Source organism: Homo sapiens, chromosome 2 (assembly GCF_000001405.40).
Source record: "Homo sapiens chromosome 2, GRCh38.p14 Primary Assembly".
NCBI lineage: Eukaryota > Metazoa > Chordata > Mammalia > Primates > Hominidae > Homo > Homo sapiens.
The window spans coordinates 113021367-113091189 of NC_000002.12; the positions used below are offsets into that span (position 1 = coordinate 113021367).

The 69823-nt window shown below is 43.4% G+C and overlaps 3 protein-coding genes and 1 pseudogene across 8 annotated transcripts, besides 3 other annotated features; 3 read left to right on the forward strand and 1 right to left on the reverse strand.

Annotated features, from left to right (window-relative positions):
• Positions 1–722: 722 nt before the first annotated feature.
• On the reverse strand, positions 723–31501 carry IL36B (interleukin 36 beta). Of its 3 annotated transcripts, NM_014438.5 has the most exons (6): positions 31451–31501; positions 10331–10400; positions 9682–9789; positions 7573–7712; positions 4737–4866; positions 723–1411 (listed from the first exon to the last, which is right to left on the reverse strand). In NM_014438.5, exons 2-6 carry the CDS (start codon positions 10341–10343, stop codon positions 1308–1310), a joined length of 495 nt encoding a protein of 164 aa, NP_055253.2. In that variant the 5' UTR covers positions 10344–10400; positions 31451–31501; the 3' UTR covers positions 723–1307. The 3 variants fall into 3 exon arrangements, with proteins under 3 accessions (NP_055253.2, NP_775270.1, XP_011509264.1); NM_173178.3 differs by lacking the exons at positions 723–1411; positions 4737–4866 and adding an exon at positions 6067–6749; XM_011510962.1 differs by lacking the exons at positions 723–1411; positions 4737–4866; positions 31451–31501 and adding exons at positions 6067–6749; positions 11291–11490.
• Positions 12726–13020: a silencer, noted in NCBI's record as "tiled region #4990; K562 Repressive DNase matched - State 8:EnhW". NCBI's record gives its function as "represses a minimal TATA promoter and a strong SV40 promoter by Sharpr-MPRA in K562 cells {active_cell/tissue: K562}" and the evidence as "EXISTENCE:reporter gene assay evidence [ECO:0000049][PMID:27701403]".
• On the forward strand, positions 37272–43378 carry IL36RN (interleukin 36 receptor antagonist). Of its 3 annotated transcripts, XM_047443918.1 has the most exons (6): positions 37272–37377; positions 37767–37875; positions 38046–38101; positions 39486–39571; positions 40758–40885; positions 41087–43378. In XM_047443918.1, exons 3-6 carry the CDS (start codon positions 38073–38075, stop codon positions 41309–41311), a joined length of 468 nt encoding a protein of 155 aa, XP_047299874.1. In that variant the 5' UTR covers positions 37272–37377; positions 37767–37875; positions 38046–38072; the 3' UTR covers positions 41312–43378. The 3 variants fall into 3 exon arrangements, with proteins under 3 accessions (XP_047299874.1, NP_775262.1, NP_036407.1); NM_173170.1 differs by lacking the exon at positions 37767–37875; NM_012275.3 differs by lacking the exon at positions 37272–37377 and having other exon boundaries at positions 37832–37875.
• Positions 46604–54477, forward strand: IL1F10 (interleukin 1 family member 10). 2 transcript variants are annotated; one of them, NM_173161.3, is made up of 5 exons: positions 46604–46650; positions 51345–51404; positions 52963–53048; positions 53357–53484; positions 53786–54477. In NM_173161.3, the coding sequence occupies exons 2-5, from the start codon at positions 51373–51375 to the stop codon at positions 53996–53998; spliced, it is 459 nt and encodes a 152-aa protein (NP_775184.1). In that variant the 5' UTR covers positions 46604–46650; positions 51345–51372; the 3' UTR covers positions 53999–54477. The 2 variants fall into 2 exon arrangements, with proteins under 2 accessions (NP_775184.1, NP_115945.4); NM_032556.6 differs by lacking the exon at positions 46604–46650 and having other exon boundaries at positions 50952–51404.
• Positions 56504–57703: an enhancer, noted in NCBI's record as "P300/CBP strongly-dependent group 1 enhancer chr2:113835447-113836646 (GRCh37/hg19 assembly coordinates)". NCBI's record gives its function as "activates an origin of replication core promoter dependent on BRD2, BRD4, P300/CBP, MED14 and CDK7 cofactors, with strong dependence on P300/CBP, by STARR-seq in HCT116 cells {active_cell/tissue: HCT116}" and the evidence as "EXISTENCE:reporter gene assay evidence [ECO:0000049][PMID:35650434]".
• Positions 65441–65540, forward strand: RNU6-1180P (RNA, U6 small nuclear 1180, pseudogene; annotated as a pseudogene).
• Positions 67226–67520: an enhancer, noted in NCBI's record as "tiled region #10370; HepG2 Activating DNase matched - State 5:Enh". NCBI's record gives its function as "activates a minimal TATA promoter and a strong SV40 promoter by Sharpr-MPRA in HepG2 cells {active_cell/tissue: HepG2}" and the evidence as "EXISTENCE:reporter gene assay evidence [ECO:0000049][PMID:27701403]".

Here is a 69823-nt window from a genome sequence, read left to right on the forward strand (position 1 = left end):
GAAAAATATGTATTTTATTATTCCAGTTAGAGAAACATGCACTCACATGGACACATACATACAGATGCACAGGGGTACACATAAGACAACATTGTATGCTTCCAATAGAGCCTATGAGTACGTAAATGCATAAGAAATAGCCAGAGTGACACCAATTCATAACAGTGGTTACCATTGGGGTGGAGAAAGAGGAACTAGGATCTGGGGGGAAAGAATTTGGATTTATCTGGTATATTTTAACTTTATTTCAAGATGAATGTGTCGATGTATTAATAACTGAAAAATTAACGTTTTTAAAAGTGAAAAGTGTAAACAGCATGTGAAGAAAGTAGCTTTAGCAGAGGCTGTGTTTCTCAAATGCTGTGGTCCCCGTTATGTTCTGTATGCTTGAAAATTTTCTGATACAATAGCTAGGTGTTGTTCTGAGCAAATCAGTGGATGAAAGAGTGGATACCCAGGGTGGCTACTCGGTGCCTACAGTAGGAGGCCTAGACTATTACTATTCCATTGTAAGAAACAACTGACTGTCTTTTCCATGGCTATAATCCCTAACTTTTTGTTGCTGCATCTTTTGGGAGAAAAAGACTCACTGGGATCCTATTACATAGGAATGGAAATATATGGTTCTGCCTATGGTAGATAAAGAGCAGCCCACATGGGAGTTAAAGGCAAATGGATGAAGAAAAATAATATACTATAAAAATAATATCATATAGACTTGATTACATGGGAAAAACTAGTTTATTTTACCAGTGTAAGATTATAGAATTTTTAAGAAGAAATGTCTTTCAATTACTTTTAATTGTATGTGTTCCTTTTAAGTTATACATACTAAACAGAGCGTTTCACTCCTCATGCTCTAGTGAATAATTGCACATTATGTAAATAATTTTGAATAATTCTGCTGTTTCTTCCATAGGACTTAACCCCTGTACATCAGGAAAAGAAATAACAGATTGAGCTCTAGTAGCTTGCTGCTCTGTGGGAATTCAGGAGCAATGTTGTCTGATCTTCCCATTTTTCATGAAAACCTTGACTTTACAATTTTTTAAAAAACACTCTAAGGACTGGACAAAACACATTTACAGGTTATGTAGTCCAAATCTACTCCTAAAAAGACTCCGACCTTCTCTAGCTTTACAGGTAAGATTTACCAACTCTTTAAAAATACATAGTGTCCTTGTTTTACAAACTCTCCAGAACCCAAGAAAAGAGAAAAATTTCTGCAACTTATTCCATTTGTAGCATTTCATTGATAGCAAACCCACTCAAAGATTGTAGAGATGGGAATCTTCCTCCCCTTATTTCTACATCCTTCCTGGCATTCCTATGTTGGTCCGCATGGATGAGAAATCTTTGTCCTTCTTCCTGAGATGGTGATGTTGAAAGGAACTCTTCCACTTCTTTCTACCTGCAGGAAAGGAGAAGTATCTCCTAGGCTTAGCAAGATGTGGACATTTGCTAAACCACCAATTGAATAGGGGCTAAAAGGGCAGATTCTACACGGAGGCTCCTGGAGGAGATTGGAGTTTGCCTTCCTCTCAGCCTTACTCACTTGATTCTGCTGAAGAGTGATGGATTATTACAGTGACTGGAGAAAATGAAATTAGAGTTGGTGGGCATGGTTTTTGCCCCAAAAGTCTAGATTGAGGCCCCAGAAGACTAAGAGGCACCCCTCACTTCCCTAATCCAGCTGTAACAATAATAAAGGCACTGCTATGATTTTGATTTTGGCATCAACATAGTTTCTAAATGTTTGAACGTGGATGGCGATTGGAAGGAGGGACTGTTACCTACCAACCTTCAACATTTAATGTCAGTTCCATAAGGATGGCCATATTTTCCCCTTTTTGTTTACTACTATGTCCCCAGCACTTAGAACAGCATAGGTGCTCAAAACATATTTGTTGAATAATTCAGATTATTGATCCTGACACTTCCTTTGAGATAAAAACAAGCTTTGTTGTTTGGGGTTCAAACTACATGGTGAGTTTGGAGAAGACATTGCTAGTGGCTTTGGCCTTGGTCAGTTAGATGTGGCTTTTATTATGGCCACACTGCTATTATAGGCATAGATAAAACTGATTTTAGTGAACTAGAGCTGTAATCTGCAAAATTTAACCTGCTAAACTGTACGAGCAATAGAGAACATCAGTGTATGGTTTTTGATCTTTTGATGGTTGCTATTAGATATTGGGAGGTGGCACTCTGTCAGCTGCACAGTCTTTGCTAGTCTCTGTCTCATTTTTAATTGCATCCTTAGTTAAGGAGACAACCATTAAGGGAATGACATTATGGGTTTCCATGTAGTTTATTCACTTATTTCTGGTGTTACTTCCCAACCATACGGCCTAGAGTTGACTTTGAAGTATTCTTTTTATAATCAGAAATGTTCTACTTGTAAGTGACTCAAACTAGTAAGGTAGTTAACTGATCAGTTCTTTAACTGCATATTTATCTCCCCTCCTTTCTTGTTGATAACCCGTGTTGTTTTCTTGCCCCTAATTCACATTAGATCATCAACAACGTTAAAATAAACTTATTGACCTAAGTGAGAGACAAAGATTCTCAGTTGCAAGCTTATAGAGCTTTTTACATTTTCTCTTCTGAAGAATAAAGGAAACTGAAGTGGAGGGAAGGACAGGGCAGATATGCATGCTGATGGAAATTGAAGAGAAAGATGGGTGGAAGCATGTAGGGATCTCTGAAATGGACGTGCATTCATTTAGGTTTCTGAATAGAAGAGATTCAGGGGACAAACTATCTTTGAGTGTCACACGGGTAAACTCCCTCTCTACCACCCTGTGAAAAACCCACCATTCAATAGTCCTGGGCCTGAGGACCGTGACTCTTGCTTAAGAAAGCAACAAAAGCATCAACACCTCCGTGAATATTAGAGTATCTCATAGGCTGGAAAAAAAAGGTCATAGGAACTAGTGCTTCAGAGACTGGAACAGGGGGAATAACACTGTGCTCTTTCTCCATTTATCGATATTCTATTTCGTGTGTGTGTGTTTATGTTGGCCTTATTTTTTCCATACTACAGATAGACAAGGAATTAGCCTACCTCCTTGCAAGGCTTAGGAAACCCACATTGTTTGGGAAGTGCCTTCTGATACTGATTGAACAGAAATCTGTCATCCCGTGCCTTCTCCTGTGGTTCTTAGATTTAAGCAAAGAACATCACAGCTCTCGATCCAGGAGAGCAAATAAAATATTTGAGGACACCTCTTGAGTCTTTCTGTGGTTTCTCCTCCTCTTCTTCCTCCTTCACCATCACAATGTCCTCACTCCTCTGGCAGAGGGCACAGGTGGTGTGATGTAAGATGGGCTGGCTGTCTATCTCTTGCTCATGTTCAGTGCCCTTGGAATAGCTGGGAAGCTGATATTTATAAGCACTGTCCAGGATTACATTGCATTTTTCATCACCATCTTCCTATAGATTCTTTCTGCACATTTAGCTATTTACAGAACTCACATTCTTTGCAGCCCTTCTCAGAAAACCTATGTACTACGTATCCAAGTACATTGTTGCAAGTCTCTCATGGCCATCCTTGAGGCCATTTGTGCTTAGTCATGACCTTGTCAGAGAAAATATTTGCAATGGTGAATTTCCCTGGGCTCCTTCTCTTGTGCCCCTATGCTGTTGTGCATATGCATAAATACATGTGGGGAAAGGCTTGGACAAAATGCAAACCCTCAGACTGTGCACCGAGCCCTCCAAGAGGGAGGCAGAGGATACTGGCTAAAAGCTCCTGGGGATACCCTTGGTTATGTTTCATTTCTGCAGCCATCTCCTCCCGAGTGGATGCCCTTGTATCATCACATTCCCCTGGAGCCATATTGGCATAAGGGGAAGAGGAGGAAGAATTGAGACAGGGAAATTTCTGAGCAGCCTTTCTATGTTTTTCCTCTCCATATTCTGTGAGAAGCTTTCCAGTTCCTTGGACCCTTCTTGAAGTTGAGGACTGCCCTGATATAATGCAAGATTCTCCCTGACACACTTTGGTATTAATGGGAAGATGCTAATACATGAAATGAAAATTAATTTGCTTCAACAGTGCATTCTGAGAAACTGCTAAGAGGGAGGGAAGATTTGGTATCTAAAGGGAGTGCATAAATGAAAGAGACAAATTTCTGCCTCTATGTACCTAGAATTTGGTTGACGAGAAGAGAGCAAATGGGCCAAGACAAGGAGAAGAAGCTATAGCACAAAGCCTAAGAAAATAAATGTTCCATGAGAAGGCAAAAATGCTATGGACCTCGCAGAAGATAAGATGTTGCCTTCGGTTGGGAAGATGAGGAGAGTCCCGTAAAACAGCTGGAAGGGATTTAGGATGTTAGTAAGACATAGGCAGCAATGGAAGTGTTTGAGATGTGTGCAAAGGCATGAGCAGGAACATAGAGGGAAGAAATCCAACGTGTTGGAGGTGGCTAGTTGAGAAAAGAAGTTGGTTTTGATAGAATCTGTCTTAGCTAGGTTTATACCAGAAAGCAGAGACTGAGACAAGGGTTTGCATGCAAGATGATGACAAGTGACCCTAGGGAACATGAGAAGGGACTGGGGAAATTGAAACAGGGAAGTGAGAGAAGTCAATTCAGGATGTATTCTTGAACTTAGACCTGCCATGGGTGATTATGTCTCAATACTGCTGGGATCCTCTGAGGAACCATGAAGAATGAACGCATCTCAGAATTGTCCACCTGTGGGATGGATAAGAGAATTTGCTCCTCACCCACTCCTATTCCCCATTGGTCAAGGGTTCCCATGAAGCAGCTCTCTCTCACATCCAGGTTTATGCATGTGTGAATTCCAACTAGTTTCCAGCAAGTGTCCTTCCCTATGTTATCTTGGGAGCCCTGAAGCTGGAAGAGAGAAATGTTCAATGTTGCTGAGATAATACACTGCCAGGTTACACTGTCTCAAAGTTGGTTGCACGGCAATGACTGGAGTAAAAGGCCTGCATACAGCATGTAAGGTGGGGTTCAGGAGTATCCCAAAGAGAATGCGGGGCACTGAAGCAATAAGAGATAATGCCAGAAGCATAGTTTTGGGGACAAATTATGCCTGGCTGAGAAATTGGAACTTAGCAGTGGGTACCCATTGCAAGACCCAATATGCCTGCTTGTCATGTGCAAAGAAGGACAAGTTCTCTTGAGAGAAGACAGCCTGTTATGCTCATGTTCATGCTCAGGATATTATGGTATATTTATTGCAGTATACATGTACTTGGTTAGTGGATTTGCAGATTATATTACAAACTTTAATTAAAATAACTCTCACAAAATGGACAACTGGCTTAAAAGTATCCCTATAGAGGAGTGGTAGATTGAATGTACACTAACAAAATTCCAGAAAATATGAATAATAACAAGGAAGTATCATAGCTGATGCTTCTTCTTCCAGCAACTTTATAAAGTAAAAACAAAAAAACATTCAGTTCTAGAAGTTGTCTGAAAGAAATTAAAGCCAATATAAATGATTTTTTAAAATATGGATTGGTTTACATTCACCATGGTTAGCAATTGATCTTAACCAAAGTACAGTTGACCCTTGAACAGCATGGGGGTAGCAGTACAGTCAAAAATTCATGTATAACTGTTGACTTCAGAAAAACTTAACTAATAACCTGCTGTTGACCAGAAGCCTTGCCAATAACATAAACAGTCATTTAACACATTTTGTATGTTATATGTATTATATAATGTATTCTTACAATGAAGTAGGCTAGAGGAAAGAAAATACTATTAAGAAACTCGTAAGGAAGAGAAAACATATTTATTATTCATTAAGTGGGAGTGGATCATCATAACAATCTATCCTCATTATCTTCACATTGACTGAGGAGAAGAAAGAGGAGGGATTGTTTTTGCTGTCTCAGGGGTGGAGAGGCAGAAGAGGTGGAGGAGTTAGAGGGGGAGGCAGGAGAAGCAGGGACATTTGGTGTAACTTTTATTGAAAAAAATCAGTGTTTAAGTGGACCTGTGCAGTTCAAAATCGTGTTGTTCAAGGGTTAAGTGTATACACTGTGTGTCAAATTATTAACGAATGACATTAAGAATTCATTAGGATTAGAAAGACATGCAAACCTTTAATTTCACATTCATCTCATTCTTCAGCTTTATCTTTGGGGCACATATTATAATGTTTTATTGAAGAAGTTGTATGAACAAAATGTCATGAATCCACATCTCTACATCATGGGTTGGCAAAAGGAATAGGAATGGAAGGTTGCATGAAGCAGCATTTGGGGGGTTGACTAAACTGGGCATGGCAGCTGAGTGGATGGTGGGGTAAGATCAAGAAAGAATGGAAAGTGATTTTTAGGTTTCATCTTGGGATAGTGACATTCGAGTGAGGGTCTTGGTACAGAAATGGATGTTTGGAGGAGGAGGTGGCTTTTGGATAGTAAGAATGAGGTAAGCTATGGATGGGCTGAACTGCTAGTGAACTCAGTCGCATAATGATCTGTTAAGATGACTCTGACAGCTTGATTCTCTATCCTGGAACCAGCCACCCACAGCCTAGGCTGGATTTATTCCACAGAATCTAAGTAGAAGTTAGTGTTATTAGTTATGCCTCTCTCCTTGGTGAGAAAGATGGGCTGTCCTGATGTGGTGGAGGTGGCTATGAACCAGCCAGGGTAAGAGACTGACTGAAAGACAGAAGTGGAGCCTTCTTTATTGTGGAAAAAGAGAAAGGGCTTCTGTGCTTTCTTCTCCACATACAGGTCCATGATATTTTTTTCCTGGGGGTGGAAAAGAGGCTTGTTAGAGAGGAGGATAGGAGGAGGAAGCTAAAGTAACTCAGCTCTGAGTGTGTAACAGGAGAGGGACTGCTGCCCCCAAAGGAAGGGACAGAGGCTAGGGACAAAGGCAGATGAAGCAGGGCATTAGAGTGTTAAAAACGGGAACTCACTGGGTTCCCATAGCCTGGCTCCACCCCAGGATCCTCTGACACAAGGTGCTCTGACTCTTTGAAGCATCACTGTCTTCCCTGGAACAGAGGGAGGTTGAAATCTCTTTCTTGGTGCTTTTGATATGCATTTGTCTGCAGGTTCAGGCCAGTCTTGCTGCATTCTCAACCTCCAAGTGGGCTTATGCATTACAATTTCCAACAATAGCAGAAGAATTAGCTTCATAACTACAATGTTGCCTTGGTAAGAGTTATGTGTTTATGGTACACAGACCATAACCACATTCAAAATCTTTTTGTCTCCTCTGCTGTGCAGTCACCTTTGGTGTAGTGAGAGCATCCCGTTGTCTTAGAGGATTTCCAGAATGCAGTTAAACAGGACCGAGAATGGAGAAAATACTGTTCTTTGGCTTTTCTGAAACATTCCTGTAAGTGTATTTTCTATCTTTCAGAGGATCTATGCTCTGACATTAAAAGAAGTGTTATATCCATTCCAAAGGCAGCATTTATAGATTCAGGGATCAGCCAGGTCAGAATTATTTCCTTACATTGAATAGTCCAGGGTTGCAAGCATATTATTTTTATTCAGTAACATAGTAAATGAAATAGAAAGTCCATATGACAGTACTTCTCTCGTTAGCTGCACAATCACTCACCTTAAGCTGCAAAGTAGGCTTGCCCTGAATTTCTGCACAGAAGAGACAGAGATCTTTTCCCTTGATTCCCAGGTAAACCATATTACCCTTTTCCTTGTCACTGAATTCTGTGTCTCTACAGGCTATTAAATGAAGAGTGACTGGAAACACAAAGGAAAATGGAGAAGATGTTTCAGTCTTTCTGGTCTGACACTCAGTTACTCCCCCCAGGTAGGGAATAGTGACAGGCTCCTCCCATTAGCCATGTGGCAGAGACCCTCCATCACCCTCCTCAAACCTATTTTGTTTTTCGTCCTTAATAACAGAACCCCAGTTGTCACCAGGACATGTTGCTTCCCAAAAAGAAGTAAAATTTCCTACCACACTTGCAGCAAAATGTGGTCATATGCTTAAGATGTGGCCCATGAGATAAAAGTGGGGAGCTTCTATCTCATGGGCCACAATATGAGATGGGATGGGGGCTACCCAAATAAAGTGAGAGGTGGGTAGTGAGAATGTGATGGCAGTGGTCCAGGCAAGAGATGATGTTATCTTAGAAATCAGGCATGTTTTGCACGTAGACCTACCAATCTTTGCTAATAGATTGGATGGAGAGTGAGGGAAAGGAGGAATCAAGGATGTCTCCTGTATTTCCGGCTCGAGGAAATGGAGTGGACAGAAGTGCCACCAACAGAGAATGTTAGCGGTTTTGAGAAGACAGATCAATAGTCCCACTTGGGATACATGAAGTTAGAGGTATCTGAGAGGACCTCAAGAGGACACGGGTAAACTATTGAGAGAGGAGATCTGTGTTGGAAGTGTAAACGGCAGAGTGAATGAGTGTAGGGGTGATTCATCAATGCAAAAGATCAGCTCATTACCCATTCACAGGGCTTGTAAATGATGACTGGCTGAGCCCTGAGGAACGCCATCATTTGGAGATTTCAGAGACAAAGGAGAGTCATAAAAGAAAATGCAAAAGAGGAGCCAGCAAACCTCATGAGAAGTAATATTCTAATAGAAGGAGAAGATGGGCCAGGTGCGGTGGCTCACGCCTGTAATCCCAGCACTTTGGGAGGCTGAGGTGGGCGGATCACGAGGTCAGGGGTTCGAGACCAGCCTGACCAATGTGGTGAAACCCCATCTCTATTAAAAATACAAAAATTAGCTAGGCACAGTGGTGGGCACCTGTAATCCCAGCTACTCAGGAGTCTGAGGCAGGAGAATTGCTTGAAACCTGGGAGGTGGAGGTTACAGAGAGCTGAGATCGTGCCATTGCACTCCAGCCTGGGTGACAGAGTGAGACTCCGTTTAAAAAAAAAAAAGGGAGAAGATGTAGAGTATTCAAGAAGGAAATGGTCCATTACACTAGTGAGCTAAGGGCCAAATAGCATGGGGACCAAGAAGTGTCCTTTGGGTTTGAGTATTTGAAGGTCATGGGTGAAATAGAAGGTTGGGGGGGAGTAGGAAGAGTAATCCAGATGTTAGACTGCAAATTATGCAGCCAGCTCTCGTGAAGTTTTGCTATGATTGGCACAAGAAAATGTGTTAGTAGGAGGAAAATGTGGGAATCAAGAGAAGGTTGCAGCATGTCTGACAATGATAGAAAGGGTCCAGTAAACAAAGGTGGAATTTGCAGGGAAGCGAGGAATTAAACATTGAAGTTCTGGATACAGGGAAAGAAGCTGAGATGGACTGACTTTTGATGGGAGAAAGGAATATTTCCCCATTATTAGAAAAGAGGATGCCAACTTAGAAAGCTGTGTAGGTTTGGTGGTGGAAAGATGACGGAGTTTGAATCTGAGGACACAGGTAGCAATGGTTGGAACCTGAAGGAGAGAAACTCCAAGGAGAAGGTTAGCTGTTGTTTGAATGGATAAGCCCTTCTAATCTGAAGATATTTTCTTTTGGTAAGAGGAGCTGTCAACCCTTCACACCCTCATTTCTAGATATGGGATTTCCTTTGTGGAAGGGAATCATAGTGTCCTTTCTCACTTGACCTTCCTGTGGCTGTTGGGCTGGTGCCTAGAAGTGGGTGAGGTCCAGGGCCAGGCTTATGCAAGCTCAGCCTCATTCCTGGTGAAGATGGCATCACCTCAAGAAGCAACAGTGGGTTTGATTGTCACTCACCAGGCTTAATGCTGCGGCTAAGAGGAGCTGCTATTAAAGAATTTCCACTCAGGACCCACACCATCTGTCGAGAATCACGAATAGCATAGGATTTGGGTGCTGCCTCCCCTGCCAGATGACAAAAATGCACAAAATACACGTGAGGTTATCAACTTCAGGACTCCAGTTGCATCCTGGTATTAATGGCTTTTGAGTTTCTGGAGAGAGTCTCATTGCTCTGAGAAGTAGTGGCTATAACGATAAATGGAGGGGAAATAGGGCAGGGACTAGTTTGTGAATCAAAGCATTTGAAAGGATCTACGTGCAGTCACAGTCCCAAGATTCACCTTTTTCTAGGGCTATTAGTGACTTGTCTTTTTCCGAATGATAAAATGTCTAGGTGGTAAAAAAAACCCCATAATATTTAAATTAGTTATCCATATGTTGTTTTTTAAAATCCTCTCATCAAAATAAACAAGCAATTCTAAATACAGATAATAATAAAAGAGCTAGGTGCCCCGAGATTTTCAAAGGCCGTTTTAGGAACTGAGTGTTTTAGCAAGAGCAAATACATTTATAGCTTAGCAAATGATAGGGGTCCTTCCATCCTATTGTCTTTGATGAGGTCAGATGGAGATATTTCCAAGCTGATTTGCAATTCACCACTTACGTTGTGGGTTCATGATGTCTTCAGAGCCTTTTGTGAAGAGAACAAGATAGATCAGATGGTGGTGAGGAGGCTGTTAACAGTTGGCCATGTGAGAGAAGGAGAGAAGAAACATGTTATGCTTTTTTCTCCTCTCCCCCTAAAATTTTACTGTAAAAATTCTTTAGAGAGAGCTGCCCTGAGAGCCTCTCCTAGATGCATATTTGAGAATAAGGATGGGTACAGGACATTTCAAGGCCAGAAAACCCTAAAAGGAAGCTCCCATCTCTGCTGTGGCTGGCACAGTCCTGCTTCTCTAGGCTGTGATGGTCTTGGTATGCTTTCCATTAATCACATCTGGGATTGTTAGGAGGTTCCAACACATCACCACGGGCACCTTCTAGTACTCTGAGTCTCTGGGTTGAGAGGAAGGAGGGAGAGACAGAGTGCGTGTGTGTGTCTGTGTGTGTGTGTGTGTGTGTGTGTGTGTGTGTGTGTATCTCCATTTTAGCCCTCCACACAGCAGGTTAATCACCACTTTTCCTGACTTGAAGCTGAACACTCCTAAGTAATTTGTAGCTAACCTGCCTCACTGAGCCCATCTTCTTCCATTCCTCATCCAAAGAGACATCTGTAAGGATCATGCACATGGCCACTGAGGGCCCCACAAGGTGCTTTGACTATTAGGGATCATCTGCCTCTGGTTTTCTAGTTAGGGCACCAGAACAGTCCCCAAGAATATCACAGACACTCCACAATGAGAACCAGTTGTTCACAACCCTCCTTCTCTCAGGATCCTTGATGTGTGATTCAATAGTTGTCCCTACACAGTGGATAAGCAGATCACCAACCTGCACCCTTGTAAGCAGCCCTGGATCCTTCAGTACTCTGTACCTTTGACAAGACTCCCAGAGGCACTTCGAGGCTAAACACAGAGACATGAAAGAAGTTCCCCATACCTGGGTTCTAAGCAGCAGAAGTTACCTTTAGCAAGAGATGCTTTTGTCCCTCGTTTCAAAGTCAAGGCTCTAGTTGCATGTAAGTGGTCTAGCTGCATGAAAAGCTGGTCCAGGACTCCCAGGCCCCTTAATGACCAAGGAAAGAGCATTCTTTCCTGCCCCTGGGTGTGTTCATTTTGGAAAGAAAGCTGATATGGCCCAAAGATCTCTTGAGGCTCTGGAGGACTGACAGTGGAGCAACACAAGCATGACTGGTCTGTGCTTCCTGATTAACAAGAGCAGAGGCAACATCAGAAAACAGCAATGAGGAAATGCGGATTAGGCCAGATGCTGAGTTGAGGAGAGTGCCTTTACTGGTCTTCCTTGGAGGCAGAGGTGTGTCTCCCTTGGAGGCAGAGGTGTGGCTCTCTTGACCCACTAAACTGCATGAAGCCATTGCTGTGTTTGCATCTGATGTTAGGCCAATCACAGTACTCCTTGCAGGAGTTTTACACACCCACCATGTCACATTTATATGGTACAAATATTGAGAGCTTATTCTGTTTCTGCTAAAGTTGTAAGAGCTTTACCTGAGTAACCTTTTAATCTTCACGCTACATTTACTTTTTTTTTGGAGATGGAGTCTCGCTCTCGCTCTGTCGCCAAGCTGGAGTGCAGTGGCACGATCTCGGCTCATGGAAACTTCCGCCTCTCAGGTTCAAGTGATTCTCCTGCCTCAGCCTCCCGAGTAGCTGGAACTACAGGCACCCACTGCCACACTGGGCTAGTTTTTTGTATTTTATATTTCAGTAGAGAAGGGGTTTCACTGTGTTGCCCAGGCTGGTCTCAAACTCCTGAGCTCAGGCAGTCCACCCGCCTCGGCCTCCCAAAGTACTAGGATTACAGGCGTGAGCCACTGCACCCGTCCCACACACAACTCTTTAGGGGCCATTAATTTTATTTCTCATGTAAGAAAACAGCGGCTCTGAGGGATGACAGAATGTACCCAAAGTCATACAGCTACTAAGAAATCTAGCCAAGTTAGAAGCCAAGTCTCTCTATTCTTAATGATTATGTGACATGCCTCCCCTGGGTCATAGTCTCCTGCATACTGCACTAGCCGGAACACAGTCTTGCATTCAGTTGAGGATACTGAAAAATCTATAATGTGTCCAGGAGAGGAGAGGAGAGAACTTGGAGGTCTTGTGGCTTTCTAACTCTGAATTAGGAGTCAGACGCGGCTTCAATGTTGGCTATGAAAGAAAATCATTACTCTTGAAACCGAATATTATTGGTCAGTCCTACTCCCAATCACTCTTTGTGGTTCTGCTCTTGGAAATCCACCATTGACTCTATCTTCTGGAGCATTGCAATAGTCTCCTTGCTTCTGTTCTTACCTCCCTAGAGTCAGATGTCCACCTAGCAGTGACCAGAATCAAAGATGTAAATAAAGTCGTATGACTCTCTTGCACAGAACCCTCTAATAGCTTTGCTTTATGCCCCAAATAACCAAAGCCCTCACCAAGCCCACATGATCTGGGTCCTCTTTATCTTTCTGCTGCCTTCTATCCCTGCCCATCTGACTTCCCTGCTCTGGATGTACTGGATTCTGCTGATTTTCTTGCCCTGCAAGCTTATCTTCGCCTGCAGGGAGTTTTTCCTGTTCCTCTGAAGGAACAGCCTTCCCCAGGTCAACAAGTGGTCCACTCCCTCGCTTCTTCCATGCATATGCAAAAAAGCCAACTTCTCAATAAGGTATTCCCCAGCCAGCCTATCTCCAAGAGTCCCTCACCCATGTCCTAGCCCCTTATTTTGCTCAACTATTTTCTTCATAAAATGTATGCTTCCATGGTTTTGGAAAATGTATTTATCCATCTATTTATTTATTTATTATCTCCACTACCAAAATGCCAGTTCTGTGGGGCCAGGGAACCTGTTTTGTCTTGAGGCCAGAGAACTATGTGCTCAGTGGCAGGAATGGTGCGGACCTCTTATGGGAACTAACAAATATTTTTTGATAAACAAATAAATGTATGTAGTATCTCATGAATAAGAGGAAGACAGGGAAGAGAAAAGGGGAGTGGGATGCTTTGTAGGAAAGGCATCACTTGTGGTGAGAGGTGAGTTCTTGACCTCCTCATGGAGAAGGGCCAGGGGATGCTCTCCTATCGCCAGGATGGAGCCTCCCAAGAGAATCACTCAAACAGTCAGTGGGACTGGCAGCTTTGCCCCCATCTGGATGACTGGCACACCTAGAGACCCACAGGCTCACCTTGGCTCCTTGGCCAGGGCAGTGTGTGGTGAGGGAGTTCAGGGAGACCCTGATGTGATTTTACTGAAGTGTGGTGTACTCTAGAGATACAGACAAGGCTCTAACCTTCCCAGCACCAGCAGAGCCTAAAGAAACTATGGGGTCACATTCCTTGGAAGAACTTGGCAGAAACTCCCACCCCAACTCAGAACTTTTAGACATTTAAAGTGTGGAAGACTGAAGGCTCTCATGACTCCATGCAAAGAAGCCAGTGGTTGGCAGAAGGGTTGGAACCATGAGATTTTCCCCAAGGGATCAATGGGTCAAGTGATAGGATGTCCAACCATGAAAAGAATTTGAATCTGGGATCTATTCAGGTCCTGAGAGTGCTTAATGATGAAGACAGACAGGGTGACACTGATGGTCAGTCACCCTGTCCAAGAAACTACACACACGGTGTACTGAAATAAAATGAAATCAGACTGTACCAGAAACTGTGGGAACCCCTCCCTCTGCAAACCCAAAGCCAGTGCTGCAAGAACTCTGCCTTTCCTGTGCTTTTTCTTGGCCCCTAACATCTCAGCACTGGTAGGGGTACATGATCCATTCGCCTATGCCCACCATCTTGAGAAGCTCTTCTGAAAAAAAAAATAATAATAGCAACAAGAAAGTTGTGAAGTTTGGCAGGGATGTTGTTAGAGGACCTGATATCCAGTGAGAAAAAAAGCAAGTGAATATAGCAACATCGAAAGTAGAAATTAAAGAAGAAGAAAAGGAAAAAACAAAAATATTTTGATGTTTATACCTAGATGACTTGATGGTAAATAAATGGGTGAGATAAATAAATGAGTTAGAAACAGAAATAGATTAAGAAGAAGGCAATCCCAAGAGTCATGGAATAATGGCTTCACCCAGGGAGGAGGTGTGAAGATTCCCAGGATGAAGCTGTGTCTCTGACATAGACAATGCCTTTCCTGACTGATCAGAGGATTGAGATAAAAGAAGGGAAGTGGTTGCCTCAGGAGAGTAGGATTTGGTGGGGAAGAAATGGTCAGGGCTCTGTTGTTGGTAATTTTGCACTTTTCGATTCTTTTGTTTTTTTCTTTTCTTTTGCTCTGTCGCCCAGGCTGGAATGCAGTGGCGCGATCTTGGCTCACTGAAACCTCCGCCCCACCCGGGTTCAAGAAATTCTCCTGCCTCAGCCTCCCAAGTAGCTGGAGTTACAGGCATGCACCACCACACCTGGCTAATTTTTGTATTTTTTTTGTAGAGATGAGTTTTGCCATGTTGGCCAGCCTGGTCTTGAATTCCTGACCTCAAATGATCTGCCTGCCTCTGCCTCCCAAAGTGCTGGAATTCAGGCGTGAGCCAGCGTACCAGGCCTGATTCTATATTATTTTTAAAGCAATATACATGTGTTGTTATAAAAAAAAAGATTAAAACTAATTAGTCACGTTCCATGCCCTCATTTTATTTATCTGAAAACACCTTGCTTTTTTTTTTTTTTTCATGAAGTGGGTGCTGAGTCTCCTTTAAGGAGATAAATATAGGAAACTTAGGAGGGCTTATTCAGACACACCCCATGGCATCTTTTCTCTTTTTGCTCAGAGAGAAAAACCAAATATCTGATGAATGCAGCTGAGGGCATCCAACCCTTGATATGAAGCTCAGTTTTCATTCCCAGGTTGGAGATTCTGCCTCAGTCTCTGTCCTTCTGGTGACAAAGTCAGTAATGAGCAGGAATTTCCTCTTCCTGCCCCCAGGAAGAACACATTTCTGTGGGTGCTAAAATAGCTTAATTCCTGGATAGGCCAAACTCAGGCCTTCAGAAGCCTGTGAGGCATAGAATAAATAAGCATTTGATCCTGCCCAGAGCGCCTTATCCTGATTCTTTAAGCTGAGAGCCCAGATATTCCTTTCCTGGTGTGAAGGTAGGTGGATGATGTCGGAGGCCCAGCCTTGGTGATTCAGCCAGTCAGAAGGGACTGCATCTGAGCCAGACAAAATCTAGGACGGCACTGCCCTGTGTAGCCTGCCTATCTTGCCTGCATCCTGCCTGCAGGGAATTTGCGCTGCTCCGATTCTCCAGTCTGGGGAATGTAATAGAGTCACAGTAACTGTGGTAGCACAAGTGCTAAGATCCAGTCGAAACTATGGAGTTGAGGGAACCTTGGCTCTGAATTTCTCCTTTGACTCTTAGGTGCGCTCAGAAGTGCTTAAGAACCAGGTGGCCGCTCCCTCTGTACCTTCCCATGATGAGCGTGAGCATCTGTGTGGATCAGCGACCACAGTTGGAGGTACCTATGGCTCTCAACGTCCACGAGGCTGTGTGTCCACCTATCCATGTCCTTCCGTGTCACAGGCCCCAGGGATGTTCCCAGCATAAAGTCACTTTCCTGTTACTTGGAGTTCAATGATACTCCTTTGTGGATTCTCTGGAACAGAATAGAGAGTACAACTTTGTGGCTTTTTTAGAAGAGCCAGCTCATTTAGAAAATCCAATTGAGGCTGGGTGTGGTGGCTCACACCTGTAATCCCAGAACTTTGGGAGGCCAAGACAGGCGGATCACCTGAGGTTGGGAGTTTGAGACCAGCCTGACCAACATGGAGAAACCCCATCTCTATTAAAAATACAAAATTAGCCAGGCGTGGTGGCACATGCTTGTAGTCCCAGCTACTCGGGAGGCTGAAGCAGGAGTATTGCTTGAACCCAGGAGGCGGAGGTTGCGGTGAGCTGAAATCACGCCACTGCACTCCAACCTGGGCAACAAGAGCAAAACTCTATCTCAAAAAAAAAAAAAAATCCAAATGGTCTATACTTTCTGATTTTGTACAGTCTTTATACCATAATATGAATGATAGAGGAGTTTTCTATATCCTTATGATTGTCCTTTAATATTTTCTGTCATTTTGTACACATGTAAGTACTTTTTAGGCAATTGGCCTTAATAACCATCAGATTCTATGCTGTAGAGGTAAATTCTCATCAAATTATATACTACATTTTACGTGTTGATTTGAAATTAGGTCAGATTAATTAAAGAAGTGGGTGGCTGATACTACTAAATTTGCATAGATAATTTGTGTGTCTTTCTTTAGTTTAATTTATGCTTCACAATTAGGGCAGATCTGAATAACAGGAGTTTTTGACGAGCATTTGACGCTGACATTTGAAGTCTGGTAGTACTGCTCCTCCTTAGGTTAAATTATAGCTTCAAGGTCCTTCCCTGGAATTTACAAAACCTTAAGTGGGACTGAGATATTTCCAGAGAACAGATTGTACTGATAATTTGGGCCAGGAGGTAGTTTGGGATCTGGGCTTTTCACTTTCCAGACAGGGATGATGCTTTTCTTCTTGCTACAAGTTGTTGAAAGAGAGGCCTTCTGAGAACAGGACCCCTGGACCAGATCCTCACTCCCAGTTCCAGAGTGCTCCTCACTGCTGACTGGGCTCAGACATCTGCCCAGTGTCTAGTATGGTCATTCTGGACCAGACTTCATCCTGTGCCACTTCTATTTCTGTGAAGATAGATGAGCCTTCATACTAGGAAGTCTGAAATGGTTCTAGGTTTTTCCCATTTGCTTTCAGCAAATCTCTCCTTCATGCTTCCTCTTTAGAAGGTCCAGTTTCGAAAAGTAAGTATTTCCTGGTGGGAGATCTCAAGCGCAGCTGTGACTGCTGGTTGCTCCACTGTGGTAGTTTGTGCAGAGTGAGATGTGCGGTTCTGGGTGACATCCCCAAGTCTCAGTCCAATTTGGCCACACACTGAGGAGGTTGGTTAATGTAGGGGCAGATACAGAATAGTAATGACTTCAAGCCTGAAGCTCAGATGGCAGGCTGTGGGGTTAGTTACTTTTGGAAGGTATAATCCCAGAGAGCTGAGAGAAGATGTAAACTTCATGGCTTCAAGGACTAGTGGTAGGAGAGGGAGACAAAGAGACAGAGATGAGGATAAAAGATTGAGCTGCAGAGCCAATCATTAATTCAGAGACATCCTGGAGAGAGGCTGTCCTCTCAATGCCTGATCTCCATCTATGCTTGTTTTAGGTGATGGGTTCTACAGTGAGTGACTCAGTGGGAGACTGTCAGTTTCAGACTGGATTAACCATGTTTTCCCATGTCCCTTTCTCACCAGAGTGAAGGCAAGTCGTCGTGGGTTCTGTCCTTTAAGTTTAAGGGATGAGAAGGAAGGAAAAGTAGGTTGGCCTTGGATTTCTGCATCCAGCCTCCTCTCTCTAGATTGGGATATCAGCATAGTCCAGGTTGGCCCCTGGATATGAGACTCACTCTGGTCATCTTGGGAGTTCAAGGATATAGTCGGTGTCTGCTGTGAGGGATGAGACAGGCACAGAGCACTGGAACCTGCTCTTGCTTGACCCCTCACTAAGACAATTATAAGACAAAAAGATCCCCAGGGTGTCCCAGTCACAAAACTCAGGGAACACCCAAAGAGGGAAAAACCAAATACTCCAGGAAGTGGCCACTATCCCACCCCTGCAACCACCCTCACCGTGGCACAGTTCCCTGGCTTAAAGTACTGATTAACTTTGTGTTTAGTTAAGTCAAGGAGAACTGATAAAATAGAGTTTACAATATTACAGTCTTAGGCTCACACTGATTTCTCATCTGAAGAGGCCTAGAAATAAATATACTAGCCATTATGTATTAAATTAATGGAGAGTATATAACTTCCAAACTAGAGGGGAGGATGAACAAAGGAAAAACAAACAAAACCACCTTACTCAATCCAGTTGAAGCCATAAAGGGAAGGAGAAACAGGAACAGAAAAAGAGGTATCAGGAAAAAAAGCAAAGAAAAAATTAAAGCATGGTAGGAATAAATCCACATATTTCAGAAACCACAGTCCATTTAAATGAATTTAATTCTCCATTAAAAGAGACCTTCTTAAAACAGAAAGGCACGAGTTTATTTTTGTGTCACTGAGTTGGCTTGTATTGGATCAGGACTTTTACAAAAACAGCTATAAGACCTGGGTCAGATAGCGAAGGGAAACTGCTGACATCGGTGAATAAGCATAAGACAAGGCATGCAGGCAGATCCTGGAGGGAGTAGTCACTCGGGGAAAATCATCTGCATGGGTCAATTTCCCATTTTTGAAAGTTTCGTAAGGTGGGCAGGCTGAAGTTGCACAGTGTAGAAAATCCAATAGTCTTTCTTGAAGAATAAGGGAACAGATGTGACTCCACATCAAGAATAAAGATCATCAATGAAGACCAATGCTGAAATTGTCCAGACAAGAATTGTAAAGCAGAACTACATTAATGGAATAAAGGAGAAATGCCACCTAAATCTTTTAATAGACAAAGTATTAGGCCAAAGGTAACATCTACTTAGGATATAAACTCCCAGCAAACTAGGAATAGAAGAAAACTTCAACATGTTAAAATAGTGCCCAAGAAAAAAAAGTCTACAGCTCATACTTAATGGTGAAAGAATTGATTTTTTTCCCTAAGATTCATAACAGGTCAAGAATGTTTGCTTTTTCCACTTTTGTTCAACATCGTATTTGAAGTCCTAGTCATTTTGAGAAGTCTGCTAAAAATACACAAGAAATAGAAATCAGAAAATAAGTAAAACTCTCCTCAAATAATATGATTGTTTATATAGAAAATCCTAAGAAATCCACATAACAACTACTAGAACTAATAAGTGCAAGGCTGGAGGATACACTATTTTTTATAGAAAAGTTAACTGTATTTTTATATACTGGCAGCAGGCTATCAGAAAATGAAAGCAAAAATCAAATCCATTTACATAGCATCAAAAACTTCAAATACTTAGGAATAAATTTAACAAAGTATATAAAAGACCTGTGCACCAAAAACTACAAAGTGTTACTGAGAGAGATTAAAGAATACCTAAATAATTGAAGGTATATACCATGTTTATGAATTAAAAGACTGAATATTTTTAAGATGTCAGTCTATGGATTCCATGACATCTCTACCATAATAGCACTAGGCTTTTTTTTTGGTTGAAATTGCCAAGCTGGCCAGTCATAGTGGCTCACGCCTGTAATTCCAGCACTTTGGAAGGCCAAGGTGGGAGGATGGCTTGAGCTCAGGAGTTTGTGACCAGCTTGGGCAACTTAGCAACACCCTGTCTCTAAAAAAACACAAAGATTAGTGGGGCATGGTGGCTTGCGCCTGTGGTCCCAGCTACTTGGGAGGCTGAGGCAGAAGGATGACTTCAGTCTGCGGAGGTTGAGACTGCAGTCAGCCGAGATTGAGCCACTGCACTCCAGCCCTGGGTGACAGAGCAAGACTTTGCCACACACAAAAAAAAAGGAAGAAGAAAGGAAAGAAAATGCCAAACAAGCTTGGAGAAAGATGATCCAAGAAATCACTATCTGTACCACAAAATGACAAAAATCAAGACAATGTCTTACTAGCAGCATGAGGAGTGATAAATAAAACAATCAAATCGAATAGAAAGCCTATATGCCAAAGTGATCCAGTGGGAGAAAGAGATACCTTTTAAACAAACAGTGCCAGAACAATTAGATATCCATGAGAAAATATGAATCTCAAACCCTACCTCACACATAATACTGAAAATTTAATCGAGGTGAATTACAGACCTAAACATGAAAGCTAAAACCTTAGCGCTTTTAGAGAAAAAAGGCTAATATTTCTTAAACTTGAGGGTGAGCAAAGGTTTCTTAGGCAGATCTCAGAAAGAAATAACCATGAAAGAAATAAAGATTAAACTAGACATTGTTAAAATAAAAACTTACTTATTAGGCTCATCAAATGACACTGTTAAGGAAACAAGTAGCAAGTCACAGACATATATCTGATCAACAACTGATATTCAACATATATAAAGAACTGGTATAATTGACAAATAAAAAGTTAAGCAATCTAATTTTTTTAGAGACAGGGTCTCACCTATGTTGCCTAGGCTGGAGTGCAGTGGCTATTCACAGGTGCAATCACAGTGCAAGGCAGCCTTGAACTCCTGGGCTCAAGAGATCCTCCTGCCTCAGCCTCCCGAGTTAACAATCTAATTTTTAAAATGGGCTGGCTTTCTGGGATGATGGTGACGAGGTCTCAGTGCCTGGAAAGGGGGTGGCATTACCCTCAAGGATGCTGGGAGGCTTTTTCCAGGGAGCTGACAGTAGTGACAAAGGACATCTGATATGGAACATCAGGGGAAAGAGAGCAGGACTTCACCTCATAAGGACAACCACTAGGAGGTGCCTCTGACACCAGCCATGGGTTTCAGCACCTGAAGTGTTTTAAGGGCTGTATCTGAGGCACCTGTTCATTCACCTGTCACCCTATGTTGTCGTATCCAGAATGGAACCTCTATTAGGGCAGGAGTCGTCTTGCCTTTCCGAGCTTCTCACTATTCAGGGACACATAATAGGTCATTCCTAGAATGCCTAAGCTAGCTATATCCCTTAATCCTGCACTCAGGGTTTGAAAAAAATTTAACTTTATTGAGGAATAATTAGCACACAATAAACGGCGCAAAATATACAATTTGATAAGTTTTGACATATGTCTATGTTTGTGAAACCATCATCAAAATTAAAATCATGAACATATTCACCATCCCCCAAAGAGTCTTCATGTCTCCTGGAATCTGTCCTTCCCTCCCATCCCCCGTCCTATTCACCAGGAATCTACAGATCTGCTTTCTGTCACTATAGGTTTGTTTTCATTTGTTTTGTAATTTTATATAAAGGGGATCCCCCAGTATATAATTGATTTTGTCTGGCTTCCTTCACTCAGTGTACTTTCCTTGAGATCCATTCAAGTTGTTCCAATAGTCATTCCTTTTAATTGTCCTCCATTCAGTTTTTAATAGAAATTTGGTTTCTTCCACTTTTTGGCTATTACAAATAGAGCTACTATGAACATTGATGTACAAGTCTTAGTATGGACATATGCTTTCTTTTCTCTTAAATTAATACCTAGAAGTGGAATGGCTGGATCATAGGGTTGGTATATGTTAACTTTAACAGAAACTACCTTTTTTTTTCATTTTACATTTTCATCACTATTATGTGAGAGATCTGGTTCTCTAATATTCTCACCAAGACTTGGTATAGCTAGTCTTTTTAATTTTAGCAATAGTAATAGGTAAGCAATACTAATAGCTCATTGCTATTTTATTTGCAGTTTCCCAATGACTAATTATATTGAACATCTTTTTGTAGGCTTTTTGTTTTGGTCATCTGTATATATTATTTGATACAAATATCTGTTCTAAGTTTTTGCCCATTTTAAAAATTGTCTTTTTTGTTTCCTTTTTATTAAGTTTTGAGAGTTCTTTATATACTGTGGATACAAGTCCTTTCTCAGATATATACATTACAAGTATTTTTCCCAGTCAGTGACTTCTCTTTTCATTCTCTGAATAGAATCTTTCAAAAAGAAATTTTTGTTTTTAATAAAGTCAAATTTAGCAATTTAAAAAATCATACGTACCATAATTTCTCACTGTATCTAAGAAATCTTTGCTTAATAGAATGAAAAAGGTTTCTTCTATGTTTAATTATGAAGCATTGTAGATTATGTTTTCCATTTTGATTTATGATCAATTTTGAATTATTTTTCCATATGCTGCAAGAAATGGATCATAATTCACCTTTTTGTTGTCATTATATGAATATCTCATTGATTTGTCACCATTTGTTGAACATGGTATTTTTTTCTCCACTGATTGTATTTGTTGTTGTTGTTTTTAAGACAGAGTCTTGCTCTGTCGCCCAGGCTGGAGTGCATGGCACGATCTCAGCTCTCTGCAACCTCCGCTCCCCAGGTTCAAGCAATTCTCTATCTTCCAAGTAGCTGGGATTACAGGCATGCACCACCACACCCAGCTAACTTTTGTATTTTTAGTAGAGAAGGGGTTTCACCATGTTGGCCAGGCTTGTCTTGGACTCCTGACCTCAGGTGATCCGCCCACCTAGGTCTCCCAAAGTGCTGGAATTACAGGTGTGAGCCACTGCACCCAGCCACACTGGTTGTATTTGTATGTTTGTTGAAAATCAGTTGTTCATATATGTGTAAGTCTATTTCTGGACTCTATCCTTTTTCATTGACCTATTTGTCTATCTTTTTGCCAATGCCACATGTAATAATCAGCATGTCAATTTCTTTAATAAAAGCCTGCTAGGATTTTGACTGGGATTGTATTGGATCTACAGGTCAAGTTGGGGAAAATTCACTTTTTAATAATATTGAATCCTCTGACCCTTGAGGAAGGCATATCGTTCTGGCTTTTTGGGCCTTTCAAAAACTTTCTTTTAGCAATATTTTAAAATTTTCAGTGTGTCAGTGTACTGTTAATCATTGTGAAATAAACTTCTTATCCTTGGCAATATTCTTTATTCTGCAATTTACTTTGATATATCTATATCTATATGTGTGTGTGTGTGTGTGTGTGTGTGTGTGTGTGTGTGTGTGTGTGTGAATTTAGAAACATTGCTCTGTTGCCCAGGCTGGAGTACAGTGGCATGATCATTAGTTCACTGTAGCTGTGAACTCCTGAGCTCAAGTGATCCTACCACCTCAGCTTCTGGAGTAGCTGGGACTACAGGCATGTGCCACCATGTTCAGCTATTTTTTTTATTTTTTGTAAAGACAAGGTCTCACTATGTTGCCCAGGCTCACTTTGTCTAATATTAATATAGCCACTCCAACTTGCTTTTTATTGGTGTTAACATGGTATATCATTTTCCATCATGTTCCTTTTAGCATAATTGTGTCTTTACCTTTAAAGTGCACTTCTTGTTGGTAGCATCTAGTAAAGTTTTGCTTTTTAATTCAATCTGACAATCTTTTAATTGGAGTGTTTAGGCTATTTATATTTAATGTTGCTATTGCTGTGGTTAGGTTCAAGTCTACCATCGTGTTATTTGTTTTCTATATTTGTCATCAGTTCTTTGTTCCATTTTTTCCTGAGTCCTTTTGGATTACTTGAACATTTTCTGATTCAATTTTATCTCCTCTGTTAACTTACTAGTGATTACTAATTATTTTGTTGTTTGAGTAGTTGATTTAGAATTACAGTATCCATCTTTAATTTGTCACAGTCTCCCATAGTAAAATAATATACTTTCATTTCTCCCCTCCTAAACCATATCCTATTTTTGTCATTCGTTTTACTTATATATATGTTATAATCCTAATGATACCTTGTTATTGTTTTTTAAATAATTATCTTTTAAAGGGATTTAAATATTAAGTTAAAAATCTCACATATGTATAAATATAGTTATCATTTCTGGAGCTTATTTTCTGTATTAAAATTCTTATTTCCATACAGTATTATTTTCTTTCTGTGTGTGTCTGAAAAGACATTTATTTCATCTTAATTTTGAAAGATTTTTTGCTGGTTATAACCGCAAAAGCATAATTGACAATGTTTTTTTCAGTAGTTCAAATATGTTGCTCTACTGCTTTCTCACTTGTATTGATTCTGACAAAAAATCTGCCGTCATCCTTCTTTTTATGTATTTGTATGCATTGTGTCCTTTTTCCTCCAGCTACTTTTAAGATTTTCTCAGTATCACTGGTTTTGAGCAATTTGTTTATGATTTTGCTGCTGTAGTTTTCTTCATATTTCATGTGCACGGGGTCATCAATCTTCTTGAACCTGTGTTTATGGTTTTCATGAAATTTAGAAAATATTTGGCTAACATTTGAAAAAAATCTTTGTTCCCACCATCCTCTTTTCCTTTAAAAATTCCATATATTAGGCCCCTTGAATTAGTCCCATATATCACTGATTCTCTGTTCTTGTATGTGTCGTATGTCCTTTTATTTTTATTTTTCACTTCATAATTTATTTTGGAACATTTCTATTTCGATGTCCTCAAATTCACTAATAATTTCTTCTGTATGCTAATTTCATGTAGTGTATATTTCATTCCAGACATGGCAGTTTTTACATCTTGGAGTTTGACTTGAGTCTGTTTTAAGCTCTTTCATGTCTCTACTTAAATTATTAAATATACAGAATTTAGACATAACATTTTAATGTGTATTTGTTCATTTTAACATCTGTATCAGTTCTGGGTTGGCTTTGATTAATTTTTCTCCTCATACTGTGTCTGAATTTCCTGTTTCTTTGCCTTTCTTGTAAGCGTTGGATGTCAGACACTGTAATTTTACTGTGTTAGCTGCTAAGTACTTTTTTAATACATAATAATGCATTCTTACTTTGGAAAGCTTTCAAATTTACAGAAAAAGTGCAAAGATTGTGTATTAACATTTTACATTTGTTTTGCATACATGTTACAATGAATACACCAATATTGATACATTATTATTATATAAAGTTTATATTCTGGTTTCTTCAGGTTTTTTCTTTTTTTTTTTTTTTTTTTGAGACGGAGTCTGGCTCTGTCACCCAGGCTGGAGTGCAGTGGCACCATCTCGGCTTACTGCAAGCTCCACCTCCCGGGTTCATGCCATTCTCCTGCTTCAACCTCCTGAGTAGCTGGGACTACAGACTCCCGCCACCACGCTCAGCTAATTTTTTGTATTTTTAGTAGAGACGGTGTTTCACCATGTTAGCCAGTATGGTCTCGATCTCCTGACCTCGTGATCCGCCCACCTCGGCCCCCAAAGTGTTGGGATTACAGGCGTGAGCCACCGCGCCTGCCCTCTTCAGTTTTTATCTAATATCCTTTTTTTGTTCCACCATTCCATCAAAGATAAGACTTTTAGTCACCATGTCTCCTTAGACTCCTCTTTGCTATAAAAATTTCATAGGCTTTGTTTGTTGTTAATGACGGTTTTGAGGAGTACAGTAAATAGATTCGGATTTGTCTGATGTTTTTCTTATGATTAGACTAGGGTTATGGGTTTGGGGGAGGGAGATCACAGAGATAAAATGCTATTTTTATTATATATCATATCTAAGGTACATACTGTCAACATAACTTATTACTGCTGATGTTAATCTTACCTGGCTGAGATAGTGTTCATTAGGTTTCTCCACTGTAAAGTTACTCTTTCACCCCCATTTCCATACTATATTCATTACAGAGAAGTTACTATGTGTAGCCCACACTTAGAGCCTGAAGGTTATGTTGTAATTTCTTGAGAGTTGGATAGCTAAATAAATAATTTGGAATTATTTTGCATGGGAGATTAGTCTGTCTTATTTATTTATTTAGTCAGCTGGTGCTCACTGATATTTGTTTTATGTTTTAAATTATAATCCAGTGCTACTTTATTTATTTTGCTACTTAAGTTGTTCCAGCTTTGGCCATTGGAAGCACTTTTATTTAGCTCCTGTGTTCCTTTGACATACCAATCACTGTGGATTTTTTTAAGTATTTCCTTACTTTTTGTTACAACAACATGCTTAGGCTGCTCTTGTGTATTTTCTGTGCCCGTCCCAAATTCAGCCATTTTGCCAAGGGTGTTGGGTACTTTTGTATTACAGGTTGAGTATCCCTGATCCAAAAATTCAAAATTAGAAATGCTTCAATTAGCATTTCTTACGAGCATGACTTTTGAGTGTCATGTTGGTGCTCAAAAAGTTTTGGATTTTGAAAGATTTCAGATTTTGAATTTTGAGACTAGGGAGGCTCAACTTGTACTATGAATATTCTTGAGCTTAATTCCGTAGTGTAATTAAGGCTCTTGGCAAGAATTTGATCCATTTGGGACTTGATTTTAGGATTTGATAGGTTGAACCTGAGAAGCATTTAGTTTAGGTCTAGTTATTTTCCATTACTTAAGCAAGATCCTTCTGAATACTGTAACCAATGCCTTGGGAATGATAAGGTTTTCCAGGCCAGACAGTGGGAACAGGTATTGTGACCTTTGAAATGTTTTTATCCCCAGCCTTGTGGATAATGACAATGATAATGCAAAGTGTAGAAAGAAAGAATTGGAAATATATTGTTGTAAGGTCCTTGTGGTAGACTTAAAGTGGTATAAAAAAATTAAAGGTAGACTTTAATTAAGAATATGTATTGGAAGCCCTGGACTAACCAATATAAATATATAATGGTATAATTAATAAGTCAATAAAAGAGATAAAATGGAATAATAAAAAATGTTAACTCAGGAGAAGACAGAAGAAGAAAAATAAATATAAAACAGATGGAACACATAGAAAACAGCAAGATGGTAGATATTAATCCAACCATATTAATACTCAAATTAAATGTAAGTGATAAAAACACGCCAGGTAAAAGACTGAGATCGTCAGATTGGATAAAAATGCAAGATCTAAATATATAGCGTCTGTAAGAAACCCTCTTGAAATATAAAACTGTAGACAGTTTAAAGGTAAGAAGGTGGAGAAAGATGTATCATGCAAATACTAATCACTTGAATCACTTGAGATCAAGAGTTCAGCCTGGCCAACATGGTGAAACCCTGTCTCTACTAAAATACAATTGTAATTGTATTAAATTGTAAAAAATACAACAGTTAGCCAGGCATGGTGGCATGCACCTGTAATCCCAGCTACTCAGGTGGCTGAGGCAGGAGAATTGCTTGAACCCGGGAGGCGAAGATTGCAGTGGACTGAGATCTCGCCACTGCTCTCCAGCCTGAGTGACAGAGTGAGACTCTGCCTCAAACAAAAAACAAAAAACACCCCCAAAATTATAGCTAAATTTGTGGGATACAACTAAATCATGCTTGGAAAAATAGCATAAATGTTTAGAAAAGAAGAAAGACGTCAAATTAATAATTTGAGATTCCACCTGAAGGTACTAGAAAAAGGAGTAAAACAAGCTCAAAGCAAGGAGTGGGAAAGAAATTTATAAGATCGGAGCAAAAATCAATAGAATTGATTGCAGAAAGCAGTAGAGAATATTAATGAAGCTAAAATCTGATTATTAAAAAATCAAGAAAAATGAGAGGAGACTAATTACCAGTTTCATGAATAGAAGAGGGACATCACTACTGATTACACATACTTTAGAAGGGTAATAAGAGGATACTACAAACAAATTTATGCCCATAAATTTAACATCTTAGATAAAATGGACCAACATTTGGAAAGCCAAACTACTAAAACCCACAGAAGAAGTAAGTAACCTGAGTAATCCCATTTCTATGAAAGCAATTGAATTTATTTTAAAAATGTTTAATAATTTAAAATATGCTAGCTATTGTTCTTCTTAATGATGATGAAGAGGAAGCATCACACAATAATGATACTGATGATGGCAGTTGTGTTGGTGGGTGATGATGGTGATGGTGGAGCAAGTGGTGATGGTGCACATGCAAAAGAATGAAATTAGACCCTTATCTTATACCACATAAAAACATCAACTCAAAATGAATCAAAGACCTAAATGAAAGTTAAAGCCCTTAGAAGAAAACATAGGGGAAAGCTTTATCACATTGGATTTGGCAATGATTTCTTGCATATAGCACCAAAAAATAGGCAACAAAAGCAACAAAAGAAAAAATGGATACATTGGACTACATCAAAATTTAAAACTTCTGTACCTCAAATGACACTATTAATAGTATGTTAAGGTAACTCAGGGAATGGGAGGAAATAGGTGAAAGTCATATAAGGGGTTGACATCTAGAATATATATAGAACTCCTGTAACTCAACAACAAAAAAGCAAATAGCCCAGTTAAAAAATGGTCAAATGACTTGAGTAGACATTTCTCCAAATAATATATACTAATAGCCAATAAGCACATGAAAGGGTGCTCAACATCCCTAATAATTAGGAAAGCGTAAATCAAAACCACAATGATATACTGCTATTTCACACCCATTAAGATGGTTGCTATTAGAAAAAAATAGAAAATAACAAGTGTTGATGAGAATGTGGAGGAATTGGGTGGGGCGTGATGGCTTATGCCTGTAATCCCAGCACTTTCGGAGGCCGAGGTGGGCGGACCACCTGAGGTCAGGAGTTTGAGACCAGCTTGGTCACCATGGTGAAACCCTGTCTCTACTAAAAATACAAAAGTTAGCCAGGCATGGTGGCGTGCACCTGTAATCCCAGCTACTCAGGAAGCTGAGGCAGGAGAATCACTTGAACCTGAGAGGCAGAGGTTGAAGTGAGCTGAGATCACGCCACTTCACTCCAGCCTGGGCGACAAGAGTGAAACTCCGTCTAAAAAAAAAAAAAAGAATGTGGAGAAACTGGAACCCTTGTGCACTGTTGGTGGGAATGTAAAATGGTGCAACCACTGTGGAAAACGGTATGGTTGTTCCTCAAAAACTTAAACATAGAATTATCCATATGATCCAGGAGTTCCACCTCTGGGTATATTCACAAAGAATTGAAAGCAGAGACTTGAAAAGCTATTTGAACACCCATGTTCATAGCAGCATTATTCACAATACCCAAAAGGTGATGGCAACCCAAGTGTCCATCGACAGATGAACGAATAAAGAAAATGTGGTACACACACCACACAGCCTTAAAAGGAATGAAGTTCTGATACATGCTACAACATGGATGAATCTTGAAAGTAAACTCAGTTAAGTGAAATAAACTAATAACAAAAAAAAAAAAATACCGTGTAATTCCACGTATATGAGGCGCCTAAAGCAGTCAAATTCATAGAGATGGAAAGTAAAATGGTGGTTGCCAGGGGCCGCTGGGGAGAGGGGAGTGAGGAGTTATTGTTTTGTAGGTACAAAATTTCTGTTCTGCAAAACGAGAAGAGTTCTGGAGATGGATGGTGGTGATGGTTGCCCAACAATGTGAATGTCCTTAATGCCACTGAACTGTACACTTAAAAATGGTTAAAATGGTAATTTTTATATTATGTATATCTTACCACATTTAATAATAACAATTTAAAGATATATCAAAAGAGGCAAATGTGCAGACATCTATCGAATAAATAAGTTATCAAAAACAGCAAAAAGGGACAGATAATAATAATAAAAAAAGATAGTTTCTGTTTTTGAGGAGCCCACGAAAGCCACACATCACTGAGAAAGCCGAGGAGAGCTGGGGCTTTCTCAGGGGTAGCCCTGGTGCAGCTCCCTTGCCTCGTCTAGTCCTGCTTTAGATGCTCGCTACTCGGGTGAGGGCTGCAGATCCTTGTGGAAAGAGACAGAAAAAGAGGAAGAGAGCTTGAATTGGAGGCCGTGCCTCTCAGCGTGGCCTCCCGATCCTTGAATCGGAGGCCGTGCCTCTCAGCCTGGCCTCCTGATCCTTGAATCGGAGGCCGTGCCTCTCAGCGTGGCCTCCCGATCCTTGAATCGGAGGCCGTGCCTCTCATCGTGGCCTCCCGACCTAGCCTGGTGGAGAGCGCCCCCTGCCGGTAGATCCTGGCCCGGCACACTGAGAGCGGCAGGCCCCGCCGGAGGGGCCAGCGCAGGACCGGGGAGAATGGAGCTCAGCCAGTGCCTAGCCCTGGGTTTATTTCCAGTTTCCTGCTGGAGAGCAATGGTCAAACTACACAGTCCGGCGGAGGCGAGTCCGCAGGCTCTGGAAGCCTCTGAGGCACAGACGAGGAAAGCGCCTGAATGTGGATCTGGGGTACAGAAGTTGCCGGTGGCTCTGGCCCTGTTCATGGGACTCAGTCAGCAGAAACTGTGGGTGTGACACACACCGGAGCCTCACCTGCCCTGTGGACTGCCCACACTCTCTCTCAGAGCCTCACCTGCCCTGTGGACTGCCCACGCGCTCTCTCAGATCCCGGCCTGTGCACCTGGCCCTTCCCCAGCCTCCCAGGCAGAGGGTGCCACGGGGCTGAGGGCAGGCAACAAAGCCACTGGCCTCTGGCTCAGCACCCAGCTGCAGCCCTGTGGATCCTGGCCCACAGCCTCCCCATGACTTCACTGGCATCCAGGGTTTCTCGAAAGCGCTATGAGCCAAGTGGTACCCTTCCCCTCTGATGTGGCTGGGTTGGAGAGGGAGTCCTGGATGCAGCTGGAGGTCCCCTTCTGCTCACGGCTCCCTGGAGGCTGTGTCTGTGCATGCACACCATCACTCCTACTCCAGGAAGGACTTTCACGGATGTCCTCAGCTACCAAAAGTCACTCCAGGGAGTGATAAATTCCGTCCAACCCAAAGTGTGCCACACTCTGCTATGGGGCACTCCTTTGTCTCTGCACCAACTCTGTTGGTTTCTATTATCTTCTCTCCCTCTCTCCTTTTTTTTTTTTTTGAGACAGAGTCTTGCTCTGTTGCCCAGGATGAAGTGCAGTGACATGATCTCAGGTCACTGCAACTTTCACCTCCTGGGATTCAAGTGATTCTCGTGCCTCAGCCTCCCAAGTAGCTGGGATTACAGGTGTGCACCACTATGCCCAACTAGTTTTTGTATTTTTAGTAGAGACGGGGTTTCTTCATGTTTGCCAGGCTGGTCTTGAACTCCTGGCCTCAAGTGTTCTGCCCGCCTCTACCTCCCAAGGTACTGGGATTACAGGTGCGAGCCACTGCACCTGGCTGGTTTCTATTATCTTCTTAGAAAGCCTGTTGGTCCTTTGTGCAGACTCCTTCATTCCCCCAGCCTCGAGCTCTGCCTTCTATTCCAAATGTGTGAATTTATAAGCATTACACAGCTTATTTTTCATATTGGGGAATGGGTGTGAATTAGTATGAAGTCAAGCTGCAAGAGTACCAATACCAGGTCCATCTCTTACTAGTTTTGTGACCTTAGGTGACTTAGCCTCTCTAATTTTCGTTTTGTCTTATCAGTTAAATGGGAATAAGCATAGCACTTACCTTAGAGGACTGATGTGGGAATGAGGCAACATAATAGCTATATTGCTTTTATCACTGTACCTGACAGAGTGAATGTGTAACAAACGTTAACCTTTCTTGTCAGCAAATTTAAAACCTCACAGCATATTCTGCACTCATTACGCCAGTCTGTTGGAGCTGAGTCCATGCCTTTTTCTCTCTGCGTTGGGAAAGCCATGCTAGCTACATGCATTTTTGGTCATGAACCAGTCTTAGATTTAAGTCAATGTAAATTTGGCCTTTGCCGTGTTCTTAATGTCTTCTTTACATACCTAGGAAAAGTGAAGGAGAGGTGAGAAAGACAGAGTGGGGAGGAACCCGTGTCTGTGGGTTTGTGCTAGATGCCAACCTGGCTCTTCACATCCTCTGTCTCATCCAGTCAAGCAGCCACACTGAGTCCCCCAGCATGAGAACAGCTTCCACAGAGCAGGAGATTCTGGGTCTGAAATGAGGAGAGAGCTCCAGTCCCACCAGTGCCCTAGAGCATACCTCAGAATGCTCCTTTCTCCTGGTGGGATCCGTGGAGTCTGCCTGCTCTTCCAAGGATGCCTCAGCCTTTTAAGTAAGGCCTAGGGAGGGGCCCTGAAACTACCAGGACCTGAGGAGAAGCAGGATTCTCAGCGTGATTTCACACCACCCTAAGCCGCCGGGAATACTTGCTGCTCATTATCTCTCTATTGGAGTCTCATGGAACACATTGTGGGAAGTGCTATAGAATTCTAGGGACATAGTGGGCACCAAGTGAATATCAGTTACTTTAATTATTACTAAATTTATCTCCCTAACAGGAATTTACTATCTTACCATAATAAACTCTGCTTACATTCTCATATAGGTGAATACACCTGCCCTAAGTCATCTCTACAGCAAGAGCAGAGGCCACATCTACCTCCAGGGTTATTGCCATTCTCACAAAGGTGAGGATAAGTCACCACAGGGAACATTGCTTCTCTGCAGGCTGTGACACTTTCCAGGGCATATAAAGCCCATGAAGAACTGAGATGTTTGCTGAGAAGAGAGCATACCCACCGAAGACAGTGGAAAATGAAAAAACAACAGGAGTAGAAACTTCCCAATAGTGATGTCAAACTGTATTAGTTACTAATTGCTGTGTAACAGCAAACCTAGCGACCTAAAACAAACAAAAAAATTATTTAACAAAGACAGAGTCGGGAATAAGAAAACTGGCTTGGCTGGAGGGTTCGGCTCAGGGTGTCTGATTAGGTTGTAGGAAAGATGTCAGCCAAGGTTTCAGTCATCTGAAGGCTTGACTGGGACTGAAGGATCTGTTTGTAAGATTGCTCACTCAGACCATTGGCAGGAAACCACAGTTTCTCACCATGTGGGCTTCTATATAGGGGTGCTTGAATATCCTTATTAGATGGCAGCTGGCTTCATCCAGGTGAGTGTTCTAAGAGCAAGGAGGAAACTGCAATGCCTTTTATGACCTGGTCTCAGAAGTGACATGCTGCCATGTTCACCATGTAACATACTCATTAGAAAAAAGTCACTAAGTCCAGTCCATACTCAAGAGAAGGGCAGTTAAACTTCCTCTCTGTATCAGTCTGTTCTCACACTGCTAATAAAGACATACCTGAGACTGAGTAATTTGTAAAGGAAAGAGATTGAATTGACTCACAGTTCCACATGGCTGAGGTGGCATCACAATCATGATGGAAGATGAAGGAAGAGCAAAGTCACATCTTACATGGCAGGAGGGAAGAGAGCTTGTGTAGGGGAATGCCCCTTTATAAAACCATCAGGTCTCATGAGACTTATTCACTAGAATGAGAATAGCACAGGAAAGACCTGCCCTGATGATTCAGTTACCTCCCACTGGGTCCCTTCCATGACATATGGGAATTATGGGAGCAACAACTCAAGATGAGCTTTGGGTGGGGACACAGCCAAACTATATCATTCCACCCCTGGCTCCTCGCAAATCACATGTCCTCACATTTCAAAACCAATCATGCCTTCCCAACAGTCCCCCAGGGTCTTAACGCATTTCAGCATTAACTCAAAATTCCACAGTCCAAAGTCTCATCTGAGACAAGGCAAGTCTCTTCTGCCTATGAGCTGTAAAATCAAAAGCAAGTTAGTTACTTCCTAAATACAATAGGAGTACAGGCATTTGGTAAGTACAGCTATTCCAAATGGGAGAAATTGGCCAAAACAAAGGGGCTACAGGCCCCATGCAAGTTCAAAATCCAGCGGGGCAGTCAAATCTTAACGCTTCAAAATTACCTCCTTTGAGTCTCTGTCTCACATCCAGGTCATGCTTATGCAAGAGGTGGGTTCCCATAGTCTTTGGAAGCTCCACTCCTGTGACTTTGCAGGGTACAACCCTCCTCCTGGCTGCTTTCATGGGCTGACACTGTCTGTGGCTTTTCCAGGCACACAGCATAAGCTGTTGGTGGATCTACCATTCTGGGATCTGGAGGACAGTGGCCCTCTTCTCACAGTTCCACTAGACAATGCCCCAGTGGGGACATTGTGTGGGGGCTCCCACCCCACATTTCCCTTCTGCACTGCCCTAGCAGAGGTTCTCCATGAGGGCTATGCCCATGCAGCACACCTCTGCTTGGACATTTAGACATTTCCAAACATCCTATGAAATCTAGGCGGAGGCTCCCAAACCTCAGTTCTTCACTTTTGTGCACCCACAGGCTCAACACCACATGGAAGCTGCCAAGGGTTGGGATTTACACCCTCTAAAGCCATGACCCAAGCTGTACCTTTGCCCTCTTTAGCCAAAGCTGGAGTGGCTGGGATGCAAGTCATCCCAAGTCCTGAGACTACACAAAGCTGCCAGGCCCTGGGTCTGGCCCATGAAACCATTTTTTCCTCCTGGACCTCCAGGTCTGTGATGGGAGGGGCTTCTGTGAAGACCTCTGATATGCCCTGGAGACACTTTCCCCATTTTCTTGGTGAAAAACATTTGGCTCCTCTTTCCTTATGCAAATTTCTGCAGCCAGCTCGAATTTCTCTTCAGAAAATAGGTTTTTCTTATCTCATCTTCATGCTGCATGTTTTCCAAACTTTTATGCTCTGCTTCCCTTTTAAATGTAGGTTCCAATTCCAAACCATATATTTGTGAATACATAAAACTGAATGTTATCAGCACCCAAATCACCTCTTGAATACTTTGCTGCTTAGAAATTTCTTTTGCCAGATGCCCTAAATCATCTCTTTCAAGTTCAAAGTTCCACAGATTTCTAGGTCAGGGGCAAAATGCTGCCAGTCTCTTTGCTAAAGCATAACAAGAGTCACCTTTGCTTCAGTTCCCAACAAGTTCCTCATCTCCATCTGAGACCACCTCAGCCTGGACCTTATTGTCCATATCACTATCAGCATTTTGGTCAAAGCTATTCAGTGAGTCTCCAGGAAGTTGCAAACTTTCCCACATCCTCCTATCTTCTTCTGAGCCCTCCAAACTGTTCCAACCTCTGCCTTTTACCCAGTTCCAAATTGCTGGGTAACAGGCAAAGTGTTAAAGTGCTGAAATGCCAATAGTGATGTCAAGGTGTGTTAGTTACCAATTGTTGTGTAACAAAGTATCAGCAAAGTTAGCAGCTTAAAACAAGAAAAAATTATTATTTAACAAAGGCTGAGAGTCAGGAATGAGAAAACTGGCTTGGCTGGAGGGTTTGGCTCAGGGTGTCTCATTAGGTTACAGGAAAGATGTCAGCCAGGGTTGCAGTCATCTGAAGGCTTGACTGGGGCTAGAGGATCTGCTTCTAAGATTGTGCATTCACAGACTGTTGGCAGGAAAAAATAGTTTCTCACCACGTGGGCCTCTCCATAGGGCTGCTTGAGTGTCCTTATCACATAGTGGCTGGCTTTGTCCAGGTGAGTGATCTAAGAGCTAGGAGGAAATTGCAATGCCTTTTATGATGCTGCCATGTTCATCATGTAACATAGCGCCCCACTCCCAGTATCAATTTACTATATCAGTCTGTTCTCATGCTGCTAATAACAACATAACCAAGACTGTGTAATTTATAAAGGAAAGAGGTTGAATTGACTTAGAGTTCCACATGGCTGGGGAGGCCTCACAATCATGGTGGAAGATGATGAAAGAAGAGCAAAGTCATGTCTTACATAGTGGCAGGCAGGAGAGCTTGTGTGGGGAAATTCCCCTGTATAAAACCATCAGATCTTGTGAGACTTATTCACTATCATGAGACCAGCACAAGAAAGACCTGCCCCCATGATTCAATTACCTCCCACTGGGTTCCTTCCATGACACGTGGGAATTATAGAAGCTACAATTCAAGATGAAATTTGGGTGGGAACAGAGCCAAACCATATCACCTTCTTAAAGATGAAGTTTCCAAGAATTTATGGACATATTTTAAAACAGCCACACATGGTTTGCGAATTGGCAGCATTGTCTTTAGGTAGTGCCAAAGTTTATTTTTCAGAAGTTCAAAACTTGACTCTCATACACACATATAGTGAGCATGTGTCAAAGATTTACTATTTTTCATAAGTGAGGGAATCAGCAAGATTATAAAGCTGATTATCAAAAGATAATTCAGGGAATGGAGGCTTATACCGTCAGTCAAGAAATAAAGGCTGAAATAGGTTGGCTAAGTTACGTTTTAAAGACAGCTTTATGACTTGTGAGGCAATAAAACTGCACCCTTTGGAGTTATCTTTTCTATCAGACAGGAATAATGTGTAATTTATCAATGTTCTCTTAGTTCATGGCTAATTTCACAGAGTCTGAGACCTAATTAGTAAGTCAAGCAAAGGGATAGGTCCAGAGAGAACTTATTGTTGGTGAGGCCTGTTTGATAATGTTTTCATATAATATTGACAGTATACACAGTCATAGTTTCATTTTACTTATTATTTATTTATTTATTGAGGCAGAGTCTAGCTCTCTCTGTCATCCAGGCTGGAGTACAGTGGCTCAATCTTGGCTCACTGCAACCTCCACCTCCCAGGTTCAAGCAATTCTCACACCTCAGCCTCCTGAGTAGCTTGGATTACAAATGTGCACCACCAACCCGGCTAATTTTTGTGTTTTCAGTAGAGATGGGGTTTTGCCACGTTGGCCAGGCTTGTCTCATTTCATCTTATTTCTACTGTCATTCCATTTGGTCAATTTGTAATTTAATAATTTTGTACAAGGCAGTTTCTACATTAATTTTATTTTTCTGAAAAGTGTCTATCATATTAGTGGCATTATGAAAATCGTAGATTATTTTCTGTGTTTTGAACAACTTGATATTTTATTTATTCTTGAACACTTGTAGGACCTCTTGGCTCATATGTCTGAATACCATTTCTTTAAAATGTACGCTTTAACATGTACACATATGTAACAAACCTGCACATTGTACACATGTATCCTAAAACTTAAAGTATAATAATAATAATAAAAGAAAAAAGAAAAATAAAACTTAAAAAAAAAGTGTATGCTTTAACAATAAATTATTAATAAATAGTTATCTGTGTTATTCAAGATATAATTAAATTGTTTTTTGTGCACTGACCCTTACCTTTATTTCAGATCCATCACAGAGAGTGCATGGAGGTATTTAAACTGCATTAACTGTTTCACAATTAAGTATTATCTTATCAATTAGGTATTCAAGAAAGATCACTTACAGAATTATAGATGGCATGAGCTAGATTTTACTTTCTAAAGAAATAACCAGATACATGAGCAAAGATGTTAATACAAAGATGTTTGTCACAACATGGTTTTCAATAGCAAAAAAAGAGAGAAAAATATATAAAAGACAAATAACAGTGGATAGGTTTCAATAAATAATGTTACAGTGATACAGTTAAATACTATACAGCTATTGAAGCATGTCATTATTCATATTTAGTATGGAAAGATATTTTGCTATTTTGCCACATGAAAAAATGAGGTTGGAAAAAGTATAGGTTTTGTGAATCTGTTGTATGAAAGCTGTCTATAGTTACATGTGTATGTGTGTGGAGGAAATAGTGTTGTCATTGGTTTTCTGATGATGCACTCAGAAAAGACAAGTATTCACATTTTTTCTTGTGGCTGATCTGGATTTTCAGGTTTTTCTACAATGAACATGTAGGCTGAACATTCCCTAAGCAGGAGAGTCCCACCTCTAACATCTCCTGTAGGCCTGGCAATGGCAGGCAGGAAAGACAGAGGAAGGAAGGAGGGAGAAGGGAAGGAGTGAAGGAAGGAGTGAAAAAGGTAAGGAAGAAAGGGAATAGGGGAGGAAGGGAGGAAATGGGAAGGGAAAGAAGGAAAGGAAGGAAAGAGGGAGGGAAGAAAGGAAGGGAAAAGGGAGGGAGTGAGTGAATGAAAGATGGAAAGAAGGAAGAAAGGGAGGGAGGCAGGGAGGAAAGAAAGTCGCGCTTCCCTTGAGCTGCCATGGGCACTGACTCTTAGGGTCTGAAAGCCCCTGAGATGCAAAAGCCTAGTGCTCACAAAGAGCTGGAAAGCCTCAAGGAAGTTCTTCAATATTTCTGGAAGGAAACTGTCTCCAGAAGCTTCCCTCCCCACGACAGATAATGAGCAGCAAGTGCTTCTGGCGACTTAGGGTGATGTGAAATCACGCTGGGAATCCTGCTCCTCCTCAGGTCCTGGCAGTTTCAGGGCCCCTCCCTAGGCCTTACTTAAAAGGCTGAGGCATCCTTGGAGGAACAGGCAGACTCCACAGCTCCCGCCAGGAGAAAGGAACATTCTGAGGTATGCTCTGGGGCGCTGGTGGTACCGGAGCTCTCTCCTGACCCCAGACCCAGAATCTGCTCCGTGGAGGCTGTTCACATGCTGGGGAGCTCGGTGCAGCTGCTTGCTCCCCAGACCCCAGCCAACTCAGCCTCTCTCTCCATGATTTTCTGTTGTTTATTCCAAAATAGGGGAGTCTACACCCTGTGGAGCTCAAGATGGTCCTGAGTGGGGCGCTGTGCTTCCGGTGAGTGTATGAGGCCCTGGTTTGGTGGTGTCCTCCGGAGGAAGTGAGTTCTGGATAGACCCGTTGTCCAGCTCTGAGCAGGAGGGAGGAAGGGAGGGGCTGCCATTGCAGCTGGGAAATTGTGACCAGCACCTCACTGCTCTTAGAGTTTTCCCAGCCTTTTTCAAATAGGGGCAGGACTGGGGCAGGCCATCTCACAAGGGGTCCCTGATGCTGAGGGGGATAAGTGAACCTCCCAGTCTAGAGCTCCAGCCAAGTCTATCCAAGGTGGGAACGGGGGCCAGGATCCCTGCTCAGAGCTCCGCCATTGTCCCCCATCACAGTGAATGGATGTAAGCTCACCCACTCTGTGCCCCTGCCTCCCTGCTACTCTTTGGGGATAATAATAAAACAAAAACCATTACCATCAGTCAGTCTGTCCACCCACTGGCATGTACCAAGCCAGACACTCTGCCGTGTTCTGGGCTTTACAACAGAGGATGAGAGTGGTCCTTTCTCTCAGTCTAATAAAGCACTTCCCATGATGTGTTCTATGGGACTCGATTAGAGGAGTCCCACAGAGGCATCCAGGAGATGCTTTACACAGTGGAGCTCTCTGATCAAGTAAATGCAGGGAATTCTGCTTTCTACATCCTCTCATAAGAGAACCACAGCCCAGCTCAGCATATGAGTGACTCTGAGGTTTTCTGAAGTAAGGCAACTTGTTGAATTGTATTTAGCCATGCATCGACCCAATTTTTACACTGCATCCTTTTCCCCCATATAACTTTTGGAGAAACCCACTTTAGGATACATCTTCCACCTCATAGGATGCCAGGAAATCAACTGAGTTCAAAGATGAGAAACAACTTTGAAAAGTTAAATAAAAGAAATTTAAATTTAAAGAAACTCCTCACTTAGTAAGGAATATATGACCAAATAGAAATACATGTATCTTGAAGAATTGAAGAATCAGGCTTTAACGTGGAAGAGGCCTGGATGTTATCCAACCCATCATCTTAGTGTAGCAATGGGGAGGCTCAGGCCCAGAGTGGGCGAGAGAGTTGTCTCCTGCGACTCAGCAGCATTGGAGGCAGAGATGGGGCAAGAACCTAGGGCTCTGACTCACCGTGCAGCTTCTCTTCCAGCAGGAGATGGGTTGGGGCAGAAAAGGTTGAATAGGGTGAAGGAGCAAACCACAGACTCCAGTGGGAGACTGTGGGGTCATCCTCCTTGTAGGGCATGAGCCCAGCAGGGCTGGGAGACAAGGCTGTGCTGTTACTTCTGGCACAGTAGGAAGAAAGAGAGACAAAATGCCTGAGATCAGGGGGTTCTCTGGATCCAGGGCATGCTGGAGTGTCCACCCTCCTCCTAATGTAGTCCTCACCCCTTCCTGATGTTTCAGAATGAAGGACTCGGCATTGAAGGTGCTTTATCTGCATAATAACCAGCTTCTAGCTGGAGGGCTGCATGCAGGGAAGGTCATTAAAGGTTGGTGATGAAACATGACCCACTTTCCTTGGTCTCTATACACTCTCAGGGGAGGGGGCCTGAAGAGGGCTTAGAATAGTCATACAGATTAGCATAGGCCTACAGAGCCCAGGCATTGGGGCAGCACAAACCAGGCTCTAAGCAAAGGCAAATAAAATACTACACCTCTCAGCAAAGTGAAGACACAGGCTCTGGGGCCACCTGAAGCTTCTATGCAGAAGTGGGAATGTTTTCCAAGAGGCTTGTCTTGTCATTCCCTTACAGGTAGATTTAGGTCAAGCATTGCATTCCCTGGGAGCCAGTAAGTACCAAGGAGAGAACTAACGTAGATTCTCTATACCTTTTTTCCCATATGGGAGTGGGTTTCTGCCTCTCCACCCTGGGTCCCCTCTGCTCTCTGAAGATCCTCAGTCACTTAGAGTGGAGGGACCCAGAGAACAGGTGGCATTGTTGGACCTCCTGCTTGCTCACTCTGCCCCATGCACTGCAACACGTCCCTCTCTAAAATAGTTTGCACCTGCCCACCTGGGGCACCCTTGCTGAGCACAGATGCCAGGTAGATCCTTCAGCTAGGCCATATGTGTATGTGTGTGCTTACTGGTGTATGTATGTGTGCATGCAGGCATATATGTGTGAGCATGTGTGCATGCATGTATCTGTGTGTAACCATGTATGTGTGAGTGCAGGTATGTAGGTATGAGCATGTGTGTGTATATGTATATGTGTGCATGCATGTATCTGTGTATGTATGTATCTGATGTATGTGGGTGGTGAGGGGATGTACAGAGAGGAATGAGACCCTCTTTTGCTCTCAGCAACATCACAGGGTGTAGAAAGTTGTCCAAACAATTCCAAAGGGGGGCTTATCAAGACAGGGTTCAGAAAAAGGCCTGAGACCCAAGGGACATTAAAGGAGGGGGTTGAATCTATTTTGGGGTGTAGAGGCTTGAAGATTTGACCCTGAACTAGAGGGTGGAGTGGAGGTGGTACAATGTGCTTCCATGCCTTGATGTCCACTCTGAGCCAGTGGACAGGAGAAGCCATGTCATGACAGCTGCTGAGAAGCCTCCCTTCTGCCCAGCCTGGGGGCAGGCCGTCTTACAGCAGTCCTGTGCCCTAGAGCCCAGGACAGGGGAAGAAGGAGGGAAAGGCATCCAGGGCCCTGCATCTGGCCTCTTTCCCACAGGTGAAGAGATCAGCGTGGTCCCCAATCGGTGGCTGGATGCCAGCCTGTCCCCCGTCATCCTGGGTGTCCAGGGTGGAAGCCAGTGCCTGTCATGTGGGGTGGGGCAGGAGCCGACTCTAACACTAGAGGTGAGACTTGGGGCATCCTCACTGGGGACTCAGCCACAGATGCTGAGCCTACTGAAGCCGGGCAGCCCACAGCCCTGGTGCTGTGGGACACCCTAGCAGGATTCTGTTGATGGCAGCTTTGCCTCCTCCCTAAGGATCCTGCCCAGCCCTCCCTCTGCCCCTGCTTCTGCCCTCACCTGACCTCCCCTCCTCTGCCGGCAGCCAGTGAACATCATGGAGCTCTATCTTGGTGCCAAGGAATCCAAGAGCTTCACCTTCTACCGGCGGGACATGGGGCTCACCTCCAGCTTCGAGTCGGCTGCCTACCCGGGCTGGTTCCTGTGCACGGTGCCTGAAGCCGATCAGCCTGTCAGACTCACCCAGCTTCCCGAGAATGGTGGCTGGAATGCCCCCATCACAGACTTCTACTTCCAGCAGTGTGACTAGGGCAACGTGCCCCCCAGAACTCCCTGGGCAGAGCCAGCTCGGGTGAGGGGTGAGTGGAGGAGACCCATGGCGGACAATCACTCTCTCTGCTCTCAGGACCCCCACGTCTGACTTAGTGGGCACCTGACCACTTTGTCTTCTGGTTCCCAGTTTGGATAAATTCTGAGATTTGGAGCTCAGTCCACGGTCCTCCCCCACTGGATGGTGCTACTGCTGTGGAATCTTGTAAAAACCATGTGGGGTAAACTGGGAATAACATGAAAAGATTTCTGTGGAGGTGGGGTGGGGGAGTGGTGGGAATCATTCCTGCTTAATGGTAACTGACCAGTGTTACCCTGAGCCCCGCAGGCCAACCCATCCCCAGTTGAGCCTTATAGGGTCAGTAGCTCTCCACATGAAGACCTGTCACTCACCACTATGCAGGAGAGGGAGGTGGTCATAGAGTCAGGGATCTATGGCCCTTGGCCCAGCCCCACCTCCTTCCCTTTAATCCTGCCACTGTCATATGCTACCTTTCCTATCTCTTCCCTCATCATCTTGTTGTGGGCATGAGGAGGTGCTGATGTCAGAAGAAATGGCTCGAGCTCAGAAGATAAAAGATAAGTAGGGTATGCTGATCCTCTTTTAAAAACCCAAGATACAATCAAAATCCCAGATGCTGGTCTCTATTCCCATGAAAAAGTGCTCATGACATATTGAGAAGACCTACTTACAAAGTGGCATATATTGCAATTTATTTTAATTAAAAGATACCTATTTATATATTTCTTTATAGAAAAAAGTCTGGAAGAGTTTACTTCAATTGTAGCAATGTCAGGGTGGTGGCAGTATAGGTGATTTTTCTTTTAATTCTGTTAATTTACCTGTATTTCCTAATTTTTCTACAATGAAGATGAATTCCTTGTATAAAAATAAGAAAAGAAATTAATCTTGAGGTAAGCAGAGTAGACATCATCTCTGATTGTCCTCAGCCTCCACTTCCCCAGAGTAAATTCAAATTGAATCGAGCTCTGCTGCTCTGGTTGGTTGTAGTAGTGATCAGGAAACAGATCTCAGCAAAGCCACTGAGGAGGAGGCTGTGCTGAGTTTGTGTGGCTGGAATCTCTGGGTAAGGAACTTAAAGAACAAAAATCATCTGGTAATTCTTTCCTAGAAGGATCACAGCCCCTGGGATTCCAAGGCATTGGATCCAGTCTCTAAGAAGGCTGCTGTACTGGTTGAATTGTGTCCCCCTCAAATTCACATCCTTCTTGGAATCTCAGTCTGTGAGTTTATTTGGAGATAAGGTCTCTGCAGATGTAGTTAGTTAAGACAAGGTCATGCTGGATGAAGGTAGACCTAAATTCAATATGACTGGTTTCCTTGTATGAAAAGGAGAGGACACAGAGACAGAGGAGATGCGGGGAAGACTATGTAAAGATGAAGGCAGAGATCGGAGTTTTGCAGCCACAAGCTAAGAAACACCAAGGATTGTGGCAACCATCAGAAGCTTGGAAGAGGCAAAGAAGAATTCTTCCCTAGAGGCTTTAGAGGGATAACGGCTCTGCTGAAACCTTAATCTCAGACTTCCAGCCTCCTGAACGAAGAAAGAATAAATTTCGGCTGTTTTAAGCCACCAAGGATAATTGGTTACAGCAGCTCTAGGAAACTAATACAGCTGCTAAAATGATCCCTGTCTCCTCGTGTTTACATTCTGTGTGTGTCCCCTCCCACAATGTACCAAAGTTGTCTTTGTGACCAATAGAATATGGCAGAAGTGATGGCATGCCACTTCCAAGATTAGGTTATAAAAGACACTGCAGCTTCTACTTGAGCCCTCTCTCTCTGCCACCCACCGCCCCCAATCTATCTTGGCTCACTCGCTCTGGGGGAAGCTAGCTGCCATGCTATGAGCAGGCCTATAAAGAGACTTACGTGGTAAAAAATGAAGTCTCCTGCCCACAGCCACATTAGTGAACCTAGAAGCAGAGACTCTGTGAGATAATCGATGTTTGTTGTTTTAAGTTGCTCAGTTTTGGTCTAACTTGTTATGCAGCAATAGATAAATAATATGCAGAGAAAGAGAAACAAATGCATTTGTTTTATTATTGCAATTTTCTCCAATATTTTTTATTTTCTTTCTCACAATGAACAACTATCCTTCATTTACCCAAATATTCTATTTAAAAGCTAATAATACAGCATTTGTTGAGTCATCTGGTTCTGCAAGATTGAGATCCTCTTGTCCTATGTGCCAGGAATGAACTCCAGTGTCCCCACCCAAACCCTGGGGAATGGGAGCAGAAGCCAGAGGAGGAGCCCATATCTGAGCCCCAGGTATTCCACCTGCACTTCACCTGTTGGACCAGCTTGGTGGTTGAGAGTCCACTGAGGCACTGGCAAGGAGGTGGCCAGGACAGACAAGGCTGCCTCTATGGACCTCACAGCTCCAGCCCAGATTCAGCTGAAGTCCTCAGGCAACAGGCAGCACAGCTCCTACCCCAGGCCTCTCAGGGCTGCCAAGAACATGAGCTCCGGATGCTAGGCTGTGTTTCAGACCCTGTTCACACTCTCTTTGTCCATGGGCCCAGACACAGTCTTGTGCTGCTCCCTCTGCTTTTGGGTCCTCCATCCATCCTCTCTGCCTAGATAAATCTCTCATCTTTCAATACCCTGCTAAGATGTCACCTCCTCCAAGAAGCTTTTACTGAGTTGAGACACCCCCAGCTATCTGATCTGGCAATGTTTGTATGCACCTCCCTGCACTGTAGTACCTTAACTTGGAGTCTGTGGCCCCTGGGATGACCTTAAGGTTAGGGACATATAAGTTTGTCTCTTAGCACCTTGCATAATGCTTGGCACATAATGGAAACCCAATGAGTATATAATGTAGAAACTATTTCTCCACCCTGGAATATTCTCTCCTTCTCCTCCACCCATCTAAACAGGCCCACCTCTAAGGGAGCAGCTTAAATTCCACCTCATTCTTGAAGGTTTCTCCAGCCTGAATTTGTTGCTTCCTCATTTGTAGGATGACAGAACTCAGAAGAGCTTTAGCCATGATGAGCCGACACAAGTCAGTAGTAAAAGAAGGAATATAAAATGCCTCCTTCAGGAATGTACAGGCTGGACATCATGACTCTACAAGTGAAAAAGAGTTAGTGGCTTTAGATTTCTGCAATTTTGGTATAAATCACTGGCCTGGACCTGTATTTACAGAGATGCAATACTCACATCATGTGGGGTTTGTACAAATTGCAGACATCGAGGAACAGAGAATGTTCCAAGGGCAGGCTGTAGGGAAGAGGCTACGATGTGGGAGGTATTATCCTGAAAAAAGCAATGCACAGGGAGCCCTCTTCAAGCACTTAAAGGCTTGCCAAGTAGAAGAATGTGCTTGTTCTGTGTAATTCCAGAACACACAAGCAGAACCAATGGGTGCAAATTATGTGGAGGCTGTTTTTCCTATATGACCCCCATATTTTAACCACAAGGACCACAAACATTGATAGGGTTTCTTCAAGAGGTTGTGTGGTCCCTGACCCTGGAGATGTTAAGGCAGAGCCTAATTAACCAATTTCTCAGGGATGCCATAGCACAGATTTCTCCAATTGGAGGGAAACTATGATTCCATGTCTATGAGATGGAGTTTCACTCTGTCGCCCAGGCTGGAGTACAGTGGTGCCATCTTGGCCCACTGCAACCTCTGCCTCCCAGGTTCCAGTGATTCCCCTGCCTCAGCCTCCTAAGTAGCTGGGCCTACAGGTGCATGCCACCATGCCTGGCTAATTTTTCTATTTTTAGTAGACACGAGGTTTCACCATGTTGGCCAGGCTGGTTTGAACTCCTGACCTCAAGGGATCTGCCTGCCTTAGCCTCCCAAAGTGTTGGGATACAGGCATGAGCCACCATGCCTGGCCTAAAGTCCTTTCAATTCTAAGATTTTTTTTTTGCCCAAGGAGCTTATCTGCCACTATTGTTTCCAACATGTCCTTGGCCCACAGCTTAGAGAGTCTGGTCTTCTTAATTATCTTTTCAAGTGTTTATGACTTAGTTCCTCAGCTAGACTGTGAAACTACTTAACAACAAGGACTGTGTATTGAATGTCTGTGTCACACAGCAGTGTAAATGCTGGGTAAACACTCATTGGTTGCCTGACATAGTAACTCATGCTTTAAGCCTTCCCATAGAAGGGTGAGAGATTGGGAGAGTGGAAGAAGAATGATCACTGGCCTTAGAAAGCAGAAATCTGGTCCCATTTCTGCCCATCTTTTCTCATTTCTCATCCTGCAGGCATCTGAGTCTTAGACCCACCTATCCCACTTCCTCAAGAAGCCCTTGGTGGAACTTTGCAAATGACCAAAGAGGGAGAATTATAATAAGGTTGTTAGTTTCCAGAGAACATTACACCTAAGCTTCTCCACGCTTGTAATGGAGGGATGGATGGATGGATGGATGGATGGATGGATGAATGGATGGATGAAAGGGTGGACAGAAGGGTGGATGGATGGGCACATGGGTGGATGGATGGTTGGATGGATGATGGATGGATGGAAGAATGGACAGATGGGTAGATAGATGGACAGATGGGTGGCCGGGTGGATGGATGGATGGATGGACTGAGTCAAGTAATGTCAATTAGAGACCTGAGTGTTCTTTCCTCTGTGCTCTACTCACACTATCATATTTCCTAGCAGTCCATGGCACATGATGTCTGCTCAGTCTCAGGGTGAATCTGAGGTCAATATCTTTGCAGTTGGGTTTCCCTAGATGTTCTGTCCCATCAAGCTGGTACCAACTAATTAAACCCACTGAAAAGCAGAGACTCCCTTCTCGTCTTTCCAAACAGAGTCACACTCACAGTGCTATCAGCCCCTTCTCTTATTCTGGCTGTCTGGCCACAGCCTGGATTCCGGCATCAGAATTTGTTCTGTCCTTGGGCTTGCCAGACATACTTTCTCTTGTATTCACCACCTCTTCAAGCCTAGGATGGAGCCCCACGGGGCACCAAAGATGTCTGACCCCAGCACTGTTTATCTGGCTGCAAACCCACTAATAACATAGTCAACGACAGTCAGTACAGAGCAGGGGCCCCATACCTTATTTCTGCCAAGGCTTTATGGATGACTCTCTCCCCCTTCAACAAATGCTCCTTAATGTTCCCACCATCTTATTATTCATGCTGTACCAAAGACATTGTGAAATGCCCAGGCTCTTCTTCCTTCATGTCCTGCAGCCAATTATAGAGATTGGTGCAGGCCTGACCCACCTGTACCAGACGGTATAAACACAGCGCAATGCCCTGGAGAAATCAGTTGGAGTCTCCAGGGATCAGGGTTCCAGGAACTCAGGATCTGCAGGTCAGTGATGGACAGGCAATATTCTCTCTCTCTTTTCTTTCTTTTCTACTCTCTCCTGTCAATATCTCTGGTATGCCCTCTATCCCTTCACTCCTCCTGGCAAGCTGTCTAGGTAACAAGGTAGTCCCCTCATATGACATGATGGGACATCAAAAACATTTAGGAGCACATAAAGAGATTTGAGGAGAAGGAATAGGTTAAGCCAAATCAAGATTTCTGAACTACTTAGAACAACTGACTTTAGAAAGTAATCTCAAAAGAAACCATCTGGGCCAATGGTATTCAAACCGTGTTTGGTGGAAGCTTAAGAGATTTTTTGTTTTCGTTTTTTTTTTTTTTGTGCTCCTTGGTAGCTCCTCAGTGTCTTCTTTGTAGGCAAGAGAAATACTAGCAGGGTTCCAAAGTCTCCATTGCTTCCTGTGTCAGCAAAGCAGCTGCCCTTTATCCTTTTTACAATCATTAGAATTCTGCATAAAATTTTATTGTGAAACTTAAAACAGTTTTGAAAGATACCTTACTCAATCTTTCCATCCAATGTTGATAAGTTGAAGGCCCAGGGATAAAAGGTGGCAAAATAAATTGGTAGCAGAGCTAGGTCTAGGACTCAGCCTTTCTATTCAAAGTCTGCTCTGTGTGTTTCTATGTCCTGGCCACAAGGACCAGGGTAGTTCAATTAGGGTGGTTGGAGAGAGCTTCAAGTGAGCTGTAAGCCATGCTTCATGACTTCAAGATCTTATAAACTTTTATAAGGGAAACAAATATCTTTATGTACAACAATAAATAATACAGTAAAATTTAATAGGAGTTCAGAGTAGAGTTACAATAGTAAGGGAAAGATTCATTAAACTCTGAGTCATGGAATTATAAATAGTTTGGCCTAGAAAGAACCTTCATAACCACATAATCTAATCCCATGAATGTATAGTGCTGAAACTGAGGGTTGGAGGTTAAAAGACATAACCCTGTATGTCTAAGCTGTAACTCTACACTGGTAATTAATTTGATAGAACTAGATACTGAACCCATCTATACTGATACTATCTCCAGTGATCTTAATATCAAAAGATCTGAATGGATGACAATGAGAAGGGATGACTTTTGAGGCAGGGAGAACAATGGGACACCTGTGAGTACGTCCACTGAGAAGATAAGAAAGGAATTATGTCGCCAGGAGGTGTGGTTTAGTGTCCATGGAGAAGTGAGATGCTATCACACAAGAAAATCAGTGCCAGACGGTGACAAAACAGTCAGTCACTGTAGATTCTAGAGCTGGGCAGGGATGTGGTGAAAAAAATCTTTAGAACGTGGGTCCACATTCCTCACATAGGTTGGAATGAATGAAAGGCAGAAAAACCGGGAATACAAGTACAGTAGTAATGGCAATTAAAAACACAAAGTTATATTTTAAAGAAATAACCTGTAGGGACTTGATAAGTTAGACACTGAGTCAGGAGAAGTAGGAGATATTGTCAATGAGTCTCAGGTTTTGAATATCACTGGTGAGAGGAATATTATGACAGTGAGAGAAATGAAATTGGGAGGAATGTGTGGGCTGGGAGGAGAAGATAATTAACTTAACCTTAAATATATTTGGTTGGATATCAGCAGGATGTCCAAAGTGGGCTGTCCTGTAGGCTGCAGGAGGTAAAGTGGGATGTGCAGTCTACATTTGGGAGCCATTAGCCCAAGATAATCATTGCAGCTGTAGAAGTCAATGAATTGCAGCTTAATATGATGTGAAATAGAAGTGCTTAGGACCTTGTTAGCCTTAGGGGTGGCCCCAGAAGGAGGTGAAATCTACAGTGGGAGAAAGAGGTGTGAAGGGAGTCATTCAATGTCAAGGGTTCCAAGGAGGCAATGACTAAATATCAAAGGAATCAAAAGAATCTCTGGATCTTGCTCCACAGAAGTTAATATTGGTCTTGGACAGAACATCCCACATAGATACTGTGCAGGAGAATGATGAAGGATAGGACAGGGTGCTGTGCAAAAGAACATGGGGAAAGCCCAAGTTTAGCTGATGGCAGTGTTTGAGCCAGGACAGGTGAATTGCGGAGGTCTGAGAGCCAGATGCCATGTCCAGGGAGAAATGAGAGGAAGAAAAGAGGGATATAGACTGAAGTTCAGTGAAAAGTCATTTGAGGAAAATAGGGAGGGGAAGCTTTGGGGGTGAGGCATGTGGCACACTGGGAGGGGCTTGGCACACAGCAGAGGTTCAGCACCAAGACCCAGGCTCTCTGATGGACCAGACGCTAGCTTCCTACCCTTACTCACTTCATCACAATCTATCAGAACCCAGGCGGAGGGAGCCGAATAGGGGAGCCTTTGGGAAAGACACTGTACATTTTGGCTGTGCCAGAATGGGAGGTTTCTAGGGCCCATGGGATCCAGCTGGACTGGACCAGCATTGAATTTCTTCCAGCTCTTTGAGCTGACACTGACCCAGAGTGGGAGTCATCAGCTTGCTATCCACCTTCACCCAGGGCCCTCCACTTTGTTGCCCCACCTAGATCTGGGCACAGCTACCACACTGCCCACTGTCCTGCTGCTACAACCAAAGAAGCCCCAGTGGTTTGGCCAAGGGGAGCCCATCATCAAGTGGGCTTGCATTGAGGCCATGATGCTGTTGAGTTATCTGTACTGGGGGATTGTCTAGTCCTTTAGGACTCAAAGTGCTGGCCAGGAGGAACCAGCAGCATTGACATCACCTGGTTGCATATTTGAAATGTACAGTCTCAGGCCCCACCCCAGGCCTGAAAAACCAGAATCTGTTATTTTAACAAGAACTGCAGGTGGTTTATATATTTATTAATAAGTGTGAAGAATGGAATGAAAGTACACCAGTTCCCAAGCAGCATGGCTGATTGCTGGAATCACTCCAAGTCCTACTGAATTAGAACCTTCGGCCCAGGAAATAGTAATTATACAGAGTCCCCCAGGTGATGCAGATGGGCAGGCACATTTAGGAGCCAATGACTTTAACTGAACACTTCATTTAAAAAATGTTGAAACTTACTTGATACTACAAAGGAAATTCATGTTCATTATAGGAAAATGTTGATATGTTTAAAAAATTACTCATAAAGCCATAGGTAAGTGGTGCAACAACACGAGTAACATTTCTATGTATGTGTCTCTATGTGTGGATTTAAATAGAATTACAGTGTACACTTGATTTATAATCTGCATTTTTCACCTAATATATTTTGAAAATTTTTATGTCCTAAAACAAGCTTCTATAATATCATCTTTAACAAACACATACATCCTTATTTATTGAATTTTGCTATAATTTCTTAGCCAATTACCTATTACTGAAAATTCAGATTTTTTTCAACTTCTTGCTATTGTAAAAAATTATGCAGTGAACATTTTTGTAAGTAAACATTTGGGCAATCCGTTATTTTTCCTAAGAGTAAGGGAAACACATGCAATCACAAAGTATACAGAATGCTTTAAGACTTTCATTCACAGCACCAACATCCCTCCAGAATTTGCACTTGTTAGTCCCTATTATCCTTCACTCTAAGTCTCAAAGTCATACCCCAAGGCCTGGGGACAGAAAATGACTTGTCCAAAGTGACAGTGACAGACCCAGTACTAAAAGCCACCTTGGCTACAGCCCTGTTTCTGGAACTTGAGAGCTGAGGTGGTTGGAAGCCGTATCCTCAGCACCCACCTGTTCCTTCTCACCTGCCTCCCCAGGGTCCCTCAGCATCTCTCTATTCCTCCCTGAGCCCTATTACTTTCTTCCACCTGCCTTCTTCCTTTCTCTTCTCTCATTTTCTGCTTTCTTATATTTTTTCTTCTCTATTCCCTTCTTATTTGGTGAGAATCAGATCTACTCGGTAAACCTCAGCCCTAGTCATACTTGCGTTACTTTCCTGAGCTAATTTCCAACTCCTGATTAGCTCTGGGTTTATTTCCATGCTAAATTCTGGACTGGCCTTTCCAATGGGTGTTCATTTTAGGGAAGAGCTCTAGGACAGGATAACCCATCGGGAAGGAGCAGAGTCATGTGAGGCTGTGTGGCCTGGCATTTATACAGGGCCACTATCTTCACTGTGCCATTTTCCATCTGGAACAGAATGGGGGAGTTTGGATGGGCTGTTTTCGGCAGTCTTGGCCAAGCACTTCTAGTCACTAGGAATGATGTTTTCCAACTCTCTGGGGAGACCCCACCAGCCTCACTGCTGCTGGAGACCCCTTCTAGTTGTGCTCTCTTCTTTCACTCTGGGCTCTAGTTATCTAACCCTTGGCTAGTTATGGGGGCGGGGGTGTGGTGCCCTGTTGGCCAACAGGGCAGTGGGACTGGGTTTGAGCTGGGCTTATCCTCCAACTGTGAGGGAGGCTACAGCACACTCCACCCCACTCTCAGGGCTGGGAATTGTTGTGGCTCAGCTATTTGGGGGAATCTGTTTTCCAGTTTCTCAGAACCAGCGCAAGCACACACATCCCAGGCTCACACCCCTGGTGGCTGGACTTGCTCCCGGATAGCCTCAGTCAGGGAGAGGCAGAGCTGCCTGGAGCCTGCTGGGCTGGTGGAAGCCTTGGTGGATTCTGGCAGGCCAATTATAGACGAATGGCCTGGGGAACCCGTGCAGCCCTTGGCTGAGTGGTTCTAAGCCCCAGCACGTCTGCCTCTGGCTTCACCCAGCCTCCTTTTCTAACTGCCCTTCTCTCCTCCCCATCAGTGAGGACCAGACACCACTGATTGCAGGAATGTGTTCCCTCCCCATGGCAAGATACTACATGTAAGTTGTCCTGGCATGTCCCTGCTTTCCAAGCCAGGGGGTCAGGGTGGGAAGAGGAAAGGAATGCTGAGTCAGAGGATGAGGCTCCTTCTCACCTTAGAAATTGCAAGTGCCCCATAATTAAGCTTCATCATCACCACAGTAGCAACAGCTCTTTCCTGAACGTCTGCAAGATGCCAGCCAATCTACTGCCTCATCTCTGTTCCAAAAAGTCTGTAAGTGGAGTGTTATTAAACCCATTTTACAGATCTGGAAGCTGAGGCTCAAAGAGGGTAAATAACTTCCCCCATGTCACACAGCTACCAAAAGGCAGAGCCAGGAATCAGACTTCATGTCCTCTGTGCTGCTCCATCCGCCTCTCTGAAATGTCAGAAAGTTTTGAATCTCAATGACAGCATCTTGATGGTGGTCCCTGTGGCCTTTACTCCCAGTGTGGGCTTCTAACACTTACTTACATTTCATCTCATTTGAGATTTGCATCCTTCCTTATCTTTTACTACTTTGTTGTCTGTGATTTTGTCATAAGCTCCTTTCAGGAAGGAGGTGAGGCATAAGAAAAATCAAAGAGGACTCTGGGATGCATTTCCTCTGCCCCTCCCATGGACCCTGTAATGTCCAGGGCTGTGTCCTGGACAAGGTGGGTGGGGAGCAGTCCTGGTCTCAAGGAGGTGACAGCCTGGCTGGGAAGCAAGACACATACATAGGAAGCACATAAATGACAAAGCAGATGTCAGCACTTCAGGGCATCTAATCTGGGTTCTGGTCTCCAAATAGAATGCTGCTGGCATGTGAGTTGTCACATCTGGGTTGTCAAGGTGGCAAGGGGAATGCCAGATAACACGCCCAGGATCTTTCCGGAAGTTTATTTTTATTGTACAAGTGAACCTGCTTTAAATATGTACAGTCATTAGCTAAGGGTATTATCGTTAGCTGTTATTGAGATAGAAAAATCCCCTGGAGGTGGTGGAATTTGTCCAGAGGTTCTGCCCTAAAAGGTTAATGAGAGCTCTCCAGCCCTGACAGCAGCTGACAGGCATCTTTGAAACCAACTAGGTGACTGAGCTAATACCCTGCATGACTTTGAAGCCTTTAAAATATCTGAAAAGCAAATCACACTTCAGTATACACTCAATCTCTGTACTAAAGAGAATAAACATTTATAAACAATTAGGGCAGGCCCAAAAAATTTAAGATAAGGTCCACTGTATCCCAAAGTCATCTGAGCCTCACTAAGAAATTTCTCAGGAAGCCAGGAACATTTTCTTTACCCCTCTGTCAGAGGGCATTGGCTCTCCGTTCTCCTCTGAAGGCCTCCCCAAGCCATGAGAAGGCAGGAAGCACAGCCTCTGAAAAGCAAGAACACAGGAGACCTTCCTTGCTTTAAGGCTGGCCTGGTCTTTACCTGCTCTTGGGAGTGACCATTCCCCTCTTACCACCTGTGAAGGAGAGAAAATCGCCCAAATGCTCAAGGTGGTGATTCAGAGCATGGAAGTGGAAGGGCTTGGGGGCCAGTGGTGCATAAAGGGAATGGGCCATCAGCACTGTCATACTGTTTCAGAATTAAATATGCAGACCAGAAGGCTCTATACACAAGAGATGGCCAGCTGCTGGTGGGAGATCCTGTTGCAGACAACTGCTGTGCAGGTGAGCTTCTGGGGCCTCCACCCCATGCTCCATCTGCCATAGGCCCTCCCTTCTCTTCTTCCCTTTCCTCCCCAGCAGAGGGTCAGCAGCTGCCCCCAGTGACAGTGAGAAGGGCCAGAGAGCAGCTGTGGCCTCTCCTAGCGAGGGGACATGACTCCTGCAGAAGTCCTGGCTCACCGTCCAGTCTGCATGCAGGGCCAGGCCAGGTGTGCCCATGTCCAGTTCCTTCCTGCCTGAGCCTTTACCTGCCAAGAGCCTGCAACATGGGGTTCCCTTGTCCCTTGACTCTTCTCTCTCTTCCCTCCTAGAGAAGATCTGCATACTTCCTAACAGAGGCTTGGCCCGCACCAAGGTCCCCATTTTCCTGGGGATCCAGGGAGGGAGCCGCTGCCTGGCATGTGTGGAGACAGAAGAGGGGCCTTCCCTACAGCTGGAGGTGAGAGGCCTCTCCCCATTCTAGGGGACACTGCAGACCTGGCCTGACCCCTGGGATGCTCTGGCATCTTTGTGCCTATCTGTGGATTCCCAGCCAGGTCCACATGTCCTACTTCCTCAGGTTTCCACCATCTCCCTCTGCACCTAGCACCAAGACCCTTGCCCTCTAGAATCTGCAGAAGGCAGTCCCTTGGGTAAAAACCAGCCCTGTCAGGTCCTTTTTTGGCCAAGCCCCAGAGGCCTCCAGGGCTAACACCTCCATCAGCACTCTCATTCTGCAGCCATCCACCTTGCCCCCACAGGATGTGAACATTGAGGAACTGTACAAAGGTGGTGAAGAGGCCACACGCTTCACCTTCTTCCAGAGCAGCTCAGGCTCCGCCTTCAGGCTTGAGGCTGCTGCCTGGCCTGGCTGGTTCCTGTGTGGCCCGGCAGAGCCCCAGCAGCCAGTACAGCTCACCAAGGAGAGTGAGCCCTCAGCCCGTACCAAGTTTTACTTTGAACAGAGCTGGTAGGGAGACAGGAAACTGCGTTTTAGCCTTGTGCCCCCAAACCAAGCTCATCCTGCTCAGGGTCTATGGTAGGCAGAATAATGTCCCCCGAAATATGTCCACATCCTAATCCCAAGATCTGTGCATATGTTACCATACATGTCCAAAGAGGTTTTGCAAATGTGATTATGTTAAGGATCTTGAAATGAGGAGACAATCCTGGGTTATCCTTGTGGGCTCAGTTTAATCACAAGAAGGAGGCAGGAAGGGAGAGTCAGAGAGAGAATGGAAGATACCATGCTTCTAATTTTGAAGATGGAGTGAGGGGCCTTGAGCCAACAAATGCAGGTGTTTTTAGAAGGTGGAAAAGCCAAGGGAACGGATTCTCCTCTAGAGTCTCCGGAAGGAACACAGCTCTTGACACATGGATTTCAGCTCAGTGACACCCATTTCAGACTTCTGACCTCCACAACTATAAAATAATAAACTTGTGTTATTGTAAACCTCTAAGTTTGTGGTAACTTGCTATAGCAGCCATAGAAAACTACTACAGAGCCTTATTCGACCCTGTGTCCAGTGTTTGATGCAAGAGACTTGGTGAGTTCTTAGAAGGCTACCTGCAGCTTCTCCTCCAGTCCATCTGCTATGGAGCCTCTAGAAACAACCAAGAAGCCCCAGGCAGAACTCAGTGTCCTCTGCACAGGGACAAAGCCCTGGGCTGCTTACAACTTAAATTCTAGCTCAAGTCTTGTGATTTTCTACCAGATACTTCACAGTGAATCCACAATTCCGTGGTTGACTGTTGGTACAGTCCGCTATCTGCCAGGTGCTTAAGTAGTAGCAAGGGCCAGACAATATGTGTGTCCTGGATGTGTTGAGTTTAAGGTTACAGTGGAGTCTCTAAGTTGAGGTGATTTGATATAGCTGGGAGTACAGGGCTGGAATTCAGCTGAGAGTTTGCAATTGGAATTCATACTCATCCTCAGAGCTCAAACGCTTCTCTGTTTCATGGAAAATATTTGACTGGGATCAAGCTAGAGCAGAAAGCCCATGGTATCAGGACTCAGAGAAGGCACAGGCTGCTGGCGCTGTCCCTCTGTTGTATAACTACTTAACATTCACCTAGCGTGTTCTGAGTTCCAACCATGGGGCAGCAATTTTAAGAACATTCTGTTGTCATCCTCAGAATGACTCTTCAAGGCAAGCATTTTCACCTCCATTTGACAGATGAGGAAACTGGACTAAGAGAAGTGAAATAACTTGCTGAAGGTCATATGGGCTATCAGTGTTGGAGCTCAAGATAAAACTTGGTGCAGCTGACCTCAATGCCATTTTGCAAATTTTTATTCCACTTAAGGAGCTGAGGATAGAATGGTGAATAAAACCAAACTTCCTTGTAGCTGATAATTGAAAGGGAGAAACACTAAACAAGCAAATAAACAAACAAGAAAACAGAAAGGGCACTTTTCATGATTAGAAGGTGAGGGCAGCAGGTATTCAATGGAAATATTAGATGGGGGGGTCAGGGGAGGTTTTTTTTTTTTGTTGTTGTTGTTGTTTTTTTACTTTTTTGAAGAGGTAACATCTGCACTGAGGTTATGGACAGGAAGGAACTGTGACTAGAAATAATCAAGGCAAAAGAGTAGCAAATGTGTTGGCCCTGAGACAGAAAGGAGCTGGTATGTTCAAGTAACAGTAGAAGGCTGGGGTGGGGGCTGGAGCCTGGAGAGCAAGGGAGGAGTAGGCAGTGAGCAAGACCAGCAGGGTTGGGTCATGTGTGGCCTTGAAGGCAAAGTACAGGCTTCCAAGTATTAAGTGTGACGGGAGCTACACGATAGGCTCTGATAATGTTTAGGTTCTTTCTCTGAGCTGCCTCTCCACAGCCTGTATGTGCCCCGGGAAATTGATCACCTGGCTGGCCCATTATAACTATGTGTTTACATGGTGGGACTCAATTTTATGTCAGCTGTGGCCAGAACAGCTGCTGGTAAATGCAGAAGAGGCTGAGTAAATGCAAAATCTTAAACAAGTTAATGGATAATCACACTTGATTCCTATTCCTCCTCCTCCTCCTCCCCTTCTTCTTCTTCTTCTTCCTCTTCTTCTTCTTCCTCTTCTTCCTCCTCTCCTCCTCCTCTTCCTCCTCTTCTTCTTCCTCCTCCTCCTCCTTCTTCTCCTTCTCCTCCTCCTCCTCCTTCTCCTCCTCCTCCTCCTCCTCCTCAGGACAGGGTCTTGCTCTATCACCCAGGCTGGAGTACAGTGGTGCAATCATGGCTCACTGCAGCCTTGACCTCCTGGATCAAGCCATTCTCTGCCTCAGCCTCTTGAGTAGCTGGGACCACAGGCATGCATCACCATGCCCAGCTAGGTTTTTTTTAATTTTTTGTAGAGACTGGCTCTCGTCATGTTGCCCAGGCTGGTCTTGAACTCCTGGGCTCAGGTGATCTTCCCACCTCAGCCACCCAAAGTGTTGGGATTACAGGTGTGAGCTGCTACATCTGGCCAATCACTTGGTTCTTATGGGACATTCATCATACTGTGTGAGAAGAGCTATGGTACCAGGTAGAGACACCATTGTAGCCTAGAGGTGGAGCTGGCAGGGAGGGCTGGGCAGGGCTTCACAGAAGAAAGAGCATATAATCTGGGCCTCAGAGAAAAAGCAGGTGTTTTCCAGGCAGAGAACGCAGGGATGGGCATCCCAGGCAGAAAAACTGCTCAGGAAGGTGTGATGATGGAGAAGAGCTCCCAGCACATCTGAGGTGAGTCATCAATGTGGCTGGGACCCAGGGCTTGGACTGAGGAGTGGCTGCAAATTCACATGAGAAGATGGGTGGCTCCTGATTGCTAATGCCTTGTGAAGGAGTTTTTATCTGGGAGGCCCCAAGGAATCATCCAGGTATTTCAGGCAGGACCCAGATTTTAATCCTGGGCCCCTCAGATCAGCACTGGGCCAACACAGATGCTACTGGGTCCTCAGCTCTTCTCAGCCACCCCCTCCCTCCCCTTCTCCCTCCCTGACTTCTGTTTAGCACTGCCCCGGGGTCAGCTTCCATGCTGTGATTTCACAGTCAGCCTGACCCCTGCTTCATCTTCCCTGACCAGTTCATCACCTTCATGCATGTGTTGAAAGACAAACTTTGGCATATTAAAATTTTAAGGAGTTTATTTGAGCAGAGAATGATTCATGAATCACAAGGTGCCAAATTGCAAGTGATTCAGGGCTCCACCCAGGGGCTACCGGAAAACCATTTATAAGTTGTTCAGGAAGCAAAAGGAAGAAAAAAATTCATTGGTTAAGTGGAAAATCCTTAGTTGCAGGTTAGTCGGCGGTTCCTGATTGGCTAAGCTTAAGTTTCGTTTTCTTAGTCAATGACCATTCACTCTGGGTTGGGTTTTAGTTTACTTAGGCAGGAACCCAACACGCTGGAGTCATCTCAGCCTAATACCTTCCCAATTAATTATTTTAACACATGGTAACTCATTTCTGCTGGCCCTTCCCTTGTGAACTGTGCCCATGGACCACCCAGGCAAATGCAGGCCTCCTCCTACTTACTAGTGGTGCTGTTCCAAGTTGAATCATGTTCTCTATATAACTAAAAAAAATTTTCACATGTAAAATATGCCAATTCTCTAACAGTGCACAGAAGAGGAAGAGGACATAAAGACTTAGAAGACATGTCTCTATGACTGAAGGACACATAGTGCAGATGGGAAAACCAGACCTTGTGAATAAAAGCTCATATTTATTGACTGCAAGACACTCCAAATAGCACTTAGAATCAAATTCTGCAGGACTGTGGTAGAAATAGTGATGGGACTTTCTGGCACTAGGGTTTAAAAGTAAGGAATGGAGGCAATTTCTGACAGGTGCAGTTCAGCGATGCCAAGAGTATTCTTCTCCCACGCCCCAAGGCTCATTCCTTAAATTCCTTCTCCTCCCTAGAAACCACACCAAAGTCTTCACTCCAAAACCTAACCAGGCTAGAGGGTTATTATTATGTGAATTCTAGGGAGAGGTACACTTTAGGTCTTATCCACTATTTACATCTCAGAATGAACTGGTAGGTCCAGAGAGAGAGCAAACAGGCAATTAAACACAGTGTGGCCAGCTTTCGGTCAGGTAGCACCAGGAGCAGGGTGGGTGGGGAGGGTGAATGTGTGTGTCTGTATGTGCATGACGTGTCCATGTATGTGTATGTGTGTGCTGTGTGTGCATACGTGCTTACAAGAGACTCCAGATGTAGGCAGCAGTTGATTCACAGGGGGCCTAGTCTTTGTTCCAAGAAGCTATGGAACAACTTCACACAAGAGGGCGATGAACCCAGGGTCTCCTATAACCTGTGTTTCCTAAGTCATTCCACCAGGATTCAGAATCTAGTCACTCTTCCCTTTGACCCAAATTTTCATCTCGCGATCCTAGGCCCACCTCTCGCATCACAATAGCCCCTAGGAATACCGGCTCAAAACATTGTACAGAAAACTCCGCAGGACACACAACTCATGTCAGTTCTAGGGAAATCTAAACTCAGATTTAAGGAGGAAACAGTAAAAGTGAAGGAAAATGCAGACAACTTTAATGGATACTAACTTTTCCTTGATATAATTCTCTAAAATATACAGCTACTTCATAAATGAACTTGACAGAAACAAGTGTAATGAATATAAACAGTAAAGTTAACATCTTGGACTGAAGCACTGGCATTCGGTTTACCTGACCTTATTTCTGGTTGGATTTTACATTTGCATAACTAAAAGGGTTCACCAGAATTCTACCAAAACACAGTCTATCCCCAGAGCAGATTCCAATCTCCGCCCTCAAAGGCACAGACTCCACGCTATCTAGAGGCTTGATCCCCCTGCCCATTTCTGAGGCTGGGAGCCTGCAGTGTGGCCTTTGGGCTAAAGATGGCGACAGAGATCAATGTTGGCGCTGCCTTTTTGGGGCTAGGTTCTGAATGAGCTCTAACATTTAATTCTTCAAATACTTAGCAGCTACTGTGTGTCAGCCCTTGTGCCTCAAATCCCCGCCTCACTTACAGTAGATGCATCCTTCCACGCAATGCGTGAGAGTAGAACTGGATCCTGTGATGACTTCAGGAAGTCCGGGTGTCCATTCTGTTGGGTAACAATTTTTGTTAGCTCCCCCTTGTCACGAGGGACACAGCCCCTGCTCTCTAGGAGTTTGGAGCTTAGGAGGGAAGGTAGATATTAGACACATACTCATTTCGACATTTTTCCCACCTATGTGAAGGAGCATCACACGAATGCTTGATCCCTTCTCCCCATGACAGAGACGTTGCTGTGAATCTGTCTCCTGTACACTCATTCCCTCCAATTCCCTTGGATGTTCTTGCCCAGGCTCTGGTCACAGAATTGGGTGACAAAGGATGCTGGGAGCCTTGAGTTCTAGCAGAGGCTCTTCCATACTGGAATATTTCTCACAGACATTTTCTGAAGGTCCATAGTCACAGGACCCATGATACAAAAAATAGCACTGGTTATGTAAGTTTGTCTGCATAAAGGACAGCAGACGTAGGTATCAGCTAGTTATGCATTTTGTAGACTGGTTCCAGTGCACACATTCCAATGAGTGCTCATAGGTTTATGTGAGAAAATGTGTTATTTTTGATACCTTCTTCCACATGCCTCTCCCTGTTCACACCCTCTGCTTCAGACACTGGTCTCCTCACAATTCTCCAAAGACACACTCTAGGCACGATGCTACTCCAGAGCTCCAGCAGTAGCCTTGTGTTTTGAACACTTGTTCCCCAATTACCTGCCTGGCTTGTTTCCTCAGTGAGGCCTACGCTGGTTACCCCCGTGAAAACTGCAATATGCACCCCCTCAAATCTCAGCACCCTTAGATTACCTATGGTACTATCACATTCTAATACACTCTATAATTTATTTTTTATTTACTGTACTTTTTTTCCTTTATCCTCCACTAGAATGCAAGATCCACGGGCAGAGGATTTTCTTTTTGCCTTGTTTATGTATTACCAGCATGTACAAGCATTTATGACGTGTCAAGCACTCAGCAACATTTGCTGAATGAAGAAAAGAACTCAAATAGGATTCCCAAAAGGGTCCTACTTAGAGGTCATGCTCTGCAGAGACTAGCACCAGGGCCCCTGTCCAGATTTATTAGGAAAGACTGTGGCATCAGGTGGGAGTAGTGGGAAGAGGGTCTAGTCTCCAGAAGGAGGGCTGGTGAGGGGTGGACAGGATATCAGGGTTTCCAGTCAATATCTGAATCACTTTGCATGGTGTCTCAGTTATCTATTGCTGAGTAACGAACCAACCCACAATGCAGTGATTTAAAACATCAGTGATTCATTATTCCTTCTGATTCTGTGAGTTGACTAGGTGGTTCCTCTGCTGATCTTGCCAGGGCTCTGTTGCACTCAGCTGGAGGCTCAACTCAGCTGGAAAGTCCAAGATAGTCTCTCCCATGTCTGGCTGTTGGTGCTGGCTGTTGGTTGGGGGCCTTGGCTATTCATGTGTCCTCCCATCCTCCAGTAAACTGGAATGACTTTCTTACATGGCTATCTTAGTGTTGCTTCTCAAAAAGGGAAAGGTAGAAGCTGCAAATGCTCTTGAGGCCTAGGGTCCAAAACTCACATTTGTCAGGAAGGACTGTGGCAGTGGGTGGGAGTAGTGGAGAAAGGGTCTAGTCCCCAGAAGTGGAGCTGGTGAGGGTGGATGGGATACTGGGGCTCCCAGCCAATGTCAGAAGCACTTTGTCATAACCTGCCTCATGTTATTCACTCCTAGCATAGCCTGTTGGTCTAAGCAAGTCCCAAGGCCAGCCCTGATTTATGGAGACGTGGGTAGAGAAATGGATTCTTCCTCTGAAGGGGAAGATCTGCAAAGAATCTGTGCCCAAAGTCACTGTAAACAAATGGAAGAGGAGGGGGTAAAGCACAGGCTGACTGATTCGTGAATGTGCACTCCTGACCATCATGCTATGCTGCCTCCATGAGAAACTCTGACATGGCTGTGTAGCCAGCAATTCATTCATTCATTCTTTCATCAAATGTTACTGACCACCTGCAATGTTCAAGTGCAGAACTGGGCAGGGGGCATACAGAATTGAATGGGGTCCAAGATTTGGTGCTCCTAAGGAAGATGAGAAAGCCAGCCTTAGCCAAGCTCTCTCAAATCTTCTTCATCTTGCTCTGTGGTTTTAATGCTAACTAGGAACCCAAGGGAGAGGGTCAGCCCTTGGAATGTCTTCCAGAGGAAGGTGAAGCCCAGCTGGAGTCCCAGTCTGTGGCAAGTAAACTGGGAGAAGCAAGGACAGGCTTAAGGCTTAGCTTCTGTGCCAGGGGCTATGTGTAAGGTTTGACTTCCTAGCCTTCTCAGGTTCACACACTACTCCTCATTCCTTCATGCCCTCCCAAGCCCTGAATTCAATGTTGGGCAACAGTGAGAGCTTAATCAATGGCTTTGAATGATTCTTAGGCAAGCTGAGAGGAATATCAACAAATGTTTTATCCGATATTCCCAAGAGTAGCCTGACCCAAATCCAAGATTATCTCCATGGCCTGCCCCTTTACATCAACTCAGAGGATGCTGCTGACATTATATATTTGCATGCTTACTATGTTAAAAATGTACTGTCAGGAAACCAGAGGCTCTCAAATTATCTTAACCACTTATATCAGGATCAGCTGAAATGCTAGTTAAAAATGAAGATTTCTGGGACTCTACCCCTTACTGGCTAATACAAAATTGCAAAATTGTGGAGCTGAGCCTAGAAAGCTGAATTTCTAGGCAGCCTGTGGGTTATTCTTATGAAGAGTCTGAGGATCTCCAGCCTCTACAGAACGTCACTTCTTCCACGTCCATTTCTGCCACTGATGCTGAATAGGCAGAATCCCTCCTTACTACCACCACCTGTAACATGTGCTTGTCACATGAGTTAAAAATAAAGCCCCCTGTTGTAAGTCGCAAGTCAGACCCACAGAATTTAGATCCCAATCAGGGAACGTGACGCTTGGTACGTTTATGTTCTTATGACAAAAAAGGGAATAACTAAAACAGGAAGTTGAAAATCAAACTTTGACTTTCCTATATGGAACCATGCGCCAAATTCTGACCCTCTCTGTCACTCTCTGCTCGTGTGCGTTAGTCATAGGAGGTCATGGAAAATCATCCTCATTCCTCATTATGAGAGGCTGCTCATCAGTCATTACCCCTACACCCTGGCGGGGAGGCAAAGTAGGTGACCACGCATGCAAATTCAGGGAAGTTTGGCTCAGAGAGTTCACATCCCCTCCTAACACAAGAGACAGAGACACCAAAGGTTTGGAATCCAGTAGGGGTGGGAGATGCTTTGCCCAGGGCTGTCTAGTATGGAGTTAAGAATATGTTTTTTGGGGGTGAGTGTTCAAGGTAGATGATGCTTCCTTCCCTGTTCTGGAGGTTGGGTCCTCTTCCATAAGGTGTTGTCCTTTGGTACAGCTTTGTTGTACCATATAGATGGTACCTTCTGGGCCTGGACAATCACTTGACCAAAGGGATGGGAGCTCTTGCTCTGAAGAGATCCTGACAAGAGAATATAGGTGTGGCAGAGCCCATTCCTACTCCCTGCACACCCTGCTGGCAGTAGGTAGACATTTACCCCTTTATCGGTGTTCTTATATGGCACCAGACTGTGAGCTCCTAAGGGGATGGGGCCTTGGCATTTTTATTTCTAGATAGAGTCTTGCCTCACAAAAGGACAGAGATACAGTCTAAGAAATGTGTCATTAGGCGATTTTGTTGTGTGAATATCACAGAGTGTACTTACACAAACCTAGATGGTACAGCCTACTACACACCTAGACTATATGGTATAACCTCTTGCCCCTAGGCTATAATCCCGTACAACATGTGACTGTACTGAATACTGCAGGCAACTGTAACATGATGGTAATGATGTGTATATTTAAACATATGCAAGCATAGAAAAATATAGTAAAAATATGATATTATAATCTTACAGGGCCACCGTTGTGTAGACAGTTCATCGTTGAGTGAAACTTCATTATGTAGCACGTGATTGTTCTCATAAATGAACATGAAATGATTGGGCCACCTTATATAGAAATGCAGGGTTTCCACTGTGTAACTCTAGAGGGCACCACTCACATGTTGATATCATAGAATTGAATATTTACTATAACAATATTATGACAGTTGGCTATAAAGTGCCTTGTACTAAAAAAAAAAAAAGGCCAGCATTTCTAATAACTTTCTAACTGATGGGAATAAAATCAGAACAGGCAGCCTGTTGCTAATCCACTCCAAGGAGCCACAAGTTGTTAAAGCAAAGAGCACAGCCAGATCAGGAAATCCATTAAGGCAAGCTACAAGCCGGGTCTTTATCAGGAGGGCAATATGGAGTCACCATGGATGATTTCAAGCAGGGGAGTGACACGATCAGATTGACCTCCTAAAATAGTTGCTTCTGGCTGCCAACTGGAGCATGGATTATTGGCACAGCCACTCAAGTGGTTTCCTTCAAGAATTGTTAGACACTCATCATCTCTCAACTGCAGGAGATTTGAGAGAAGTTAATAGATTTAAGGCATCTTTGGGAGGTAGAGTTAATAGATTTTGGTGGTTTATTGTAGGCAGAGTGAGAGAGTCATTGTGAAGGTTTCTTGTTTTGGTGTCTATTGGTAGGTGTCTCTACTAATGAGTGGTGGTTCTATTGATGGGTGGTGATTCTATTCACTGACATAAGCAATGCTGGAAAAGAAAGTGGTAGTTTGGGAGCAGAGAGTGTGGAAATCATAAGCTCTGCTTTTGCCTATGTTGAATTTTGAGGTGTATGTGAGCATCCAGGTAAAGGATTTCAGTGGGCAGTTACATATGCAGATATGGAGTGCAGGAGAGAAATTTGGAATGGAGATATAAATTTCAGAGTTTTCAGCACAAAGAAGATGAACTTATGAGGTGAATGAAATGAAGAGAGAGGTTAGTTTAAGAGAGGAGATGGCCCAGGAGAGAGAGATATTTGAGAGGCAGGCAGAAGATGAAAAGCCTTCTATGGAGGTTTAGAAGGAGAGGCCTGGAGAGGCAGAAGGAAAATCAGGAGAAGTGGAATCATGGAAGTCTATATAAGAGGGCTTTAGGGCGAGAGCCAGCAGTGTCGGATGCTAACAGTAGATCAAGTCCAGAAAAGTTTGAAAAGTGTCCACTGGATCTAGGAGCTAAAAACTCCAGAGTGCCTTCAGAAGAGTGATTGTGCAAAAGTGAAGATGAAGGGTCTTCAGGAGTGAGTGGAAAGTGAGAACACAGAGACAGTGAGTAGGGAGAATTATTTTAATAACTTTGGCTGTGAAGGGGAGGAGAAAGAGAAGGGTGTAGCTAGAGGGAGTCATGGGGCTAAGGAAAGAAACTGTCAAGATGTGGCAGGTTTAAACAAGTGTGAAAGCTGATAGGAAGGAAGGAGCCAGTGAAGGACAGGTTGGAAAAAACAGGGCGAGGTTACAGTATGAGTACATGCATGAGCTCTCGAGCAAACCTGCCTGGATTCAAATTTCCACTCTGTTATTTCTCATCAGAGAAAATAGAATGAAATTGATGTACTCAAATTACTGAAAAAATTATAAGTGTAGGAGAGTCATGCTTTTCTTATTTTCTAATGAATCCGGGAGCAAAGAAAAATGTCAGTGTCTGGCTGGGCGCAGTGGATCACACCTGTAATCCCAGCACTTTGGGAGGCTGAGGCGGTCTGGTCACCTGAGGTCAGGAGTTCGAGACCAGCCTGGCCATGTTGGTGAAACCCCGTCTCTATTAAAAATAAAAAGTTAGCTGTGTATGGTGGCATGCACCTGTAGTCCCAGCTACTAGGGAGGCAGATGCAGGAGAATCACTTGAACCCAGGAGGCAGAGGTTGTAGTGAGCTGAGATCATGCCACTGCACCCCAGCCTGGGTGACAGAGCAAGACACCATCTCAAAAAAAAAAAAAAAAAAAAAAAAGGCTGGGCACGGTGGCTCACACCTGTAATCCCAGCACTGTGGGAGGCCGAGGTGGGCAGATCATCTGAGGTGGGGATTTCGAGACCAGCCTGACCAACATGGAGAAACCCTGTCTCTACTAAAAATACAAAATTAGGTGGGCACGTTGGCACATGCCTGTAATCACAGCTACTCAGGAGGCTGAGGCAGGAGAATTACTTGAGCTGGGCAGGTGGAGATTGCAGTGAGCCGAGATCATGCCATTGCACTCCAACCTGGACAACAAGAGCAAAACTCTGTCTCAAAAAAAAAAAGTGTCAGTTACCTTCTTTAGAATTAGCAATAAATCTTTTCAGTATTTATACCATTAAAAATTTATATCATTCAAAATATGAAAATACTTTTTCAGTATTATTTCCATTTATCTATTTATCTATGTTTCATGTATCTATTGCTGTGGAATAAACCACCCTTAAACTTAATGGCTTAAAAATAGAAATCATTTAATCTGCGCTCGCTTCGGCAGCACATATACTAAAATTGGAACAATACAGAGAGGTTTAGCATGGCCCCTGCACAAGGATGGCATGCAAATTCATAAACCGCTCCATAAGAAATAACTTTTTTTTTTTTACAAAAGAAAATACCTATTCTCCTTTGTGACTCTGTAATTGGGCAGGATTCAGTGGGGACATAGGGACATCTTGTCTTCACTCCACTCAACATCAACTGAGAGGAGTCTAAGGGTGGGAACTGGACTGGTCAGATGACTGCCTTACTCACAGGTCTGGAGATTGATGCTGGATCTCTGCTGGGACCTCAGCGGGACTGTTGGCCAAACCACCTTTGCTTGGCCTCTTCATGACACCTGGGCTTCCCCACAATATGGCAACTGGGTTTCAAGAGTAAGGGCTAGGAGAGAGAGAGAGTCAGGCAGAAACTATATAACTTTTGATGACTTCGCTTCAGAAGTCATTCAGCATAACTTTTGCCTCGTTCTATTCACTAATGTCAGTCTGCATTCAAAGGGAGGAAAATCATACTCCACTTCTTAATGAGAAAAGTCTCAAAGAATTCATGGGCATGTTTTAAAATCAGAACAGCAACAAGTTGCCAATTAAGATAACAAATTACAGGTTTCATTTTCAGGGTTGTTTCTACAGTACTTTGAAACATTTTCTGAAATCTTCAGTGTCTTACACTGATTAATAAACATAAGGAATGTACGTTCATAATATATCCCTCTTTTGTTCAAATCTTTGCAATGACATATTTATTTTAACTAGGAACAGAAAAGTTGGAGATGGCAGCCAGGTGCAGTGGCTCATGCCTGTAACCCCAGCACTTCGGGAGGCCAAGGCGGGTGGATCACGAGGTCAGGAGCTCGAGACTAGCCTGGCCAACATGGCAAAACACTGTGTCTACTAAATATACAAAAATTAACAGGGCTTGGTGTCATGTTCCTGTAATCCCAACTACTCGGGAGGCTGAGGCTTAAGAATCACTTGAACCTGGGAGGCGAAGTTTGAGCCGAGATCGTGCCACTGCACTCCAGCTGGGCAATAGGATGAAACTCCGTCTCAAAAAAAAAAAAAAAAAAAAAAGAAAAACAGAAAAGTTGGTGACAGCAGTGGGTATTTGTACAGGTCTTTATAATGCACAGAAAAAAAGTGCTAGTCTTGCGGCTGTTCTCAGTTTAATGCCTCCCAGATGAATTCTTTGAAAAAGTTTATGTTGCAAAACCACTGAAGCTGTGAGGGAGTGGGGGCACCTGTATCAGAGAACTTTTTGTTTGTTTGTTAATTCTGAAGACTAGAAGCACTATAAGCGATATTATTTGTATGATAAGCAACAGCTCAGGCCTTTGGGCTCTTAAGATTTTCTCAGCCGAAATGAAATAAGAACGAAAAGCAGTTTCATTTAATAATAGTGGGATAAAGAATATAGAGCATTTTTCTTCCCCTTTGTGTAAACATGGTTAAGTAAAGTGGGTGTAACAGTAATAAGAACCACCACTTCACAGGCTTCTATGGGGAAGACTGGGTTCACTCATGCACTCCAAGCCCTTAGCACAGAGCCAGGCACACTGAGGTATGACTAAGTGACTGAGGATGACTGATGATGTGAGAGCCTTGAGGAGCCTGAATGGGACACAAAGCAAATGCAGAGGGACTGGCCTTGGGTAAGAGTGGGCTCCTGCTTCTATTGAATGAGAGAGAAGAGAGAAAGCATAAAGAAAGTTTCAATAGGTTTTAATGTGGGCTAATGGGGAACTGAGAAAGTGTCCTTCTCCTAGCTTCTATTACTTTGCTATAAGTGAGGAAAAAGGAGATGGGCTAGGAGATTGAAGTCAGTGGAGTAGGCTGGAAATATTTTCTGTGGAGATGGGTCAGCCAGCTCATTATAGAAACATGAAAGGTTTGCTAAGCAAACATGGGGCCAGTTAGTTTTGGATATCATCAGTGTGGGGCAGTGGCTTTGGGTTAGTCTGGGAGGGTGGACCTTGGACAGATCCAGAGCTTTCCACACAGTGCAATGGGAGGGCAAAGGAGCCAAACAGTGGAGAATATTGATGAAAGAATGGTCCAAGTGAGCAACTGAAGGAAGTGAAGACCTCCAAGGAGGAGGTGGTAGAGCAAATTTGAGCAGGTTAAAGGATGGAAGGTTTCTGTGTGGTTGAAATGCCTGAGCAATGGGAATAATGAAGAATGAGAAAGAGAGAGAGAGAGAACAAGACTGCTATCGGTTGTGGTCAGAGGGTAGTATAGTAATTTTTACAGAAAGGTCATGGTGTTAGTCATCCAAATGGACATTAAGACCCCTTGGGGATTAGGACAAAGAAGAGAGCTAGGTTCCAGTGACAAATATTTAATAAATAGGGGAGAATGACTAGGCAGTCAGTAGCTGAAAGCTACAAAGAGAGATATAGGATGGTAAAAACGTTAAAGGACTGATGCTTTTGTTTGTTTTTGTTTTTGTTTTGTTTTACAAAGGCTGGAGAAGTCACAATCTGAAAATGTCAGTAGAGAGATGACCCCATGCTGGCCCTGTGATATCCAGATGGTAGGGGCATGAGCTTCTTCTCCTTGAGAAAGATGCAGGGCAAACATGGTCCCAGAGGATAGCCAGGTCTCCGCCAAGGCACAAATTGAGAAAACAGTTAGAAAAGAGAATGGAAAAAAATAGATAGGTTTATTCATTTAAAAAGTAACTATCAAGCACCTGCTCTGTGCATGATACTGTTTTGGGCGTTGAGATGCATCTGTGAATAACACATAGTAAGGAATTTACATTCTAGCGGTAGGAGACAGAGAATAAATGCCTGAGCAAATACATACTCAATATAAATTTGGATAGTGATACAGGCTGTGCAGAAAAAATATCTGCTATTAGATGAACAGTGAAGGTGAGCAGAGAAAGTGGAGGTTTGCTACAAATTGTGTTCTCCAAAGGAAATGGAGAGTGCTGTGGGAGTTGTGTTGACAGTAACCCTAGATAGATTTTATTGTATTAATGCTTGCTAGAATAAATAGCTCTACTGAATAGCAGATGGAGGAAAGCACACTGGGCTTTGCAAATCATCACTGTGATGCATGTAATTTTGCAGCACTGCCAGGGTTTCTCACAGCAACTCATTCCCATTGTGGCCCCTTAGGGAAAGCTGTGACCAGTGCAAGATCTCTCCTACCTGCATGACCTCAGGGCCAGCAACAGACAATTGCAACTCCTGCCCACAGACTCCATGGGTCAGGGAACCACTGGAAAGCAAAGCAGACACTTGCTGTATCAGGGTTGGAGGAAGCCTTTGAGGCCCTTTGCATGCAGCTCAGAGAGGAATGGCATTCTCAGGTTGAGCAAAGGGAAGTGGCTAGCACTTCAGACATGACACTCATTGAAGCTTGGAGGAGACTTTTTTAGGGCAAAGAAAGGGAAGTTTTATTTCACTCATGGTTAGTAAACATAAGACATGTACATTCTTAATACATCTCCAAATAACATTAGAGGAAGACCAGGAACAATGCTGAGGGGATAGAGCTATAACCGACTGGGGTGAGAAGTGGGGGCATTTGGGAAGGGTGAGAAGTGGGGGCATTTGGGAAAGAGTCCTCATTCCAAGTGGCCTCAAGGTCAGTATCTGGGCTCCTGTGATTCTCTCTGATGCTCTGATTGGCCACTGCATTGGAAATGCCACTCAGGCTCAGATTGGTGCCCTCCTTGTGTGTTTTTTCTTTATCACATATCCTACAGTCCACTTTCCTGATTCTCTCCTAACATGTGCCTCTTCTTGAGATCAAGAGGAAGATATTATTTTCTAGTTACAGTTAAAGTTTTTCCTTTTTAAAATGACCAAATTAATTCATTGATACCTCATTTATTCCCACCTTTTGAGCTCTCATTATATTCAAGACACTATTGTAAAAAATGGAGACTTAAAGATAAAAATAATGTTATAATTCACCCAGCAGGAAGAAGAGATAATTTTTTTGAATGACGCTACAAAATAATGTAAATGTTGGGTTTCCCTTTACTCCACATTCTCTCCTTCAGGCATCTCCAAGCTTCAACCATAACTGACAGATCTTTATCTTTAGTGCATTTTTCTCTTCTAGCTTCCAGGTTTGTACATCCAGTTTCCAACTGGACACTCCATTTAGCATCCCATCTGCATCTCAAACACAACACAACTCAAATGGAATTAACCGTCTCCCTGACTACCCTTAGAATCAATCTGTTCCTCCACCTCTTGTATCATCTTTCTCAATGAATGATGCTATTGCTGCCCGCCAGTTATCTAAGCCTTTAAATAATAATACCCTTGATCCCTTCTACATTCAATAGTCACTTCCCATATTTAGTAGTTACTAGGTCCTATTGAGTCTACCTCCTAAACATTT

Excerpts from the sequence above, each read along its gene's own strand:
- IL36RN (XM_047443918.1), top strand. The coding sequence starts at position 38,073 with ATGGTCCTGAGTGGGGCGCTGTGCTTCCG. Across the intron at positions 39,572-40,757 it reads TGCAGGGAAGGTCATTAAAG|GTGAAGAGATCAGCGTGGTC; the intron begins GTTGGTGATGAA and ends TCTTTCCCACAG. Across the intron at positions 40,886-41,086 it reads AGCCGACTCTAACACTAGAG|CCAGTGAACATCATGGAGCT; the intron begins GTGAGACTTGGG and ends CTCTGCCGGCAG.
- IL36B (NM_014438.5), bottom strand. Across the intron at positions 4,867-7,572 it reads AGCCTACTTTGCAGCTTAAG|CTTCAGGGCTCCCAAGATAA; the intron begins GTGAGTGATTGT and ends TCTCTCTTCCAG. Across the intron at positions 1,412-4,736 it reads CCAATGGGGAATAGGAGTGG|GTAGAAAGAAGTGGAAGAGT; the intron begins GTGAGGAGCAAA and ends CCTTTCCTGCAG.
- IL1F10 (NM_173161.3), top strand. The coding sequence starts at position 51,373 with ATGTGTTCCCTCCCCATGGCAAGATACTACAT. Across the intron at positions 53,049-53,356 it reads TGCAGACAACTGCTGTGCAG|AGAAGATCTGCATACTTCCT; the intron begins GTGAGCTTCTGG and ends CTTCCCTCCTAG. Across the intron at positions 53,485-53,785 it reads GGCCTTCCCTACAGCTGGAG|GATGTGAACATTGAGGAACT; the intron begins GTGAGAGGCCTC and ends TTGCCCCCACAG.